This window comes from Rutidosis leptorrhynchoides, chromosome 2, assembly GCF_046630445.1.
Source record: "Rutidosis leptorrhynchoides isolate AG116_Rl617_1_P2 chromosome 2, CSIRO_AGI_Rlap_v1, whole genome shotgun sequence".
NCBI classification, from domain to species: Eukaryota; Viridiplantae; Streptophyta; class Magnoliopsida; order Asterales; family Asteraceae; genus Rutidosis; species Rutidosis leptorrhynchoides.
In genome coordinates this window covers 98,895,017-98,967,105 of record NC_092334.1, presented here as the reverse complement: position 1 = coordinate 98,967,105, position 72,089 = coordinate 98,895,017, and positions in this window count along the sequence as shown.

Here is a 72,089-nt window from a genome sequence, read left to right as displayed (position 1 = left end):
ATAACTCAAAATAAGATAGCTATATGAATATGAATCGAATAAGATTATGAATAAGGTTACTACCTCAAATCAAATGAGTAAAGTTTCTAGAGAAATAAGGAGAATATCTTGAGTTCAAAGATACCCTTGATGGCTTAGAATTCTTGAAGTGTTCTTGATCAAGCTTTGTTATGATGATTATAACTTGGATTATGAGACCAATACTTGCTGAATTGAATGGAGGTTTGAGAGAGTGTTTGAGTATGTGTTTAGAGGGTAAAATTATGTAGTTAATTGGAATGAAATGGATGGTTATTTATCCTACATGTTGGCATCAAAATGGGGACAACAACATGGCTCCATGGTTTGTAATTTTATGCATTTAGTCATACTAGTTTCCAAGCCATGGTTCCCACAAGTCTACATCATGTTTATACATGTCTCACAACTGATTGAGGGCTACTAATATCAATGATTTTTTTATGTATATACCCATAGTAAATACATATAGAAGCTGGGTATTATACGGGTATAAATACCGTATGAATGCGAATAGGATTCTTGATAAAATTGAATGAGAAAATGAGTATAGCTATATTTATTGAGTATAAATATATTGATATATATTATTAAGTCTTTCAAAAGTGTATTAATACATATTAATACAATACATATACATACATTTTAATTTAGAAGTTATTACAACGTTAATCGTTATATATATGTATATAGTCTTGAAGTCTTTAAGTTAGTAATCTCATTTTATGTATATAACCAATTGTTATTATATATAATGAGATACTTAAATATCATTTTAACAAATCATAAGTATATATATATATATATATATATATATATATATATATATATATATATATATGTATCCATATATACATCATTATATAATTATTTTAAATTATGATGTTCGTGAATCGTCAGACAGACTGGGTGGTCAAACATTTGCATAAAATCCATTCCAAATATATATATCTTGACATGTTTGATTGCTTAACATGTTGGAAACATTTAGTTATGTAAATATTAATCTTCAATATATTAGCGGAAAAATCCGGGTCGTTACATTACACACCAGTTAAATTAAATTTCGTCCCGAAATTTAGAATAGTACCTAGTTAACGTGCGATATCGGAAAACAAATGTGGGTACTTCAGCTTCATTTGGTCTTCTCGTTCCCAAGTGAATTCAGGTCCTCTACGAGCATTCCACCGAACCTTAACAATTGGTATCTTACTTTGTTTGAGTCGTTTGACCTCACGATCCATAATTTCGACGGGTTCTTCGACGAAATTTAGTTTCTCGTCAATCTTAATTTCTTCTAAAGGGATAATGAGATCTTCGGTAGCTAGGCATTTCTTTAGGTTCGAAACAAGAAAGGTGTTGTGAATCTTTTCTAATTGTGGAGGTAGTTCAAGTCTATAGGCCACCGGCCCAATGCATTTTTCGATCTTGAATGGCTCAATGTACCTTGGGCTCAATTTCCCTCGCTTTCCAAAACGAATAACATCTTTCCAAGGTGATACCTTAAGCATAACCATATCACTCTCCTCAAACTCTAAAGGTTTCCTTCTAACATCAGTGTAGCTCTTTTGCCAACTCCGGGCTGTTTTCAATCGTTGCTAAATCTGAATGACCTTGTCGGTAGTTTCCTGGATAATTTCCAGACCTGTAATCTATTTTTCCCCCACATCACTCCAACAAATTGGAGACCTGCACTTCCTCCCATAAAGTACCTCGAATGGTGCCGCCTCAATACTAGAATGATAGCTGTTGTTGTAGGAAAACTCAGCTAATGGTAGATGTCGATCCCAACTGCTTCGAAAATCAATAACACATGCTCGTAGCATGTCTTCAAGTGTCTGAATCGTCCTTTCACTCTGCCCATCAGTTTGTAGATGATAGGCAGTACTTAAATCTAGACGAGTTCCCAACGCTTCGTGTAATGCCTGCCAGAATCTAGAAGTAAATCTGCTATCACGATCAGAGATAATAGAGATTGGTATACCATGTCTAGAAACAACTTCTTTCAGATATAATCTTGCTAATTTCTCTATACCATCCTCTTCTTTTATTGGCAGAAAGTATGCTGACTTAGTAAGACGATCGACTATTACCCAAATCATATCATAACCACCTGTGGTTCTCGGTAACTTAGCAATGAAATCCATGGTAATGTTTTCCCATTTCCATTCTGGGATTTCAGGTTGTTGGAGTAGACCCGATGGTTTCTGATGTTCAGCTTTGACTTTAGAACAAGTCAAACATGCTCCTACATATGTGGCTATATCGGCCTTCATTCCTGGCCACCAAAAGTTTCTCTTGAGGTCTTGGTACATTTTCCCCGCTCTGGGATGTATTGAATATCTGGTTTTATGTGCTTCATCTAGTACCACTTTCCTCAAAGCCCCATTCTTTGGTACCCAAATTCTTTCAGCTAAATACCTGGTTCCGTCTTCCCGAATATTAAGCTGTTTTTCTAATCCTTTGGGTATTTCCCTTTCAAAACTTCCTTCCTTCAAAACCTCATGTTGTGCCTCTTTTATTCGAGTAGTAAGGTTAGTATGAATAATCATGTTCATAGCTTTTACTCGAATAGGTTCTCTTTCCTTTCGACTCAAGGCATCTGCTACCACATTTTCTTTCCCCGGGTGGTAACGGATTTCACAATCATAATCATTTAGCAGCTCAACCCATCTACGCTGCCTCATGTTTAGTTGCTTTTGATTTAAAATATGTTGGAGACTTTTGTGGTCGGTGTATACGATAAACTTGACCCCATATAGATAATGTCTCCACATCTTTAATGCAAAAACAACGGCGCCCAATTCCAGATCGTGTGTGGTGTAGTTTTGTTCATGAATTTTGAGTTGTCGAGAAGCATATGCAATCACCTTCTTCTGTTGCATAAGAACACACCCAAAACCCATCCTTGATGCGTCGCAGTAGATAACAAAATCTTCCATTCCGTCAGGTAACGATAAAATAGGTGTCGTAGTCAACTTCTTTTTCAACAATTGGAAGGCACCCTCTTGTTCGGAAGTCCATTCATACTTCTTCCCCTTATGTGTCAAGGCAGTTAAAGGTTTGGCTACTTGGGAGAAATCTTGAATAAATCTCCTATAATAACCGGCTAAACCCAAAAATTGACGTATTTGCGTTGGAGTTTTCGGGGTTTCCCAATTTTTGATGGCTTCAATCTTGGCAGGATCAACTTTGATTCCATTACTACTAACTACGTGGCCAAGAAATTGTACTTCATTTAACCAAAAAGCACATTTAGAGAACTTAGCATAAAGTTATTCTTTTCTTAATAGATCTAACACAAGTCTCAAGTGTTGTTCGTGTTCTTGGTTATTCTTCGAATAGATAAGGATGTCATCAATAAAGACAATAACAAACTTATCTAAATATGGACTACATACTCGGTGCATGAGGTCCATGAAAACTGCGGGTGCATTGGTTAAACCGAATGGCATAACCATGAATTCGTAGTGGCCATAACGAGTTCTGAAGGCTGTTTTCGGTATATCGGCTTCTTTAACCCTCAGTTGATGATAACCCGACCTTCAGTCGATTTTGGAGTATACGCTCGAACCTTGGAGTTGATCAAATAGATCGTCGATTCGGGGTAAAGGGTATCGGTTTTTGATGGTTACTTTATTCAGCTCACGGTAATCGATACACATGCGAAAAGACCCATCTTTCTTTTTAACGAACAAAATTGGAGCTCCCCATAGTGACGTACTTGGTCGGATGAAACCACGTTCTAATAATTCTTGTAGTTGACTTTGTAATTCTTTCATTTCGGTGGGCGCAAGTCTATATGGAGCACGAGCTATTGGTGCGGCTCCTGGTACAAGATCTATTTAGAATTCAACGGATCGGTGTGGAGGTAGTCCCGGTAATTCATCCGGAAACATCTCAGGAAATTCTATTGCAACGGGAACGTCATCGATTTTCTTTTCTTCTTTTTCAACCTTCTAGACGTATGCTAGTATAGCATAGCAACCTTTTCTTATTAGTTTGCATGCCTTCAAACTACTAATAAGATTTAATTTGGCATTACCCTTTTTGTAGTGACCCGAACTTTTCCATGTTTATATATATTAATTGAGATTGATATTTACATGATTAAATGTTTCCAACATGTTAAGCAATCAAACTTGTTAAGACTTGATTAATTGAAATATGTTTCATATAGACAATTGACCACCCAAGTTGACCGGTGATTCACGAACGTTAAAACTTGTAAAAACTATATGATGACATATATATGGATATATATATATAGTTAACATGATACTATGATAAGTAAACATATCATTAAGTATATTAACAATGAACTACATATGTAAAAACAAGACTACTAACTTAATGATTTTTAAACGAGACATATATGTAACGATTATCGTTGTAAAGACATTTAATGTATATATATCATATTAAGAGATATTCATACATGATAATATCATGATAATATAATAATTTAAAATCTCATTTGATATTATAAACATTGGGTTAACAACATTTAACAAGATCGTTAACCTAAAGGTTTCAAAACAACACTTACATGTAACGACTAACGATGACTTAACGACTCAGTTAAAATGTATATACATGTAGTGTTTTAATATGTATTTATACACTTTTGAAAGACTTCAATACACTTATCAAAATACTTCTACTTAACAAAAATGCTTACAATTACATCCTCGTTCAGTTTCATCAACAATTCTACTCGTATGCACCCGTATTCGTACTCGTACAATACACAGCTTTTAGATGTATGTACTATTGGTATATACACTCCAATGATCAGCTCTTAGTAGCCCATGTGAGTCACCTAACACATGTGGGAACCATCATTTGGCAACTAGCATGAAATATCTCATAAAATTACAAAAATATGAGTAATCATTCATGACTTATTTACATGAAAACAAAATTACATATCCTTTATATCTAATCCATACACCAACGACCAAAAACACCTACAAACACTTTCATTCTTCAATTTTCTTCATCTAATTGATCTCTCTCAAGTTCTATCTTCAAGTTCTAAGTGTTCTTCATATATTCTACAAGTTCTAGTTACATAAAATCAAGAATACTTTCAAGTTTGCTAGCTCACTTCCAATCTTGTAAGGTGATCATCCAACCTCAAGAAATCTTTGTTTCTTACAGTAGGTTATCATTCTAATACAAGGTAATAATCATATTCAAACTTTGGTTCAATTTCTATAACTATAACAATCTTATTTCAAGTGATGATCTTACTTGAACTTGTTTTCGTGTCATGATTCTGCTTCAAGAACTTCGAGCCATCCAAGGATCCATTGAAGCTAGATCCATTTTTCTCTTTTCCAGTAGGTTTATCCAAGGAACTTAAGGTAGTAATGATGTTCATAACATCATTCGATTCATATATATAAAGCTATCTTATTCGAAGGTTTAAACTTGTAATCACTAGAACATAGTTTAGTTAATTCTAAACTTGTTCGCAAACAAAAGTTAATCCTTCTAACTTGACTTTTAAAATCAACTAAACACATGTTCTATATCTATATTATATGCTAACTTAATGATTTAAAACCTGGAAACACGAAAAACACCGTAAAACCGGATTTACGCCGTCGTAGTAACACCGCGGGCTGTTTTGGGTTAGTTAATTAAAAACTATGATAAACTTTGATTTAAAAGTTGTTATTCTGAGAAAATTATTTTTATTATGAACATGAAACTATATCCAAAAATTATGGTTAAACTCAAAGTGGAAGTATGTTTTCTAAAATGGTCATCTAGACGTCGTTCTTTCGACTGAAATGACTACCTTTACAAAAACGAATTGTAACTTATTTTTCCGACTATAAACCTGTACTTTTTCTGTTTAGATTCATAAAATAGAGTTCAATATGAAACCATAGCAATTTGATTCACTCAAAACGGATTTAAAATGAAGAAGTTATGGGTAAAACAAGATTGGATAATTTTTCTCATTTTAGCTACGTGAAAATTGGTAACAAATCTATTCCAACCATAACTTAATCAACTTGTATTGTATATTATGTAATCTTGAGATACCATAGACACGTATACAATGTTTCGACCTATCATGTCGACACATCTATATATATTTCGGAATAACCATAGACACTCTATATGTGAATGTTGGAGTTAGCTATACAGGGTTGAGGTTGATTCCAAAATATATATAGTTTGAGTTGTGATCAATACTGAGATACGTATACACTGGGTCGTGGATTGATTCAAGATAATATTTATCGATTTATTTCTGTACATCTAACTGTGGACAACTAGTTGTAGGTTACTAACGAGGACAGCTGACTTAATAAACTTAAAACATCAAAATATATTAAAAGTGTTGTAAATATATTTGGAACATACTTTGATATATATGTATATATTGTTATAGGTTCGTGAATCAAACAGTGGCCAAGTCTTACTTCCCGACAAAGTAAAATCTGTGAAAGTGAGTTATAGTCCCACTTTTAAAATCTAATATTTTTGGGATGAGAATACATGAAGGTTTTATAAATGATTTACAAAATAGACACAAGTACGTGAAACTACATTCTATGGTTGAATTATCGAAATCGAATATGCCCCTTTTTATTAAGTCTGGTAATCTAAGAATTAGGGAACAGACACCCTAATTGACGCGAATCCTAAAGATTGATCTATTGGGCCTAACAAACCCCATCCAAAGTACCGGATGCTTTAGTACTTCGAAATTTATATCATATCCGAAGGGTGTCCCGGAATGATGGGGATATTCTTATATATGCATCTTGTTAATGTCGGTTACCAGGTGTTCACCATATGAATGATTTTTATCTCTATGTATGGGATGTGTATTGAAATATGAAATCTTGTGGTCTATTATTATGATTTGATATATATAGGTTAAACCTATAACTCACCAACATTTTTGTTGACGTTTTAAACATGTTTATTCTCAGGTGATTATTAAGAGCTTCCGCTGTCGCATACTTAAATACGGACGAGATTTGGAGTCCATGCTTGTATGATATTGTGTAAAAACTGCATTCAAGAAACTTATTTTGTTGTAACATATTTGTATTGTAAACCATTATGTAATGGTCGTGTGTAAACAGGATATTTTAGATTATCATTATTTGATAATCTACGTAAAGCTTTTTAAACCTTTATTGATGAAATAAAGGTTATGGTTTGTTTTAAAATGAATGCAGTCTTTGAAAAACGTCTCATATAGAGGTCAAAACCTCGCAACGAAATCAATTAATATGGAACGTTTTTAATCAATAAGAACGGGACATTTCAGTTGGTATCAGAGCGTTGGTCTTAGAGAACCAGAATTTTGCATTAGTGTGTCTTATCGAGTTTGTTAGGATGCATTAGTGAGTCTGGACTTCGACCGTGTTTACTTGAAAAAAATGATTGCTTAACAAATTTTGTTGGAAACTATATATTTTTAACATGTGAATATTATGTGATATATTAATCTCTTAACGCGTTTGATATTATGTGATAGATGTCTACCTCTAGAACAAGTCCCATTGACTCACCTAATAATAATGAAGAGTCAAATGTAAATTGGAATGATTCGTGGACTGATTCGCAAGTTCCCGAAGAGGAACCGGAAGAAGAGTCGGAACCGGAAGAAGAATCGGAACCGGAAGAAGAATCAGAACCGGATGAAGAAATAGAACCGGTGGGGGAAATAATAAAACGGTTAAGTAAAAGAAAATCCTCAACCAACCGACCAAGGTTAATTATGGTCAATGGTGTTTCCGCCAAGGAAGCAAAATATTGGGAGGATTACCAATTCTCCGATGAATCGGATTCCGACGAGAATTCCGATGATGTTATAGAAATTCCTAGTCATGGGCTTAAAGGGTCCACATACATCCGAATGTATTAATCCCAATAAGTCTTTAGCCCTTTCATAGGTCCCTTTGAAAGGCGCTTTAGTCATTTTGCCTTGTAAACAAGATTCACATACATCAAATGAGTCCATTTCATTTGAATTCAAAAGTCCATTCCTTTGAAGTGTATGCATACGATTCTTGTTTATGTGACCAAGGCGACAATGCCATAAGTAGGAATCACTCAAATCCCTTTTGAGTTTCTTGGTGCTAGTATGGTACATTGAGCTACTAGATGATGCATCATCATGAACCAATTCATAAATTCCATTTGAAGGCGAAGCCTTGAAATAGAATACATTATCTAAATAAACATGGATATCATCATTAACAAAATTAAGATTAAAACCACATTGTTTTAAGCGAGAAATAGAAATAATGTTTCTACACAAATCCGGAGCATACAAAACATTTTCTAAAATAAGTTCCAATCCGTTTGGAAGCTTCAAAACAAAATCTCCTTGAGCTTTAACATGCACCTTTGCACCATTGCCCATATAGAGACTTGATGTTCCCGCCTTATGATCACTTCTTTTGAACCCCTGCAAAGAATTGCAAATATGAGTTCCACATCCCGTGTCTAATACCCATGTATTAGAAGAAGTAATACTAAGCTCTATATATACCATATACATATTACCTGAGGTTTGCCCTGCATCCCTCTTGTCCTTCAACTCCTTAAGATAGACCGAACAGTTTCGTTTCCAATGACCCATCTCACCGCAATCGAAACATGGGTCTTCTTTGGGGTTTGCCTTCTCAGCTACCTTTTGCTTCTTAGCCTTGTTGATGGTTGGGGTAACCATCTTCCCCTTCCCTTTGCCTTGATAGGCGGGTCCTTTTCTCTTAGCCACCTTTGGCTTAGAGGTCTTACCTTTGGATCCACCTTGATCGATTGCTAATACGGGTAAAGCCCTTTTACCCATGCTAGTTTCCGCCGTTCTAAGCATACCGTGAAGCTCACCTATGCTTTTATCCATCCCATTCATATTGTAATTAATTACAAATTGATCAAACCTTTTTGATAGGGAGTTAAGGATAAGATCGGTGGCTAACTCATTTGATATGTTTAGGTTAAGACGGTTAGCACGATCAATAAGGCTTTTCATCTTAAGCACATAAGATGAAACCGATTGGGTATCGTCCATACGACAAGCATGTAGCGCCCGAACGGTCTCGAAACGCTCGACACGCGCTTGTTGAAGGAACATCTCCTTTAATTGCGTTATCATGTCGTATGCACTATGATGCTCGAAATCCTTTTGGAGTTCGGGAATCATAGTCCCAAGCATTAGGCATGAGACTTGAAGGGAGTCGCGGCAATACTTATCGTAAAAGGCCATTGCCTCCTCATCATCCTCATCCGGTTGATCGGGAATGGGGTCCTCAAATACATACGCTTTATCCTCTTGTTTGAGGACAATCCGAAGATTGCGGAACCAATCCATAAAGTTGGTATGGTTGAGTTTGTCTTTCTCTAAGAGAGACCTTAATGATAGGTTGTTTAGGTTAAGTGGTGCGTTTGGTATGTTGTTGTTGTTATTGGCGGCCATCTACAAAATTTAACAAAGTTCGTTTAAGTATTAATTTAATTTAACATTCAATACCCTTTAAATCCAATTGAATTATTAAATTCTAGAATCCAACGGTAAACCAAATTTCGGTTAGGTGACCTTTATCCCGCAATTTGATTTAGCTAGGTAGTCAATAAATGACAATTGCAATCCATTTGCAACTTCTAGAGTATGGGATCATGCAATCCTTTTGCATGGCATATTTATCCCATCAACGCCTATTTGTTCTTCATGCTTCGGTGACCCTAAGTTCATGATTCCCAAATCAAGTTGTCCTACTTGTATAGACTTGTAAATTTAACATACAAGTGGTTAGGTGACCTTTATCCCACAAGCATGCGAAATTTACCTTAATCATATTAGTTTGCTCATAACGGTTAGGTGACCTTTATCCCATCATGAGTTCCCTAATACTTTTAAGTGTCACACAATAGGATGGCGTTAAACTTGTTGCCTTGTTGTAAAAGGGATTTGAGTTTTCATTAATTCTAGTTTGGGAAAACTTTTATGCCATACACCAACATGCATTTAGTGTATGGTACTTATGAAAAACCAATTTCATGTCTTGTAATTGAGCCAATTACTTGATATAAACCATTTTATGTACGTCATCCTTTTCTTGTTCTTAATAACCATTTATTAAGGTTTTTGGTTGCTATTTTAATTTAACCATTTAAATTTCCGTTTTGCATGTACTTAGAACGTCTAATTTAACCAATTAAATTGTCGTTTTGTTTGTGTTATCTTGTGATTAATTGTATCAACCAAACATACAAAGCAATAATCATACAAACAACCACACATACAAAATAAGTGTGTTCACAATCTAGCCATTTTGGTGAGCATTTGTTTAGCCGAAAACAAATGCCACCGGTTAAGGGGTTATAACACAAAGCAAGAGATTTCCAATCTCCCACTTAATCTTGCATCCAAATGCTCCTTGTGTTCTTCAAGTCTTCATGATCTTGTATCTTCATTTTTACAAAATATGTATCCTAATACATTTTATCTAGAAAATGAAATTACAACCTATTCTATTTTACATACCAAATATAAAATGAATTACATAACAAATGAATGAATTATTACAAACAAATTGAATAATTATTACATGCCATATGAATGAATAATAATACATACCAAATGAATCATAAATCAACCAAACACACATGCATGCAACACAAGGTCAAGGCTAGGATTGTGAACATTAACATGCAACCAAAATGACCAAAATGGCAAGTTCCAAACCCCTTTTGGAACCTCCAAAATTCGGCCATCTCCTCAAACCCACCCAAACCCGAAAATTTTTGTATTCCATTTTCATGCATGTACTTGGAATGCAAATATAGTGGGTTTAAAGACAACAATTCGAAGCATATTTCAACAACCTGGGCTCTAGATACCATTGTTGAGATTTAACAAGTTCATAAGTCTTAAAACCTTTTAAGAAACATAGTAAACAGAAGCGTGTAATTCGCCAATTTAAACTTGTTATTTTTAAACCAATTAAAGCTAAATCCCATCTTGGATCAAGTTGTGAAATGATGCTTACAAAATAACAAGAAAAGATAAGAGTGTCATACCTCCTTAAACTAAGTTTAAGGGCTGAAAATGGCTTGAAAAATGATGAGAAAGATGATGAAACAAAGTACCAACACACCCTTGTATTGGCTAGACTTTAATCACCTTGAATCCTAGCTTCAAACCCTCTTCTTTCGCACCCTGAAAACTGGACAGCAGCAAGTGAAAGAATGATGATGAATGAAGCTTCAAAACTATGAAACCTCAAGGGATAATACCCCAAACTTATCACCAACACCCTAGCCTTTAGTTAGGATTTCATTAGACACTTGAAATGAACTTGAAAATCAAATTTTGAGCTTCCTTTTGGTGCCAAAAGGGCCACGGCAGCAGGCTGCTGCTGAGGTGGTTTTGTGCAGATTTTTCTTCAAGTTCAAATGTGGAAAAACACTTGAAAAACTCATGGTCAAGTCTTGGTTCAAGTAATGTACCATGCACCTTGAAGTTGTGTATTTTTTTGGGAGCAACAAAATGAGCATGTGTGCTTGCCTTGAAGACTAAAAAAATTCTGCACACTTCTTCATTTTTATATAATAATGACTTTTACTTATATATATATATAAACTTGTTATATATATATATATAAAACCATGTAATTGTTATATTACTTCCATATTTTATAAACCTTTTATAAAATATAACACAACATAATTATTTAAACCTATAAATAATTAAATATAAATTATCCAAATAATTTATCTCAAGTGATGATATTTTAGAAAACCAATTTTCTAAAGTTCAAGTGTCGTGTATTTATTTAACGACCCAATCGTTAAGATTAAATACTTATAAGGTGTCGGTAAGTTTGTTATTGGGTATGACCCGACTTGGATCAAAACATATTAGCCACATTAATTTAATATGTCTCTCGGGCACACGAAATACCTTCAATCTCCCACTTGCACGAGAAACATAAGAAATTAATGCAAGTGATGGATACCACCTAACTACCGTCCATCATCCCCAATATGTTATGACTTGTGCCATTCAATAACATCATCCCTTTCGAGTCCCATCTCGAATATGAATAGGTGAATCTTTCATAATATCCTTTTGTCGTAGATGTCATGTTAAATCCAAGAGATACAGAGTGATCACTCTCTTATAGATTTAACTTTATCAGGCCTTAGACATCTGAATCTCAACGAATAAGAGGGACAAATTTCATCTTGACTACATACGTCCTAGATACACACTTCGTATTATACCCGAGCTCTTCCTTGTGTACTACCATATTTCAGAATAGCGAAGGAAAGAATCAAGGCATAATACTCGGTGAATATCAGGACCCAATATGTATCTCAGGTCAGAGGATACGATGATATTCGCCTTTACTCAAGATTACACGTGATCAACCACAAAGGCTCCATACAGTAAATCTTGAAAGCGGGTCTTCCAATATTTGTATCCCACAAATATTTATGAACCTTGGTAGCAACCTTGCCCCACATTCAGTCCGTGAATGTATACCAATCCAAGTTCATAATAGTCTAAACCTCACACTTGTTCCCACAAATGTGATCGACTACGGAATTTAGAATAATTACTTATTCATGGATAAAATATGCAAAATAGGAACATAACTCAAAATAAATTAAACCATAATTATATTAATGAGTTTGAACCACTTCGTTCCATTACAATACTTAAATAGATCATGACCAATCACTAGAATATCGAAGCCCTAATGCACAAACATGTCCTTCATGTTTTGCTCCATATAAGAGTTTCGTGAGTGGATCCGCTATGTTATGATCTGTGTGAACTTTGCGAATACATATCTTTCCCTTTTCAACTTCATCCCTAATGTAGTTGAATCTCCGCTCAATGTGACGGGTCTTTTGGTGAGCACGAGGTTCCTTGATTTGAGCAATCGCACCTTCGTTGTCACAAAAGATCTCAAGAGGGTCTTGAATGGTAGGGACCACTCCTAAGTCGTCGATGAATTTCTTCATCCATGCAGCTTCCTGTGCTGCCAATGATGCGGCAATGTACTCCGATTCTGTAGTGGATAATGCAACAACATCCTGTTTTGAACTCTTCCAAGAGACCGCACCACCATTTAACATGAAGACATAACCGGATTGTGATCGAGAGTCATCTCGATCAGTTTGGAAACTCGCGTCCACGTAACCTTTTACAGCGAGTTCCTCCTCACCAGACCCATATATTAGAAACATATCCTTAGTCCTCCTAAGGTATTTCAATATACTTTTAACAGCAATCCAATGACTGTTTCCTGGGTTATTCTGGTATCTACTTGTCAAGCTTAGAGCGCATGACACATCCGGTCTAGTACATATCATTGCATACATGATAGACCCAATAGCAGATGCGTATGGGACTTTCTTCATTCTCTCTTGTTCATCTTTCGTGGTAGGACACTGAGATGAACTGAGAACGGTTCCTCTTTGAATAGGTACCAAACCTTTCTTAGAGTTTTCCATCTTGAACCTTTTCAAGATTTTGTCAATGTATGTACTTTGACTTAAACCTATCAATCTCTTGGATCTATTCCTATAGATCCCAATCCCCAATATGTATTGTGCTTCTCCAAGATCCTTAATGGAGAAGCAACCTTTTAGCCAAGTTTTGACCTCTTGCATTGTGGTTATATCATTCCCAAACAATAATATATCATCCACATATAGCACAAGGAACATTATAGAGCTCCCACTAGCCTTCTTGTATACACAAGCTTCATCACCATTTTTAATGAAGCCAAATTTCTTTGCCTCTTCATTAAAACGATGATTCCACATTCTAGATGCTTGTTTCAATCCGTAGATTGATTTCTTTAACTTGCATACCTTTTTAGGATTTTTCGGATCAACAAAACCTTCGGGCTGTACCATATAAACATTTTCCTCAAGATATCCATTTAGGAAAGCGGTTTTGACATCCATTTGCCATATTTCATAGTCATAGTGAGCAGCAATGGCAAATAATATCCTAATAGACTTTAGCATTGCCACTGGCGAGAAAGTTTCATCATAATCAATCCCTTGAGTTTGAGTGAAACCTTTTGCTACAAGTCTAGCTTTGTATGTATCCAAGTTTCCATGTATGTCGGTTTTCATTTTGAAAAGCCATTTACAATCAACTAGCCTAGAGCCAGGAGGTTGCGTAACAAGTTCCCAAACTTGGTTGTCATACATGGATTGCATCTCAGATTTCATGGCTTCCTGCCATTTATCTTTATCAATCCTTGATAAAGCATCTTGGTAGTTTGTTGGTTCATCCAAATCAACCGTATAGCAACCATCTATGAGAAAACCATATCTCTCAGGAGGATTGCTAATCCTACCAGATCTACGAATGTCTTGTGTATTTTGATCATCCATTTGATCATTATCAACATTTTCATGTTGAGTGCTAGTGTCAACCAATTGTGTATCATCTATTTGATCTTGAACCTCTTCAAGATCTATCTTCCTTTCACTATTTCCTTCCATTAGGAACTTAGTTTCAAGGAATTCCGCCTTCCGAGCAACAAATACATTTTGTTCAGATGGATCATAGAAATAGTATCCCATATCATCCTTGGAATATCCTATGAAGATACACTTCGTGGATCGAGCATTCAACTTATTAGGGACGTAACGCTTAGGATAAGCTTCACATCCCCATATCTTTAAGTATGATAGAGAAGGAGGTTTTCCAAACCACATCTCGTGAGGAGTTCGTTCCACTTTCTTGGTTGGGGCCATATTTAAAATACGAGCCGCGGAGCTTAGACAATAACCCCAAAATGATAGAGGTAACGAGCTTCTTGCCATCATAGATCGAACCATATCCATTAGGGTTCGGTTCCTCCTTTCGGAAACTCCATTAAGTTGGGGTGTTCCGGGTGGAGTAAGTTGTGAGATAATCCCACAACTCCTAAGATGATCTTGGAAAGCATCGCTTAGGTATTCACCTCCTCTGTCGGTATGAAGTACCTTAATTGTCTTATTGAGTTGATTTTGTACTTCGTTTTGATATTCTTTGAATGCTTCAAACGTTTCGTCCTTGTGTCTTAATAAGTAGACATATCCGAAACGACTAAAGTCATCAATGAAAGTAACGAAGTATCTTTCACCATTCCTAGTCATGGGCTTAAAGGGTCCACATACATCCGAATGTATTAATCCCAATAAGTCTTTAGCCCTTTCATAGGTCCCTTTGAAAGGCGCTTTAGTCATTTTGCCTTGTAAACAAGATTCACATACATCAAATGAGTCCATTTCATTTGAATTCAAAAGTCCATTCCTTTGAAGTGTATGCATACGATTCTTGTTTATGTGACCAAGGCGACAATGCCATAAGTAGGAATCACTCAAATCCCTTTTGAGTTTCTTGGTGCTAGTATGGTACATTGAGCTACTAGATGATGCATCATCATGAACCAATTCATAAATTCCATTTGAAGGCGAAGCCTTGAAATAGAATACATTATCTAAATAAACATGGATATCATCATTAACAAAATTAAGATTAAAACCACATTGTTTTAAGCGAGAAATAGAAATAATGTTTCTACACAAATCCGGAGCATACAAAACATTTTCTAAAATAAGTTCCAATCCGTTTGGAAGCTTCAAAACAAAATCTCCTTGAGCTTTAACATGCACCTTTGCACCATTGCCCATATAGAGACTTGATGTTCCCGCCTTATGATCACTTCTTTTGAACCCCTGCAAAGAATTGCAAATATGAGTTCCACATCCCGTGTCTAATACCCATGTATTAGAAGAAGTAATACTAAGCTCTATATATACCATATACATATTACCTGAGGTTTGCCCTGCATCCCTCTTGTCCTTCAACTCCTTAAGATAGACCGGACAGTTTCGTTTCCAATGACCCATCTCACCGCAACCGAAACATGGGTCTTCTTTGGGGTTTGCCTTCTCAGCTACCTTTTGCTTCTTAGCCTTGTTGATGGTTGGGGTAACCATCTTCCCCTTCCCTTTGCCTTGATAGGCGGGTCCTTTTCTCTTAGCCACCTTTGGCTTAGAGGTCTTACCTTTGGATCCACCTTGATCGATTGCTAATACGGGTAAAGCCCTTTTACCCATGCTAGTTTCCGCCGTTCTAAGCATACCGTGAAGCTCACCTATGCTTTTATCCATCCCATTCATATTGTAATTAATTACAAATTGATCAAACCTTTTTGATAGGGAGTTAAGGATAAGATCGGTGGCTAACTCATTTGATATGTTTAGGTTAAGACGGTTAGCACGATCAATAAGGCTTTTCATCTTAAGCACATAAGATGAAACCGATTGGGTATCGTCCATACGACAAGCATGTAGCGCCCGAACGGTCTCGAAACGCTCGACACGCGCTTGTTGAAGGAACATCTCCTTTAATTGCGTTATCATGTCGTATGCACTATGATGCTCGAAATCCTTTTGGAGTTCGGGAATCATAGTCCCAAGCATTAGGCATGAGACTTGAAGGGAGTCGCGGCAATACTTATCGTAAAAGGCCATTGCCTCCTCATCATCCTCATCCGGTTGATCAGGAATGGGGTCCTCAAGTACATACGCTTTATCCTCTTGTTTGAGGACAATCCGAAGATTGCGAAACCAATCCATAAAGTTGGTATGGTTGAGTTTGTCTTTCTCTAAGAGAGACCTTAATGATAGGTTGTTTAGGTTAAGTGGTGCGTTTGGTATGTTGTTGTTGTTATTGGCGGCCATCTACAAAATTTAACAAAGTTCGTTTAAGTATTAATTTAATTTAACATTCAATACCCTTTAAATCCAATTGAATTATTAAATTCTAGAATCCAACGGTAAACCAAATTTCGGTTAGGTGACCTTTATCCCGCAATTTGATTTAGCTAGGTAGTCAATAAATGACAATTGCAATCCATTTGCAACTTCTAGAGTATGGGATCATGCAATCCTTTTGCATGGCATATTTATCTCATCAACGCCTATTTGTTCTTCATGCTTCGGTGACCCTAAGTTCATGATTCCCAAATCAAGTTGTCCTACTTGTATAGACTTGTAAATTTAACATACAAGTGGTTAGGTGACCTTTATCCCACAAGCATGCGAAATTTACCTTAATCATATTAGTTTGCTCATAACGGTTAGGTGACCTTTATCCCATCATGAGTTCCCTAATACTTTTAAGTGTCACACAATAGGATGGCGTTAAACTTGTTGCCTTGTTGTAAAAGGGATTTGAGTTTTCATTAATTCTAGTTTGGGAAAACTTTTATGCCATACACCAACATGCATTTAGTGTATGGTACTTATGAAAAACCAATTTCATGTCTTGTAATTGAGCCAATTACTTGATATAAACCATTTTATGTACGTCATCCTTTTCTTGTTCTTAATAACCATTTATTAAGGTTTTTGGTTGCTATTTTAATTTAACCATTTAAATTTCCGTTTTGCATGTACTTAGAACGTCTAATTTAACCAATTAAATTGTCGTTTTGTTTGTGTTATCTTGTGATTAATTGTATCAACCAAACATACAAAGCAATAATCATACAAACAACCACACATGCAAAATAAGTGTGTTCACAATCTAGCCATTTTGGTGAGCATTTGTTTAGCCGAAAACAAATGCCACCGGTTAAGGGGTTATAACACAAAGCAAGAGATTTCCAATCTCCCACTTAATCTTGCATCCAAATGCTCCTTGTGTTCTTCAAGTCTTCATGATCTTGTATCTTCATTTTTACAAAATATGTATCCTAATACATTTTATCTAGAAAATGAAATTACAACCTATTCTATTTTACATACCAAATATAAAATGAATTACATAACAAATGAATGAATTATTACAAACAAATTGAATAATTATTACATGCCATATGAATGAATAATAATACATACCAAATGAATCATAAATCAACCAAACACACATGCATGCAACACAAGGTCAAGGCTAGGATTGTGAACATTAACATGCAACCAAAATGACCAAAATGGCAAGTTCCAAACCCCTTTTGGAACCTCCAAAATTCGGCCATCTCCTCAAACCCACCCAAACCCGAAAATTTTTGTATTCCATTTTCATGCATGTACTTGGAATGCAAATATAGTGGGTTTAAAGACAACAATTCGAAGCATATTTCAACAACCTGGGCTCTAGATACCATTGTTGAGATTTAACAAGTTCATAAGTCTTAAAACCTTTTAAGAAACATAGTAAACGGAAGCGTGTAATTCGCCAATTTAAACTTGTTATTTTTAAACCAATTAAAGCTAAATCCCATCTTGGATCAAGTTGTGAAATGATGCTTACAAAATAACAAGAAAAGATAAGAGTGTCATACCTCCTTAAACTAAGTTTAAGGGCTGAAAATGGCTTGAAAAATGATGAGAAAGATGATGAAACAAAGTACCAACACACCCTTGTATTGGCTAGACTTTAATCACCTTGAATCCTAGCTTCAAACCCTCTTCTTTCGCACCCTGAAAACTGGACAGCAGCAAGTGAAAGAATGATGATGAATGAAGCTTCAAAACTATGAAACCTCAAGGGATAATACCCCAAACTTATCACCAACACCCTAGCCTTTAGTTAGGATTTCATTAGACACTTGAAATGAACTTGAAAATCAAATTTTGAGCTTCCTTTTGGTGCCAAAAGGGCCACGGCAGCAGGCTGCTACTGAGGTGGTTTTGTGCAGATTTTTCTTCAAGTTCAAATGTGGAAAAACACTTGAAAAACTCATGGTCAAGTCTTGGTTCAAGTAATGTACCATGCACCTTGAAGTTGTGTATTTTTTTTGGGAGCAACAAAATGAGCATGTGTGCTTGCCTTGAAGACTAAAAAAATTCTGCACACTTCTTCATTTTTATATAATAATGACTTTTACTTATATATATATAAACTTGTTATATATATATATATATATATATATATATATATATATATATATATATATATATATATATATATATATATAAAACCATGTAATTGTTATATTACTTCCATATTTTATAAACCTTTTATAAAATATAACACAACATAATTATTTAAACCTATAAATAATTAAATATAAATTATCCAAATAATTTATCTCAAGTGATGATATTTTAGAAAACCAATTTTCTAAAGTTCAAGTGTCGTGTATTTATTTAACGACCCAATCGTTAAGATTAAATACTTATAAGGTGTCGGTAAGTTTGTTATTGGGTATGACCCGACTTGGATCAAAACATATTAGCCACATTAATTTAATATGTCTCTCGGGCATACGAAATACCTTCAAAGTAGTCCTAGTAAAACCAGAATGCATGACTTGTTTCTGGACGTATGAATTACGTGTCTTTATTGCCTTTGCTGAACGACTTGTGTACTAGCTAGAATTATCTTCACAACTATCTTGTATCAAATTTATTGTGTGCTATATTTCATGCTATATGTAAAATAAGCGGTATTGTAAGTTTGTAAAATATTGTGTAAAAGTTTGAACGCGAAATATTATTATAATCAGTTTTTCATATAGAATTGTAGTAGTTGAATTGTATATTAGCTACTAAGTATGAACTTAACGGGTATGTACTACCCGAATTTAAACTTATAAAACGCTAATATGAAGAAAAAGCTTTTATAAATGAGTTCATATTATGCTACGAAATACTATTAACTACTCTTAATATTCTGTATGATTAACTTGTTCCATTTGACTATTTTGAAGGAAATGGCACCGACTACTCGACACACCGTGAATATGAATGAAGAGGAATTACGTACTTTTCTAGCTTCAAACATAGCCGCAGTACAGGCTGCGCTACATACCAACAATAACCTTGGATCTAGCAGTACAGGAAGTCGTGTAGGATGCACCTACAAAGAATTCACTGCCTGCAAACCTTTGGAATTTGATGGAACCGAAGGACCGATCGGATTGAAATGGTGGACCGAGAAGGTCGAATCGGTGTTTGCCATAAGTAAGTGTACTGAAGAGGACAAAGTGAAGTATGCTACACATACCTTCACAGGTTCTGCGTTAACATGGTGGAATACCTATCTAGAGCAAGTGGGACAAGACGAGGCGTACGCACTACCGTGGTCAGCATTCAAGCACTTGATGAACAAGAAGTACCATCCCAGAACCGAGGTCAATAAGCTCAAGACAGAACTTAGAGGGTTACGAACCCAAGGATGTGATATTACCACGTACGAAAGACGATTCACAGAATTGTGCTTATTGTGTCCGGGAGCATTCGAAGATGAGGAAGAGAAGATCGACGCGTTTGTGAAAGGATTACCGGAAAGAATCCAAGAAGATATAAGTTCACACGAGCCCGTCTCCATACAACAGGCATGTAGAATGGCTCACAAACTAGTAAACCAGATTGAAGAAAGAATTAAAGAACAGACTGCTGAAGAGACCAATGTGAAGCAAGTCAAAAGAAAGTGGGAGGAAAACGGTGATAAGAATCACCAATACAACAACAACAGCAATTACAACAATAATCGCAACAATTACCCCAACAATCGCAACATCAATCGCAACTACAACAAACGGCCCAACAACAACAACAACAACAACAACAACAACAGCAACTACAACAATCATCCCAACAACAATAATAACCGCAACAACAACAACAATCAGAAGCAGCTATGCCAAAGGTGTGAAAAGTATCACTCAGGGTTCTGCACCAAATTTTGCAACAAGTGTAAAAGAAATGGTCATAGCGCGGTGAAGTGTGAGGTCTACGGGCCAGGGGTTAATAGAACGAAAGGAACAAATGGTGTCGGAATGAGTAATGGCGGAGCAAGTAGTGTCGGAGCAAGTTATGCCAATGTAGTTTGTTATAAATGTGGAAAACCGGGCCACATTATTAGAAATTGCCCGAACCAGGAGAACACGAATGGACAAGGCCGCGGAAGAGTTTTCAATATTAATGCGGCAGAGGCACAGGAAGACCCGGAGCTTGTTACGGGTACGTTTCTTATTGACAATAAATCTGCTTACGTTTTATTTGATTCGGGTGCGGATAGAAGCTATATGAGTAGAGATTTTTGTGCTAAATTAAGTTGTCCATTGACGCCTTTGGATAGTAAATTTTTACTCGAATTAGCAAATGGTAAATTAATTTCAGCAGATAATATATGTCTAAATCGAGAAATTAAACTGGTTAGCGAAACATTTAAGATTGATTTGATACCAGTAGAGTTAGGGAGTTTTGATGTGATAATCGGTATGGACTGGTTGAAAGAAGTGAAAGCAGAAATCGTTTGTTACAAAAATGCAATTCGCATTATACGAGAAAAAGGAAAACCCTTAATGGTGTACGGAGAAAAGGGCAACACGAAGCTACATCTTATTAGTAATTTGAAGGCACAAAAACTAATAAGAAAAGGTTGCTATGCTGTTCTAGCACACGTCGAGAAAGTACAAACTGAAGAAAAGAGCATCAATGATGTTCCCATTGCAAAAGAATTTCCCGATGTATTTCCAAAAGAATTATCGGGATTACCCCCACATCGATCCGTTGAATTTCAAATAGATCTTGTACCAGGAGCTGCACCAATAGCTCGTGCTCCTTACAGACTCGCACCCAGCGAGATGAAAGAACTGCAAAGCCAATTACAAGAACTTTTAGAGCGTGGTTTCATTCGACCAAGCACATCACCGTGGGGAGCTCCTGTTTTGTTTGTCAAGAAGAAAGATGGTACATTCAGGTTGTGTATCGACTACCGAGAGTTGAACAAACTTACCATCAAGAACCGCTACCCACTACCGAGAATCGACGACTTATTTGATCAACTACAAGGCTCGTCTATTTATTCAAAGATTGACTTACGTTCCGGGTATCATCAAATGCGGGTGAAAGAAGATGATATTCCAAAGACTGCTTTCAGAACACGTTACGGTCATTACGAGTTTATGGTCATGCCGTTTGGTTTAACTAATGCACCAGCTGTGTTCATGGACCTTATGAACCGAGTGTGTGGACCATACCTTGACAAGTTTGTCATTGTTTTTATTGATGACATACTTATTTACTCAAAGAATGACCAAGAACACGGTGAACATTTGAGAAAGGTGTTAGAAGTATTGAGGAAGGAAGAATTGTACGCTAAGTTTTCAAAGTGTGCATTTTGGTTGGAAGAAGTTCAATTCCTCGGTCACATAGTGAACAAAGAAGGTATTAAGGTGGATCCGTCAAAGATAGAAACTGTTGAAAAGTGGGAAACCCCGAAAACTCCGAAACACATACGCCAGTTTTTAGGACTAGCTGGTTACTACAGAAGGTTCATCCAAGACTTTTCTAGAATAGCAAAACCCTTGACTGCATTAACGCATAAAGGGAAGAAATTTGAATGGAATGATGAACAAGAGAAAGCGTTTCAGTTATTGAAGAAAAAGCTAACTACGGCACCTATATTGTCATTGCCTGAAGGGAATGATGATTTTGTGATTTATTGTGACGCATCAAAGCAAGGTCTTAGTTGTGTATTAATGCAACGAACGAAGGTGATTGCTTATGCGTCTAGACAATTGAAGATTCACGAACAAAATTATACGACGCATGATTTGGAATTAGGCGCGGTTGTTTTTGCATTAAAGACTTGGAGGCACTACTTATATGGGGTCAAAAGTATTATATATACCGACCACAAAAGTCTTCAACACATATTTAATCAGAAACAACTGAATATGAGGCAGCGTAGGTAGATTGAATTATTGAATGATTACGACTTTGAGATTCGTTACCACCCGGGGAAGGCAAATGTGGTAGCCGATGCCTTGAGCAGGAAGGACAGAGAACCCATTCGAGTAAAATCTATGAATATAATGATTCATAATAACCTTACTACTCAAATAAAGGAGGCGCAACACAGAGTTTTAAAAGAGGGAAATTTAAAGGATGAAATACCCAAAGGATCGGAGAAGCATCTTCATATTCAGGAAGACGGAACCCGGTATAGGGCTGAAAGGATTTGGGTACCAAAATTTGGAGATATGAGAGAAATGGTACTTAGAGAAGCTCATAAAACCAGATACTCAATACATCCTGGAACGGGGAAGATGTACAAGGATCTCAAGAAACATTTTTGGTGGCCGGGTATGAAAGCCGATGTTGCTAAATACGTAGGAGAATGTTTGACGTGTTCTAAGGTCAAAGCTGACCATCAGAAACCATCAGGTCTACTTCAACAACCCGAAATCCCAGAATGGAAATGGGAAAACATTACCATGGATTTCATCACTAAATTGCCAAGGACTGCAAGTGGTTTTGATACTATTTGGGTAATAGTTGATCGTCTCACCAAATCAGCACACTTCCTGCCAATAAGAGAAGATGACAAGATGGAGAAGTTAGCACGACTGTATTTGAAGGAAGTCGTCTCCAGACATGGAATACCAATCTCTATTATCTCTGATAGGGATGGCAGATTTATTTCTAGATTCTGGCAGACATTGCAGCAAGCATTAGGAACTCATCTAGACATGAGTACTGCCTATCATCCACAAACTGATGGGCAGAGCGAAACGATACAAACGCTTGAAGACATGCTACGAGCATGTGTTATTGATTTCGGAAACAGTTGGGATCGACATCTACCGTTAGCAGAATTTTCCTACAACAACAGCTACCATTCAAGCATTGAGATGGCGCCGTTCGAAGCACTTTATGGTAGAAAGTGCAGGTCTCCGATTTGTTGGAGTGAAGTGGGGGATAGACAGATTACGGGTCCAGAGATTATACAAGAAACTACCGAGAAGATCATCCAAATTCAACAACGGTTGAAAACCGCCCAAAGTCGACAAAAGAGCTACGCTGACATTAAAAGAAAAGATATAGAATTTGAAATTGGAGAGATGGTCATGCTTAAAGTTGCACCTTGGAAAGGCGTTGTTCGATTTGGTAAACGAGGGAAATTAAATCCAAGGTATATTGGACCATTCAAGATTATTGATCGTGTCGGACCAGTAGCTTACAGACTTGAGTTACCTCAACAACTCGCGGCTGTACATAACACTTTCCATGTCTCGAATTTGAAGAAATGTTTTGCTAAAGAAGATCTCACTATTCCGTTAGATGAAATCCAAATCAACGAAAAACTTGAATTCATCGAAGAACCCGTCGAAATAATGGATCGTGAGGTTAAAAGACTTAAGCAAAACAAGATTCCAATTGTTAAGGTTCGATGGAATGCTCGTAGAGGACCCGAGTTCACCTGGGAGCGTGAAGATCAGATGAAGAAGAAATACCCGCATCTATTTCCAGAAGATTCGTCAACACCTTCAACAGCTTAAAATTTCGGGACGAAATTTATTTAACGGGTAGGTACTGTAGTGACCCGAACTTTTCCATGTTTATATATATTAATTGAGATTGATATTTACATGATTAAATGTTTCCAACATGTTAAGCAATCAAACTTGTTAAGACTTGATTAATTGAAATATGTTTCATATAGACAATTGACCACCCAAGTTGACCGGTGATTCACGAACGTTAAAACTTGTAAAAACTATATGATGACATATATATGGATATATATATAGTTAACATGATACTATGATAAGTAAACATATCATTAAGTATATTAACAATGAACTACATATGTAAAAACAAGACTACTAACTTAATGATTTTTAAACGAGACATATATGTAACGATTATCGTTGTAAAGACATTTAATGTATATATATCATATTAAGAGATATTCATACATGATAATATCATGATAATATAATAATTTAAAATCTCATTTGATATTATAAACATTGGGTTAACAACATTTAACAAGATCGTTAACCTAAAGGTTTCAAAACAACACTTACATGTAACGACTAACGATGACTTAACGACTCAGTTAAAATGTATATACATGTAGTGTTTTAATATGTATTTATACACTTTTGAAAGACTTCAATACACTTATCAAAATACTTCTACTTAACAAAAATGCTTACAATTACATCCTCGTTCAGTTTCATCAACAATTCTACTCGTATGCACCCGTATTCGTACTCGTACAATACACAGCTTTTAGATGTATGTACTATTGGTATATACACTCCAATGATCAGCTCTTAGCAGCCCATGTGAGTCACCTAACACATGTGGGAACCATCATTTGGCAACTAGCATGAAATATCTCATAAAATTACAAAAATATGAGTAATCATTCATGACTTATTTACATGAAAACAAAATTACATATCCTTTATATCTAATCCATACACCAACGACCAAAAACACCTACAAACACTTTCATTCTTCAATTTTCTTCATCTAATTGATCTCTCTCAAGTTCTATCTTCAAGTTCTAAGTGTTCTTCATATATTCTACAAGTTCTAGTTACATAAAATCAAGAATACTTTCAAGTTTGCTAGCTCACTTCCAATCTTGTAAGGTGATCATCCAACCTCAAGAAATCTTTGTTTCTTATAGTAGGTTATCATTCTAATACAAGGTAATAATAATATTCAAACTTTGGTTCAATTTCTATAACTATAACAATCTTATTTCAAGTGATGATCTTACTTGAACTTGTTTTCGTGTCATGATTCTGCTTCAAGAACTTCGAGCCATCCAAGGATCCATTGAAGCTAGATCCATTTTTCTCTTTTCCAGTAGGTTTATCCAAGGAACTTAAGGTAGTAATGATGTTCATAGCATCATTCGATTCATATATATAAAGCTATCTTATTCGAAGGTTTAAACTTGTAATCACTAGAACATAGTTTAGTTAATTCTAAACTTGTTCGCAAAAAAAAGTTAATCCTTCTAACTTGACTTTTAAAATCAACTAAACACATGTTCTATATCTATATGATATGCTAACTTAATGATTTAAAACCTGGAAACACGAAAAACACCGTAAAACCGGATTTACGCCGTCGTAGTAACACCGCGGGCTGTTTTGGGTTAGTTAATTAAAAACTATGATAAACTTTGATTTAAAAGTTGTTATTCTGAGAAAATTATTTTTATTATGAACATGAAACTATATCCAAAAATTATGGTTAAACTCAAAGTGGAAGTATGTTTTCTAAAATGGTCATCTAGACGTCGTTCTTTCGACTGAAATGACCACCTTTACAAAAACGACTTGTAACTTATTTTTCCGACTATAAACCTGTACTTTTTCTGTTTAGATTCATAAAATAGAGTTCAATATGAAACCATAGCAATTTGATTCACTCAAAACGGATTTAAAATGAAGAAGTTATGGGTAAAACAAGATTGGATAATTTTTCTCATTTTAGCTACGTGAAAATTGGTAACAAATCTATTCCAACCATAACTTAATCAACTTGTATTGTATATTATGTAATCTTGAGATACCATAGACACGTATACAATGTTTCGACCTATCATGTCGACACATCTATATATATTTCGGAACAACCATAGACACTCTATATGTGAATGTTGGAGTTAGCTATACAGGGTTGAGGTTGATTCCAAAATATATATAGTTTGAGTTGTGATCAATACTGAGATACGTATACATTGGGTCGTGGATTGATTCAAGATAATATTTATCGATTTATTTCTGTACATCTAACTGTGGACAACTAGTTGTAGGTTACTAATGAGGACAGCTGACTTAATAAACTTAAAACATCAAAATATATTAAAAGTGTTGTAAATATATTTGGAACATACTTTGATATATATGTATATATTGTTATAGGTTCGTGAATCAACCAGTGGCCAAGTCTTACTTCCCGACGAAGTAAAAATCTGTGAAAGTGAGTTATAGTCCCACTTTTAAAATCTAATATTTTTGGGATGAGAATACATGCAGGTTTTATAAATGATTTACAAAATAGACACAAGTACGTGAAACTACATTCTATGGTTGAATTATCGAAATCGAATATGCCCCTTTTTATTAAGTCTGGTAATCTAAGAATTAGGGAACAGACACCCTAATTGACGCGAATCCTAAAGATAGATCTATTGGGCCTAACAAACCCCATCCAAAGTACCGGATGCTTTAGTACTTCGAAATTTATATCATATCCGAAGGGTGTCCCGGAATGATGGGGATATTCTTATATATGCATCTTGTTAATGTCGGTTACCAGGTGTTCACCATATGAATGATTTTTATCTCTAGTATGGGATGTGTATTGAAATATGAAATCTTGTGGTCTATTATTATGATTTGATATATATAGGTTAAACCTATAACTCACCAACATTTTTGTTGACGTTTTAAGCATGTTTATTCTCAGGTGATTATTAAGAGCTTCCGCTGTCGCATACTTAAATAAGGACGAGATTTGGAGTCCATGCTTGTATGATATTGTGTAAAAACTGCATTCAAGAAACTTATTTTGTTGTAACATATTTGTATTGTAAACCATTATGTAATGGTCGTGTGTAAACAGGATATTTTAGATTATCATTATTTGATAATCTACGTAAAGCTTTTTAAACCTTTATTGATAAAATAGAGGTTATGGTTTGTTTTAAAATGAATGCAGTCTTTGAAAAACGTCTCATATAGAGGTCAAAACCTCGCAACGAAATCAATTAATATGGAACGTTTTTAATCAATAAGAACGGGACATTTCACTTTTTTCCGTACACCATTAAGGGTAACCCGTTTTCTCTCGGAATGCGAATCGCCTTCTCATGACAAACAACTTCGGCTTTCACCTTGGACATCCAGTCCATTCCAATAATTAGGTCGAAGCTTCCCAATTCAACCGGTATTAAATCAATTGCAAACGTTTCGCTAACTAAACTAATTTTTCGATTTCGGCAAATTTTATCAACCTTAATTAGTTTACCGTTTGCTACTTCAACTATACACTTTTTATCCAAAGGCGTTAACGGGCAATTTAATTTGGCACAAAATTCTCTACTCATATAGCTTCTATCGGCACCCGAATCAAATAAAACATAAGCAGGTGTATTGTTGATAAGAAACGTACCCGTAACAAGCTCCGGGTCTTCCTGTGCTTTCTCCCCATTAATGTTGAAGGCTGTCCCACGGCTGTGCCTATTTCCATTCCTGCACTGGTTTATGGTATTGCCCGGTTTTCCACATCCATAGCAAACAATGCCGTTATTATTTGTTCCAGCATTATTTACTCCTTTGTTTCTATTTGGTCCGTAGACTTCACACTTTGCCATATGGCCATTCCTATTACACTTGGTACATAATTCTCTACAAAACCATTCCGGATGAAACGTATCACACCTGGGGCATATAGTTCTTTGCCTTTTGTTGTCGTCGTTGTTGTTGTTGTTGTTATTTTGTTGAGTCGTTTGTTGTTGTTATTGTTGTGATTGGGATTGTTGTTGTTATTATTATTGGGATGGTTGTTGCGGTTATTGTTGCGGATGTTGTTGCGATTATTGTTGTTGTTGGGGTGGTTGCGATTGTTGTCGTAGTTGTTGTTTTGATTGTTGTTGTACTGGTGACCCTGATCACTGCTTTCCTCCCACTTTCTTTTTTCCTGTTTCATTATGGCCTCCTCGGCTGCTTCTTTCTTTATCCTTCCTGCAATTTGGCCTATCAATTTGTGGGCTATACGGCTCGCTTTCTGCATTGTTGCAGGGTCGTTAGTACCTACATGCTCTTGGATTCGTTCCGGCAACCCTTTTATGAATGCTTCGATTTTTGCTTCTTCGTCCTCAAATGCTCCATGACACATTAAAGCCAGTTCATTGAAACGTCGCTCGTAGGTAGTGACATCTAACCCTTGGGTTGTCAGTGCTTTAAGCTCTGCCTTGAGCTTGTTGATTTCGGTTCTGGGACGGTACTCTTCCGTTATCATGTGCTTGAAAGCGGACCATGGAAGTGCGTAGGCGGTATTCTGTCCTACGTAATCCATGTAGGTATTCCACCATGTCAAAGCAGTACCCCTGAAAGTATGTGTGGCATACTTAACTTTATCCTCTTCTGCGCAGTTGCTGATTGTGAACACGGCTTCAACCTTTTCTGTCCACCGCTTTAGTCCAACGGGTCCTTCAGTTCCTTCAAACTCATTGGGTTTGCAGGCTATAAAAGCTTTGTAGGAACATCCTACCCAGCTGCCATTATTTCCTCCACTGCTGGAACCCGATTGGTTATTGTTGTTCATTGCATTCACCACTGGAGCCATATTTGCAGCGAAAGCTTGAAGTTCTTCTGTGTTCAATTGTTGTTGTCTAGTAGCTGGAGGAGCCATTTCCTTCAAAAATAGCCGACTGAGTTAATCATATAGAATTTTAGAAGTAGCCAAAAAGTATTTTGTAGCTTAATATGAACTTATTATTATAAAAGCCTTTTCTTCATATTAGCATTTTATAACTATAATAATGTTCATACTTAGCAGCTAACACACAAATTAACTACTAAAATTCTAATATGAAAAACTATGGTAAGTTATTACGTTACTACGTAATAATAAGTTGTAATAATAATAATAAACCTTCCATGCTTATTCTTATTATTATACAATCATAAGGAAAATTACATTGCGGATTTTCTTACAAACTTAAACACACAATATAACACATATTATACAATGCATGGAATACAGGATAGCTACCGATGGTTCAAGAATGGCGAGATTTCTTAGATGTTGGCGTTGTTTCTTTCTCGGCCAAACGTTTGGATTTTCGTTTGGATAGTTCTTTTTCCAATTCCTCCCAATTGGTTCTTTCGGCTAATTGTTTGGGAGCAAAACCAACAGCCGTTATACGAGCGGTCATTTTATAAACTGGTCTCTTAGGTGGTTCAGGTGGATGATCACAAACATTTTGGGTCATAATAAGTTCATCGGGTTTGGGATCGGGTATAATAGCCAAAGATTTTCCAAAATCATGTTGTGGTTCGGTAATTTCTACAACTTCTTCAGGATCCTCTTCTTCGGGTTCCTCTTCGGGATCTTCTTCTGGATCTTCTTCTGGAACCTCTACTGGCAATTGTGAATCTTCCCAATTTTCCCAACAATTTTCCACTTTAATGGTAGCACCAAAAGTTAACCTTTCCGTTGGTTCATAAGTCGTATGCTTTGACTCAGCCTCCGAATCACTTGATAAGTAAATGAAATCTGAATCACTAGATGCTTATATGATCGGATGAAGTCATCTATCACATAATAGCAGGCACGTTAAGAGAATGATATATCTTATAATATTTATATGTTAATAATCTTATGTTTCCAACAATTATATTAAGCAATCATTTTAAAATAATTACGGTCGAAGTCCAGACTCACTAATGCATCAAAAATCAGTTAGACACACTAATGAAAAATTTTCTGATTCTCAAGACCAAAGCTCGGATACCAACTGAAATACCCCGTTCATATTAATTATAAACGTTTCATATTAATTGGTTTCTTTGCTAGGTTTTGACCTCTATATGAGACATTTTTCAAATCTTGCATTCGTTTTTAAAAACAACCATAACCTTTATTATTGAATAAAGGTCTTAATGACATAATTTAGATTGTCTATCAAAGACAATCTCCACAAATAAATAAGTTTTTACACAACCCATTACAATATGATCAAATATATTACAACAACACTCCGAATGCAAGTTTAAACAATATAAACAATTATGCCGACTCCGAATCTTGACCTTGGGTTGGCATACGACAGTGGAAGCGTTTTTAATATTCACCTAAGAATAAACATGCTTAAAACATCAACAAAAATGTTGGTGAGTCATAGGTTTAATTTCTAATTAATAATCATAATATTTAATAAGCCACAAGATTTCATTTAATTAAATGCGCAGGATCATTACAACTGCAAAAATCATTCATACGATGAGTCGCCTGGTAACCGACCTTAACATGGAGCGCTTAAGATATATGGCATCATACATTCCACTATTCAAATGTATGACAAGGACCCTTCGAAGTACTAAAGCATTTCCACTATTCGAAAATGGAGGTGGTTGGTGCCCGTAGATCTACCTTTAGGATTCACGTCAATTAGTGTTTTTCACTAATTCTTAGGTTACCAAGCATAATAATAATAAATACAGATATTCGGTATAACAAAACAATCGTAGAATGTAGTTCCATGAACTTGTGCTTATTTTGTAAAACATTTATAAATTTTGCATGTATTCTCATCCCAAAATAATTTAGATAGTAAAAATGAGACTATAACTCACTTGTGATGATTTCCGAATAGACGGTGATAAGACTTGGCCTTTTGACAAATTCACGAACCTAATAATAATATTCTTGTGTGAAGATATATATATATATATATATATATATATATATATATATATATATATATATATATATATATATATATATATATATATAATATTCCATACTTATGATACTTGTGATAATTTTAATTGTCCATTGTTAGCAGTCCAACGTTCGTAGTCCAATAGTCCAACAGTATAAATATAAATGCGTATATTGTGTTAGAATTCACTAACACTATAATATATTGTCTTAATATAATAAGACACATAATATGTATATCGTCTAAAGCAATCCGCGACCCATTGTATACATGTCTCAGGCTCGATCACAACTCAAAGTATATAATATTTTGGAATCCACTTTGACCCATAGCTAACTCGAGATCACTGCCAATGGTGTCTAATAGTTCGTTCCAATAATATATATAGAAGAAGTCAAAATGATATGTCAAAACTTTGTATACGAGTCCACGGTGATCAAGTCATATATATATATGGTGCCTTACGATCTTTATTAAGACTATAATATATTGTCGTAGAACTTAATCACGACTATTATAAATTGTATTTACATAAGTTCGGGAACAAGACATGTATAAATACATGTAGGATACAATGTAAGTTAGCTAGGATAAGGTTAGCATCCATTTTTATAAATCATGTCTGTAGCTAAAAATTAAGAAAAATATCCAATTTTGTTTTACCCATAATTTCTTCGTTACAAATCCGTTTTGAGTGATTCAAGTTGCCATGGTTTCGTATCGAACTCAACATTATTAATCTTAACAGAAAAAGTATAGGTTTATAGTCAAAAATACAACTTAGGTGTCAAATAAGAGAAGATACTCATATCCGTCGTAAGAACGACATCTTGATGACCCTTTTGAAAAACATACTTCCACTTAGAGTTTAACCATGGATTTTGGATATATTTCATATCCATATAAAATAAGATTTTTCACCAAAGGAAATATTTTAATTCAAAGTTTAAGATAGGTTTTTAAAATTAAACCCAAAACAGCCCCCGTTCGACTAAGACAGCGTATATTCGATTTTAAGGTGTTCTTCGTGTTTACAAGTTTTATATCCTTATGTTAGCTTGACATACTGTCATAATACATGTGTTGAAGTGTTTTAAAAGTCAAGTTAGAAGGACTAAGTTTATTTGCAAACAAGTTTAGAAATAATCTAAACTATGTTCTTGTTGTTATTAGTTATAACTCAAAATAAGATAGCTATATGAATACGAATCGAATAAGATTATGAATAAGGTTACTACCTCAAATTAAATGAGTAAAGTTTCTGGAGAAATAAGTAGAATATCTTGAGTTCAGAGATACCCTTGATGGCTTGGAATTCTTGAAGTGTTCTTGATCAAGCTTTGTTATGATGATTATAACTTGGATTATGAGACCAATACTTGCTGAATTGAATGGAGGTTTGAGAGAGTGTTTGAGTATGTGTTTAGAGGGTAAAATTATGTAGTTAATTGGAATGAAATGGATGGTTATTTATCCTACATGTTGGCATCAAAATGGGGACAACAACATGGCTCCATGGTTTGTAATTTTATGCATTTAGTCATACTAGTTTCCAAGCCATGGTTCCCACAAGTCTACATCATGTTTATACATGTCTCACAACTGATTGAGGGCTGCTAAGATCAATGATTTGGTATGTATATACCCATAGTAAATACGTATAGAAGCTGGATATTATACGGGTATAAATACTGTATGAATACGAATAGGATTCTTGATAAAATTGAATGAGAAAATGAGTATAGCTATCTTTATTGAGTATAAATATATTGATATATATTATTAAGTCTTTCAAAAGTGTATTAATACATATTAATACAATTCATATACATACATTTTAATTTAGAAGTTATTACAACGTTAATCGTTATATATATGTATATAGTCTTGAAGTCTTTAAGTTAGTAATCTCATTTTAGGTATATAACCAATTGTTATTATATATAATGAGATACTTAAATATCATTTTAACAAATCATAAGTATATATATATATCCATATATACTTCATTATATAATTATTTCAAATTATGATGTTCGTGAATCGTCAGACAAACTGGGTGGTCAAACATTTGCATAAAATCCATTCCAAATATATATATCTTGACAAGTTTGATTGCTTAACATGTTGGAAACATTTAGTTATGTAAATATTTATCTTCAATATATTAGAAGAAAAATCCGGGTCGTTACACATGATTAGTGTATAGACAAAATTCATATCTTAGCATATCTGCTAATTCATATCTTAGCGTATCTGTTACTGTAAGCTTTGCCTGTCATTTTCCGTAGATTCCTCCGTAACTTATGGGATTTTAGTATTATATATGCATATGTAAATTATGTATTGCAGGGTACTAATCTACATCCTATAATCTATCTCTTATCGAAGATCCTTCATCTAATCGTACGAGACGAATCCCTCAACCAGTTCGAATTCCTCAGATTCTGACAGCTATTCTGATATGGAGTTTCACCTAAGCTCCGAACGCAGTGTCACCAGAATGAATCAACAAATCATCCATCCCCAATTCATCTGATGATTTCGTAGACGACTTAATCAATGGAGACGCGAAGAAGGCAATCCCCTCCACCAACTGAATTCACCTCTTGACGATGAACCTGAAGCGCTTACCGGCGAACCTGTTCGAGACACCATTTTCTCTCTCATATCTAGAGTATCTCTTCGTGATTATATACTATCTCAAATTCTAGATCTTATTCATCCGCTCGTTCCAACCGACAACCATCCCGAAATAATAGAAGAAGTCAACGAATTTCGCGCTCGGGTAGTGACTTTGGAGAATACGATGCAAAATTTACCAGCTTCAGCAACATCACCAGCACCAACATCAATACCAGTACCACCAACAACCCAAGTTCAACATCACACACCTCAACATCTCATTATGTACCTCGAGCATTTTCATCAATCTGCGAATCATTCTACATCATTTATCTTCGTTCGACATGGTGATTATGTAATCTCTAATGTTTTAGAGATTATATATTCTTGCTCTAACGGTAAATCAAATGAGTTTAATATCCTATTAACTCATTAAATCCATGATTACATCTGAAGAAAATATATATGTATATATGTTTTCATAAATATTGTAATTAATAATTCTTTTGTACAAACTGTTAATGGTGAAAATATTTAAACGGGTAGGTAATACCCGAGGAATATTCAGATTTCACATTAATAAGTTACACTGTACATTCTTTGAAGCTGATTCAACAGTCATTTACTATCCTACTTACATCCACCGATATACGAATCCGTTCACCACAGAATAACCATTTTCATCCCAATTTCATATTCGGAATTTTGATTTATCAGAATCCAACAAGTGGCATAATGAAGAAAATATTGGACAAAAAATAAAATTTGTTAGAAACAAACAAATTAACTATGTGAAATTTTGTTAAGAATCCACGCTAACAAAATCCTAGCTAACTGTTCCTAGCTAACTGATTACATTTTATTTATTGCAATTTAATTATCGCAATTTTATTTATCGTCATTTAATTTCTGTTATTTATTTTACGCACTTTATTTATCGTCATTTAAATACTGTTATTTACGCATTTTAAATATCGGGACACGTATACAAGGTTTTGACATATCATATATATATATATATATATATATATATATATATATATATATATATATATATATATATATATATATATATATATATATATATATATATATATATATATATATTATTTGGAATAACCATAGATACTCTATATGCAGTAATGCTGTAGTTAGCTATACAGGGTTGAGGTTGATTCTATAATAATATATATACTTTGAGTTGTGATCGAGTCTGAGACATGTACACTGGTCACGATACATATTAATTAATTCGAATATTATATATTAAACTATATATGAATTATTGGACTGTTAACTGTGGACTATCGACTGTGGACTAATAACATGGTACAATTAAAATGAATTAAAATATTGATTATAACATATGAAACTAAACATTTCTTCAATTTTGCCACTTGATTTCATCTTAAACCTCATTTGTATCTTGACGATTACAATCCGCGTTCAAACCTTTCATGATTCTTGAAAACAACTCAATCGAGAGGATGAACCAACCGCACTTCATCTACGATAAGAAACATTTATGCATATAGTTATGCACCTGAAAATAATCGGAACCTGAGTAAACGTTCAACACGTATCTGTGATAGCTCCTTTGGCGATGTTATTACCAAAAATAACTTTACAATTCCTTCCCAAATTAGCCTATTTTGTCACAGCTCCAGCAAATCAACTTTGAATTTCATTCGAATTAAACTTATTATAACCTTGTTATATAAGTTACCTTTCGTCATCGTTACCGGAAAACTGTTTATATTCCACCACATTAATAGAAACTTATCAGCAACTTCATTACTCATCGACTTAAGTTCTCCGAAGAATCATTATAATTGTTCATTAAAACCCGAATCATTATAATTGTTCATTAAAACCCTATCATGTACTAATCCGCATCTGATAACGATAATTGCCATACCAATTACTGAGAATCAGCAATCGGTATTCTGAAATTTCGCAGCATGTCTACATCAACAGCTATATGTATATATATAACATGTATCTCTTAGAATTATGATCTTCCATTCAGAAATTTTGAAAAGCACCCAGCCTACGAATCAATACATTGAACTTTGAAAAAGCTGAATGAAGCAGCAGAAACTGTAGACAACCGTAAACGACCTTAATCGTCGAAAGTTTGATGATAAAGAATAGTATGTTGGAAAAGCTCAGAAAAGTTGGAACTGGAAAACGGATTGAGCTAACCACGTAGGAGACCAAGGAAAAATACAAGGATCATACCATATATTCAAAGAATCCAGGTAATTCTGGATCCGTTGAAATCTTTAGAGAATATCTTGCTCCGAAGTCATGTTAGAATCTTGCGGAAAAATTTTCCTTCATCAACCATCGAACTTAGAAATTCCAAAATATCATCATAAATATCTTCGATATTTCTGAAGATATTTTCATAAATATTCTCGTCCGAAATTATTTATCTTTTCGTGCTATCTATACTACATCATAAAGGAAACTACTTTAGTTTCTAAATTTCTTTAAAATTTGAGTTTGAAATACAAATGTTATTGAAGTAGTGTTGGGAACTGAAGCATGAGTTAATATAATATAATGACACTTGATCAACGTGATTATATTACAGTAAGTCATGCTGAGTTTCAAATGGGACGTGATGATTCACAAATTATAACATCATCACGTGCCATGTTACATAACTCTTTCATTCTGCTTAACTTCTGAACATATCAAGAAAGTATATTCTTGATAGTTTTACTCTCAGTGATTCAGGTAATTTGACAAATCAAATCGTGCTATTACGTTCTTTCTTGTTTAGAACATTAAGTTCATTCGAAACTCCATACTTACGAATTCTGGACCATTACTTTCTTTACTGGAGGTCGAGAAGAGAATAAAAAGGCAAAAGAGCTCCAAAATATAAGAGAAAATATAAAGCCCGATAACAACACATAAATTACAAACCGTGTAAATCAATGTTTATTGTAACATAAAGACACGGGAGAATTAAAAACATTATAACCCCAAGGGTGAAGTAGAAGAAAACAGATTCCTCCGATGGAAGTTGGAAAAGGAGAATGATTGTTGTGATAGTCAGGATAAGGACAAGGATCAGAACTGGATTAAGCATTTTCACAATCTTTTGAATTTGGGAATTGAGTATAGAAGTGGTGAAAACTAATGGAACGGAAAGGGTAAATTTATAATGGAAATAGCAGACGTAGTAATCGGGACAGATCATCGTATTTAATTATAGAGATCTTAATTTCCTTATTCGCCGAAGAATCAAATCTTTTAGATTTCGAAGATTTTCTTTAAATCTCTTGAATTATGGAATTCAACCGTTACAACGTCAAAAGTTAAGACGAATCTTTGATACCTAATTTCACTCTTTGGTGATAGCTTCATTCGTACTCTTCGAATAATTGAATTGTTTTTATCCATATTACTCGGTGATGATAAAACTCTATTTATCACTCATATTCGTCAGGAAAACATTTCTATTGTTAGCCATGATGATCTCACTCAAATTTCGGGACGAAATTTCTTTAACGGGTAGGTACTGTGACGACCCAGAAATTTCCGACTAAATTTAAACCTAAACTGTAAATCATTTCAACACGATAAGCGAAGTCTGTATTATTGAATCTTAAAATTTTTGAATTGATTACATGGAACCATTTAATCTTTGACTGTTGCCGAGGATTCACGAACATTTTTTTGTAAATAAATATGTATATATATATATATATATATATATATATATATAATATATATATATAAATATTCAATATTCAATAATTGTCAGCATAGGATATATAATATAATTATATAGTTAATAAGAAATAACATCAAACTTACTTGCAAATAAAAATATAATTGCTACATTATTAATATTTTTAATATTAATAGTAATATCAGTATTAATATCATCATTATATATAATATAGATATAAAATTTGATATATATATATTATTACTGATATTATTATTATCATTAATAATATTAACATTAGCAAAATTCCGATTTTTGTAATTAGTATGATTAATATTATTATAATATATAATAGATAGATATGAAAAATGAAACATGTAACTTGATATCACTAGTATTATTATTACGTATTATCATTAAAAATTTGTCATTTTTATTATTATCATTAATATTAGTATTAATGATATTATTTTCATTATTATTATTTTTAATATCATCATTAGTATATTATTTTGATTAATATTATTATTATTATTATTATTATTATTATTATTATTATTATTATTATTATTATGTTCTATTAATATCATTATTAGTATTTTATTTTGATTAATAATATTTTTATTATTATTATGTTCTATTATTATAATTATCAGAATTTTTATTATTTCCAATAATATTATTATTATTAATAGATTCATTAATATTTAATAATTATTGATATTAAATTTTTAATTATGAAAATTTGCAGAATCAACTTGCTGTTTAATATCACGAGTGAACTATTATATATTCTTGTTTCTGTCCATAATTTGTTATTAGTCACGATCTAAACCTTGCAATACAAATAAAATCTGTTGAGAATTATTATCACTTTCCATTTTTTTTATATTCTTTGTATTCGATGGAATAATTTTTTTGTCGATAACTTTTGACTACAAAACAAGCAATTGATCTGTGTATTTGACAAAAACTCATTCGTTCCTACAATACTAATATCAATTACCACTTCCATCTGTTTTATTTGAGTGAATTTCACAGAAAAAGAAAAGGGTACCAGTCGATAACTCTGTTCTTGAGAGTGTTAATCAAAAACTTCGAATTTGAGTTTCATTTAAAAATCTAAAAATGCAGTTTAGTTATAAATTATGTATTTAAACTGTCTGCAACGTTTCAAGATCCAATTTTTGTTATCGAACTCGAATTGTTAGGTCAAAGTTAATTTTTTAAAAAATTCAATTATCTAGTTCATCGCGAAATTCGATTTCAAACTGATGTTGTAGGTCAAATTGAGTGTGCGGAAAGTTTCTAATAGTTAAATGCAACCTTTTTCATGTTATGATTATGGTTTAAAACATCCTAAATTTTGATATTGCTGTGTGAGTTCATGACGGGTCTTTTTTTTACAGTAAAGTTCTTATATATATATATATATATATATATATATATATATATATATATATATATATATATATATATATATATTTTTTTCCTCTTCTATGAAATTCAATCCTCTCAACTAAATCATTTAAGTTCTGTGTGATAATCCTAAATCAAGAGATAAATTAAGGGTTAGTAGAGATTTGAGCTCTGGTAGATTTGAATTAAGGAAGAAGATGGAAGGAAACAGAAATATTATAAATACAAAACAATTAGGTAATAATACAGAAAAACGAAATTGGATGAATGGCTGGGTGTTGGTTCTGGTGAGCGGGAGGTCGCGGGTTCGAGCCCGGGTCGGGACAATATTTTTTTTAAACAAGTTTTGTAAGGTAGTTTCAATTAATATTATTATTATTATTATAATTATTATTAATATTAATATTATTATTATTATTATTATTATTATTATTATTATTATTATTATTATTATTTATCATTATTATTATTGATTATTGTTATTGTTATTGTTATTGTTATTAATATTATTAATTATATCATATTATTAGTAATATCATTACTACAAATATTATTGTTATTATTAGTATTATTATTATTGTATTATTGCTAGTAATATTATCATTGATAGGATTATTATCGTTATTAGTATTGCTAATATTGAAAATTATTACTACTATTGCCATTTTTACTAAAAACTATCCACTGGTTATCATTAAAATTAGTCTTAGTACTAAGTATCATTATTAGTAATAGTTAGTACTAGAATTATCATTTAATATTAATATTAGTGATATTAGTAATATGATTAGTAAAATTTCTATTAAAAAGCGTCATGTTTTTTTTAAAAAAAGTCCTATTATTGTTAAAAATATTATCTTTATGAAAACTATCATTTTATCCTATCATTATTATCAAAATTGCCATCGTTATTAAAGATATTATTATCATTATCATTATAATTATTATTAGTATCATAACTATTAATATCCTTATTCTAGTACTATTATCATAATTATTTTTCAAACAAAAGAAAATGTTATAAGAATATATGTATTACTTAAGTATACTAATATTACGTAATATTACATTTTAATTAATAGAATGTCATCTATATTGATATAACGTTAATTAAACTATAAATCAAATTAATATTATAATATATGATAAGTATTAATAAAATTGTATATATATATATATATATATATATATATATATATATATATATATATATATATATATATATATATATATATTAATCTTAATAATAAACTAAAGATATATAAATTCGATTACAAGTGTATGTATTAATGCATATACAAATGATATAGGTTCGTGAATTCAAGACCAACCCTGCATTGTTCTGTTTCGTCGTATGAATATTTTTACTACAAAATATTGTAGAGTGAGTTTCATTTGCTCCCTTTTTAAATGCTTTTGCAATATATATTTTTGGGACTGAGAATACATGCGCTTTTATAAATGTTTTATGAAATAGACACAAGTAATCGAAACTACATTATATGGTTGAATGATCGAAGCCGAATATGCCCCTTTTAGCTTGGTAGCCTAAGAATTAGGGAACAGACCCCCTAATTGACGCGAATCCTAAAGATAGATCTATCGGACCCAACAAGCCCCATTCTGGAATTTGGAATGCTTTAGTACTTCGATTTTATCATGTTCGATGGGTGTCCCGGAATGATGGGGATATTCTATATGCATCTTGTTAATGTCGGTTACCAGGTGTTCAATCCATATGAATGATATTTTTGTCTCTATGCATGTGACGTATATTTATGAGAACTGAAAATGAAAATCTTGTGGTCTATTAAAATAATGGAAATGATTATTTATGTTAAACTAATGAACTCACCAACCTTTTGGTTGACACTTGAAAGCATGTTTATTCTCAGGTACGAAAGAAATCTTCCGCTGTGCATTTGCTCATTTTAGAGATATTACTTGGAGTTATTCATGAAATATTTCAAAATACGTTGCATTCGAGTCATCGAGTTCATCAAGATTATTACTAAGTCAATTATAGTTAGATATATTATGAAATGGTATGCATGCCGTCAACTTTCGATGTAATAAAAGTTTGTCTTTTAAAAACGAATGCAATGTTTGTAAAATTGTATCATATAGAGGTCAAGTACCTCGCGATGTAACCAACTATTGTGAATCGTTTATAATCGATATGGACTTCGTCCGGATGGATTAGGACGGGTCGCTTCACGCAAGGTCACTAATCCATACTTTATCTTGCAAACGACCAACTCAAACATAGGTTAAAGAATGAAATTAAAAGTTCAGGCAAACATACGGTCGAGGTACGGTCGATCGCATAGTCAACCGTGAAACCCTAAACTGAATTGCAACGTAGTTTTCTGAAAACAAGTTGCACGGTCACCACCACAGTCAACCGCAGTGCGACCGCAGTTTCTTCTGTCTCCAATTTTGACCAAATAAAGTTTGACTAGTTCCCGACATCTATAATTCATGAATCCTTTCTAAACATGCTTAGAATAGATGCCCTCTCCATACTCAATTGAGTTTTGGTCATAAAAACACTAATTGTGATTAATTACGCCTAATGACATCTTAATGACAAATTAACCTAGATTAGGCATAACACATAAGTGTTAATCAACAACTTGTGATCTTAATTCTTATCTAGATATATTTAGTACGATCATCAAGTGCCAACACACTTAAGCCAATGCCAGAACAATGATTGCTATTAGAAATGACTTAGTGATTAATTAAGTCTAAATGAAGAACAATGATCTCAAGGTTAAACTAGAAATGACTTGTAATCCTAAAACACACTTAGATACATTTAGAATGGTCACCAAGTCCCAATTAGAGATTGCTCTTCCCTTGTGCATGTGTTGGACATTAATGTGTGCTTACACATTAATCATGTAATGTGTTATATTGCACATTATACTTTTTAAGTACTTAAATTATAAGTTGTACAAGTATCTACATGATTGATCTTAGAATAACTATCTCTTGCTATATGAGTATTACTTGCTACTTGCTAATATGCTTAATACTCATAAACTTGTCAACTTAATTAATATGTTTGCCATGTGCTCATTAGTTAGGATTCAAGTAACTAACCTACTCTAATAGATTAAGTGTAAAATGGTTCACAATGAAACTATAGTCAATTGTCTATTTGGTCTAGTTTAAGTAACTAAGTATGATTGCATGATCAAGAATAACTTAACCTTAATGTCTTTACACACTTCATGATTATCTTATAGAGACATTATTCAATTAATCATAACTAAACTCAAATGAAACATGACTTGTGATTAATTGCAACTAGGGAGTTAATGATATAGTTACTAGCCTTTAGAATTAAACAAAGAGCATTAAAGTGACTAACTAAGTCTTGACCAATCTGAAATTTCCCTAAATATCAATCAAGACACTTCTCCAAGAATGTTGGGTTTGCCACTTTTGGAATGATTAGTCACTTTCATGCAATAAGACCAAATCTCACACACTTAATGCATATAGTACTTGTATAGGATGTTTGGTTTCTTTTGCAGGTGCTAGAAGGAGTAAAGGTGCCAAAATGTGGTGTTCAAATCTGAGTCAAACGGCTATACAACGGATACCAATTTTGGACTGGAGCACGCACGGTCGCACCACGGTCGACTGTGCAGGAAACCGTGTGTCAACGGCTATTTTTTGAATCCCACTATAAAAGGCAAACATTTAAGAGCATTTGAAGCTGACCCTCTTGCACATTTAAAAGGCTTATCTCCAGTGATCACAAATGCATCAATTACTACTCAAATGTGATCAAGCAAGAGAAGATTCTATGATCTTATAGATATAGAATTGGGTTGTTGTAAACTTACTAATTAAAATAATTTATCTTGTGAGTTTACTTAATGTAATGTATGTCCTAGTATTGTGTTAGGGTCATCATTGCAGAGTGTATGAGTCTTGTAACTTCAATTAGTGGAAGCATAGGCTAGCTTAGTGATCTACTTCCTTAAAGGGACTTAGGAAGTTGATTAATCTTATTTGGAGATTAGTACTTGTCCAAGGTGAAGACAAGTTGATCTAGGTTAGAGTTGATCTTTCAAAGGGATAGAAAGATTAGGTTTGTTGTCTACTAAAGAAGATTGAAGACTTGTAAATTGAATCTCCACCGGGTTTGGAGAAAAGTGCTTAGTGAAGCAACAAATCCCGATTAGTGTAATCGGGGAGTGGATTAAGGTGGATTAGTTAACATCTACCCAAACCACTATAAATCCTTGTGTCTATGTTCTTTACATTGCTTCATTTATCATTTTGAACATATACACTACACACATCAAGTTTGAGTTGAGTTGGTTGATCAAAGTAAAATCGAATTTGGTGATCAATCGAAAAAATTTTAAAAACGTATTAAGTAACTATTCACCCCCCCCCCCTCTAGTTACTTACAATTGTTATCAGAGCAGTTGCTCAAATCATTGCGCTACAAATGATCGCGAAAGCGTCAAAATTCATTTTGTGCAAAAACTTGAGTCAACGATTCTCGGATCAACTCAAACAATGAGATATTTGGAAGAATTAATGAAAGAAGCACCAATCTTTGATAAGATGAATATTGATGTGTGGAAATCAAGATTTGAGTCTTATCTCAAATCCAAGGATTACTACTTGTGGAGAATAATCAAAGTAGGAGACTTTGTACCACAAGCTAGTTCAAGTTTAGTGAAGTCAATATTTCAAAACAATGATGTTTTGAAACAATTTGATGCAATTTCACTACTTCATGAAATTCTTCCCAGTGAAGAAAGATTAAAGATAATCTCATGTGAAAATGCAAAAGAATGTTGGGACTCACTATGTTCTCAAGAAGATTTAAACTCTAAGAGTTTAAAGGGTAAAGGAATAGAGAAGGGTTTTGAAAAGGTTGGTGATTTTCAAGCAAAAGGGGTGAATGAAAATGAAGACTTTTTCCTCATGAGTTCTTGGAATGACATGGATCAAAATGGTCAAAGTGAAGAAGAGGTTGAATCTCCATTCAAAGAAGATGATGTCTCAAGCATGGATTGCAATGAGGTACATGTACTCTATCCTTCTAATTATGAAGAATTGTTAGATGATTACAAGACTATTAAATTTTTGTATGATAGTAGTCGTGACAAAGTAAAACTTTTGGAGAAAGAATTACACAAAGTTACACAACTTAACAAAGTTCTAATTGACGAAAATAACACTTTGAAAAGAAAACTTGAAAGGATAACTATTTGTGATTCTTCAAGAGGTAAACATGAAATGAATGTATGTCACGACTCTAGCAAACACAAATCTTGTAATCAAAGTCCATTATCTATTATTAGGAAAATTGAAAACATGGGAAAAATGGACCAAGCTAGCAATTCCATGGTAGGGATAAGTCAAGGATTGGGTAATCTTAAAATCAATCAAAATCAATGATCAAAATGCTAATGAGAATAACCTTCTCAAAAGACTTTGTATAAAAGAAAGGTTTTTCTTACAAATGCAAATTGTTTTTGAAAAATGATTTTAAAAGATTAAGTGTAGGAAGCTTACTTGCCTTAGGATTGTGTGTTTATGTGAAAACATGTATTGCATGCTAAACACTAGGTTGATGCGTTTTGTGTATACTATGTGATTGAATATATATATATATATATATATATATATATATATATATATATATATATATATATATATATATATATATATATATATATATATTTATATATATATTATATTACGTGTCATTGATGATTAAAACATCGGGAGGATGTAATCATTCAATGTTAGGAAAAGAAAACTTGTCCTCAAGTATTCTATAGAACCTAAGAATCGTCAAAACGCGATTGAAGAAAGAAGAAGTGAAGAAACGAGTGATCAGAAGGATCCACGGTAGCACCACGGCTGACCGTGTACTCGATCGCAAACTCCTGTCCTGTTCGTGGAAAAATTTCGGCACGGCTAACACCACGGTCGACCGTGCTTCGATCGTGTGTGGTCTGATTCAGTTTTAAATTGAACTAAACCCTCACTCTTATTTCTTTTCAACCCACTTCAAAACACACACACCTACACACGGCTGAAGAGATCGACCGCACGAAGAAAAACGCGCATTCCTTCAAATTCAATTCCTACTTTCGGTATGATTAATCCTTGCTTTCCTAGCATTCAATTGTGTTTGTATGATGAATTAGGGTTATGAAGAAACCCTAACTAGAATGAATCAAAACCTAAATTGATGCAAACAATTAAAATTGTTCCTAAAGAACAATTTAGAAATGATTGTAGTAATGATTATCGTATATCTATGCATTGATTTAACATTGAATGATTCTTGGGTTCATTATACATCTAGGTTAGATTTTCATAGAAGCATTGTTCATATGATATGAATGACATTGTTGCTAATTGAGTGTAATAATGTTGAATGTCAAAACATGTGTTGATGATGATTTCAAAAGTCTAGAACGCATATGAACTTTGTGAAAATCTTAATCTAGTTGCAAACTCATTTGACACTAATGAAGAGTGAAAATGTGAAGAACATTAACATCAAAACACCTAAGTATTGATGATAATTAAAGTTTGCAAAACATGTTGTCTACAATTGAACTATACACCTTGAACTAATCTGAAGTATCATTGTGTAGAAAATGGCAAGAGGAGATGAACCAAAAAGAAAGGACTCATACAACCCACCTTCAGATCCTACAGAGAGAATTAGGTACAACGCTTGGTTTCTCTCTAGACGTCCTATCGCTGAAGGAAGAAAAGTTGCCCACGATCAAATGCCCAAACTTGTAAGACAATTCAAAACTCTCAAATGGGAAGTATTTCTCACTCTTGATGGTCCCATTTTGAAATGTCCCGTTCATATTGATTATAAACGTTCCATATTAATTGATTTCGTCGCGTGGTTTTTACCTCTATATGAGACGTTTTTCTAATACTGCATTCATTTTTGAAACAACCATAACCTTTATTTTATCGATAAAGGTTTAAAAATCATTACGTAGATTATCAAGTAATGATAATCTAAAATATACCATTTACACACGACCATTAGATAATGGTTTACAATAAGAATATATTACATCAAAAATATGTTTCTTGAATGCAGTTTTTACATAATATCATACAAGCATGGACTCCAAATCTTGTCCTTATTTTAGTATGCAACAGCGGAAGCTCTTAATAATCACTTGAGAATAAACATGCTTAAAACGTCAACAAAAATGTTGGTAAGTTATAGGTTTAACCTATATATTATCAAATCATAATAATAATAGACCACAAGATTTCATATTTCAATATACATCCCATACATAGAGATAAAATTCATTCATATGGTGAACACCTGGTAACCGACATTAACAAGATGCATATAAGAATATCCCCTATCATTCCGGGAAATTCTTCGGACATGATAAAAACGAATTCGAAGTACTAAAGCATCCGGTACTTTGGATGGGGTTCGTTAGGCCCAATAGATCTATCTTTAGGATTCGCGTCAATTAGTAGGTCGGTTTACTAATTCTTAGGTTACCAAGCAAAAAGGGCATATTCGGCTTCGATAATTCACCCATATAATGTAGTTTCATTTACTTGTATCTATTTCGTAAAACATTTATAAAACTGCATGTATTCTCATCCCAAAATATTAGATTTTAAAAGTGGGACTATAACTCACTTTCACAGATTTTTACTTCGTCGGGAAGTAAGACTTGGCCACTGGTCGATTCACGAACCTATAACAAATATGTACATATATATCAAAGTATGTTCAAAATATATTTACAACACTTTTAATACATTTTGATGTTTTAAGTTTATTAAGTCAGCTGTCCTCGTTAGTAACCTACAACTAGTTGTCCATAGTTAGATGTACAAAAATAAATTGATATATATTATCTTGAATCAATCCATGACCCAGTGTATACACGTCTCAGGCTAGATCACAACTCAAAGTATATATATTTTTGGAATCAACCTCAACCCTGTATAGCTAACTCCAACATTACTGCATATAGAGTGTCTATGGTTGTTCCAAATAATATATATAGATGGGTCGATATGATATGTCAAAACATTTGAATACGTGTCTATGGTATCCCAAGATTACATAATATATTAGAATACATGTATAATAAAATATAAGTTAGCTATGATATGATTAATATAAATTTGTTACCAATTTTCACGTAGCTACAACAAGCAAAAATATCCAATCTTGTTTTACCCATAACTTCTTCGTTTTAAATCCGTTTTGAGTGTTTCAAGTTTCTATGGTTTCATATTGAACTTAAGTTTATGAATCTAAACAGAAAAAATATAAGTTTATAGTCGTAAATACAGGTTACAAGTCATTTTTGTAAAGGTAGTCATTTCAGTCGAAAGAACGACGTCTAGATGACCATTTTGGAAAACATACTTTCACTTTGAGTTTAACCATGATTTTTGGATATAGTTTCATGTTCATAAGAAAAATCATTTTCCCATAAGAACAACTTTTAAATCAAAGTTTATCATAGTTTTTAATTTACTAACCCAAAACAGCCCGCGGTGTTACTACGACGGCGTATATCCGGTTTTACGGTGTTTTTCGTGTTTTCCGGTTTTAAATCATTAATTTAGCATATCATATAGATATAGAACATGTGTTTAGTTTATTTTAAAAGTCAAGTTAGAAGGATTAACTTTTGTTTGCGAACAAGTTTAGAATTAACTAAACTATGTTCTAGTGATTTCAAGTTTAAACCTTCGAATAAGGTAGTTTTATATATATGAATTGAATGATGTTGCTTCGAATAAGGTAATATACGGAACAAGTATACTTGATGTGTTTCTTTCCCAATACAAGGTTAGCAAGTGGGTTGCACAAAACCACAAGTTTTGAGCTAAAATTTTCAAATCTGAAACCCACCAAACTCACAAAAACAATTTGCAAACACCGGTAAAGGGTTATTCCGGAAAACTTATCTAGGGTAAAAGCTAGATTGAATTTTCAAAAAGATCAAATGTTTTCATAAAGATCCAATTTCCTTAAGGGGTCTAAATTTTATAGTCATGTGGGACTGTAAATCACATCGTTACTACCATTGTTTATACCGCCGTATAGAAATCACTGATGTACAAAGTGTGAAGAATAAAGAAGTGATTCTAGTAGTTTTATTTCAAGACTATATTGCTTGAGGACAAGCAACGCTCAAGTGTGGGAATATTTGATAATGCTAAAAACGAACATATATTTAATAGCATTATCCCTCAAGAAAGACAAGCTTTTAGTTGCAACTGTTCTATTTACAAGTGATATTCGTTTAAATAATAAAAGGTGAAGACAAAAGACAGATTCGATGAATTGAAGACGCAAACGACCAAAAAGCTCAAAAGTACAAAGTACAATCAAAGTGGTTCAAATTATTGATGAGAAACGTCTCAAAATTACAAGAGTACAAGACGCAAAACGCAAAGTACAATATATTAAATAGTACGCAAGGACGTTCGAAAATTCGGAACCGAGACATGAACCAACTTTCAGTGCGCGACGCAACGGACCAAAAATTACAAGTCAACTATGCATAAGAATAAAATATAATATATAATTAATTATATATATTATTATATAATATAATTTTACGCAGCCCATGTTTTGGATCTAATATGTGAGCTGGTTTTCAGACCTCCGCACTCGCGGTACTTTTGTGAAGGATACCTCCACACTCGCGGAGCTCTACAGTACAACGTGGGCCTATAAAAGCCATCGAATTCTGCACGAAAAAACACACTTTTTCTAATCTTTTTCTCTTTTCATTCATACGTAAATATATATATATTTATATTATAATTTTAATTTTAATTTTAATTCTAATAATAAGGGTAGCTAAGTTATTATTATGCTTATTTAATGCCGAAGTAATCGTGATATTGGACTAAATATTAAAATTGGGTAATTGGGCTTTGTACCATAATTGGGGTTTGGACAAAAGAACGACACTTGTGGAAATTAGACTATGGGCTATTAATGGGCTTTATATTAACTAAATGATATCTCGTTAATTTAATATATAGACTTATAATTTGACGTATTTATATATAACCATATACGCTTGACTGGGTACGTTGGGAGGGATATATATAAATACCAATAATTGTTCATTTTACCGGACACGGAACTGGATTAATAGTTAATAGACTTGTTGAAACAGGGGTGGATTACATTCAAGGGTAATTGGTGTAATTGTTAACAAAGTAGTAAAACCTTGGTTTACATGCAGTCGATAACCTGGTGTATTCATTAAACAAAGTATTAAGACCTTGTTACAATTCGAATCCCTAATTAGTTGGAATATTTGACTTCGGGAATAAGAATAGTTTGACGAAGACTTTCGCACTTTATATTTATGACTGATGGACTATTATGGACAAATCCGTATGGACATATCGAATAATCCAGGACAAAGGACAATTAACCCATGGGAATAAACTAAAATCAACACGTCAAACATCATGATTATGGAAGTTTAAATAAGCATAATTCTTTATTTTCATATTTAATTGCACTTCTAATTATCGCACTTTTATTTATTGTCATTGTATTTAATTGCACTTTTAATTATCGTACTCTTTAATTATCGCAATTTTATTTTATCGCACTTTCGTTATCGTTATTTACTTTATGTTTTAAATTAAGTCTTTTATATTTTTAATATTTTACATTAGGTTTTAACTGCGACTAAAGTTTTAAAATCGACAAACCCGTCATTAAACGGTAAAAACCCCCCTTTATAATATTAATATACTACTTATATATTTTTGTATTTTTATAAATATAGTATAAGTTAAAAAAATATAGCGTTAAGCTTGTTTAAAGATCCATGTGGAATGAACCGGACTTACTAAAAACTACACTACTGTACGATTAGGTACACTACCTATAAGTGTTGTAGCAAGGTTTAGGTATATCCATTCTATAAATAAATAAATATTTTGTGTAAAATTGTATCGTATTTAATAGTTTTTCCTAATAAATATATAACTATTTCCTAGTACGCCTCGCACACATCAAGTATTTTTGGCGCCGCTGCCGGGTAAAGTTCAACGCCGAAGTGAAACGCTATATATAAAAAAAAAAATTTTAAGTCGTAATCTATTTCTGTAAAATTATACGTTTTAAATATTAAAAATACAAGAAAAAGAAAAATATATCTATATATTTTTAAGTTTAGTTAAATTAAAAAATTTATTTTTTTTATTATGAAAAAGTTATAAAAAAAAAAGTAATAATTTATAGTTATATTTTATATATATTAAAAAGAGAAAAATTAAAAATAAAAATAAATAAATAAAAACACTGAACCTGCACGAGCACCTCATCTGATCTGTATCTGAGGTATCCGCACTCGCGGTACCTTTTGCCAACTAGGATCCGCACTCGCGGAGGATACTGACAGGTCAAACCTCAAACAGCATTAATTACGATTTAGGGTTTAATTTAATAAATATTATTATTATTAAACCCTAATTAGGGTTAGTTATTTTATTAATTAGTTTTAATTTTATTTAATTTGTAATATTTAGTTTAAATTAGTTTTATTATTTATAAAATTAATACTTTTATAAAAATAATAATATAAAAATAATATTTTTATAAAAATTGTATTTTTACAACTTTAAGTTTTATTTTTAAAAATTTCGTACCTTTTTAATCGTTTATTCGTAATATTTGTATTTTTCATTCATATTTAGTTTTAAGACATAGTTTTTGCCATAGTATTTTTATTTCTAGATTTTTAGGCTTTGCCGTAAAATCCCTTAAGTGTTTTTTCTTTAGACTAAGATTTAGGTGCTCTAGAATTTTGCGACGCAGTTTTTATATTTTAGTACCTTTTTAAGTTATTGCCGTTTTGGATATAGAATTCCTTTAAGCTTTAATACCTTTAGACGCAACTTTTAATTCTTAGTTTTTAGTTCCTTTTAAGTTTCGACGCGCTACTTTCTTATTTTTATTTTTCGACGCCTATTATTTTTCGACCTTTTATTTTTCGACGTTTTTCGACGCGCTCTTTTTCTTTCTTATTTCTCGACGCTCTAGTTTTTAGGACTTAGATTTTTTCTATTTCTTATCTAAAATTTCTTTAAATTTCAAAACGAAAACTTATTTTAAGTGGTTAAATTGATAGACATCAAAATTTTCTGGTTCGTAGTAATAGTTGGATTTATACGTGGACCGGGTTATTGGAGCCAAACAGTACTCAATTATATTGAGACCAAACGAATCCTGCCCCTCTGCTGCATCTTTTGGCTATTCGAAACGTGCGCAAAATCAGAAAAGTCTATTAATTTGATAACTTATATAATTTTTTTTATTTTTATAACTAATAGGATATTCAGTGAATGCACCGAGCAAAACGTTCACCACCTTTTGTACGTTCACCACCTGTAACCAGATCAAGACATCTAGCAAATATTATCGCCGTTGATTTTTCTTTAGGATCGTCATCCAGTCAACCAAGTACTCCAATTCAAATTTACGATAATCCATTTTTTGAACCCGACCTCACAATTGAGAATCCGGAGAATATTCAGGGACAATTCGTAGATCCTGAACCATTAATATTTCCTCCGGAACCACCAATCATTCAAACATAGATTGTTGAGGAACCTACCATTAAATCAGAATCCTATAGTGATTCAGATTCAACAAATTCAATCATGGAAAATCTGGAATCTCTAAGTATGGAAGACCGAATGCGAGCTAAACTCACTGGCCAAGGTCATGCAATTACTCAACCAGACATTAATGCGCCAGATTATGAAATCAAAGGACAAATCCTACACATGGTAACAAATCAATGCCAATTTAGTGGTGCGCCGAAGGAAGATCCAAATGAACATCTTCGTACCTTTAATAGGATCTGCACTCTATTTAAAATAAGAGAAGTGGAGGATGAATAGATATATCTCATGTTATTTCCCTGGACTTTAAAGGGAGAAGCCAAAGATTGGTTAGAATCGTTACCTGAAGGGGCAATTGATAGATGGGACGTTTTAGTTGAAAAATTTCTTAAACAATTCTTTCCGGCATCTAAAGTCGTAAGACTTCAAGGAGAAATTATTACGTTCACACAAAAGCCAAATGAAACTATGTATGAGGCGTGGACAAGATTTGGAAAGTTATTGAGGGGATGTCCGCAACATGGTTTAGACACTTGTCAAATAGTACAAATATTCTACCAAGGATGCGACATCACTACAAGAAAAGACATCGATATAGTAGCTGGTGGTTCCATTATGAAGAAAACAGCAACTGATGCTTACAAAATTATTGATAACACTGCTTCCCACTCACATGAGTGGCACCAAGAAAAAGATATCGTTAGATCATCTAAAGCAGCTAGAGCCGATTCTAGCCATGACTTAGATTCCATTTCCGCAAAGATAGATATTGTAGAGAGACGAATGGAAAAGATGACTAAGGATATTCACTAAATACGAATTAGTTGTGAGCAGTGTGGAGGACCACATTTGACAAAAGATTGTCTCAGTATTGAACTGACAATGGAACAAAGAGAGAATGTTTCATACATAAACCAAAGGCCTGGAAATAATTATCAGAATAATTATCAACCGCGAAGACCGATCTACAATCAAAACCAGAATTATAACCGAAATGTTCCATACAACAATCAACAAGGTCCTAGTAATCAACAAGTATCCAATAATACTTACAATCAGCAAAGACCTAATTTTCAAAACAAACCACCACAAACCGATGATAAAAAGCCGAATTTAGAAGATATGATGACGAAGCTAGTTGAATCTCAAACTCAATTTTTCACATCTCAGAAACAAACCAATGAACAAAATGCTCAAGCATTTAGAAATCAACAAGCTTCTATTCAAAATCTGGAACAAGAAGTAAGTAACCTAGCAAGGTTGATAGGTGAAAGAAAACCGGGAAGTTTACCTAGCGATACTAATGCTAACCCCCGGAATGAAACAGCTAAAGCCATTACCACAAGAAGTGGTATTACACTTAAACCACCTGAAATACCTATAATTTCTTATGAAACTATTCCTACTCCACAAGAACCAGAACCTGAGCAAGATAAGGAAAAAGAACCGGTAGTTGAAAAGGTTAATGAAGATAACACAGCTAAGGCTAAACCTTATGTTAAACCATATCAACCACCACTTCCTTATCCGAGTAAAATAAGAAAAGAGAGACTTGAAGCCGAGCAATCCAAATTCTTGGATATGTTTAAACAGATAAATGTAAATCTTCCTTTCATTGATATAATTTCAGGAATGCCTAGATATGCTAAATTTCTGAAAGATCTAATCACAAATAGAAAGAAAATGGAAGAACTCTCGGCTGTTACTATAAATGCTAATTGTTCAGCAGTGCTGTTGAATAAGATACCAGAAAAATTATCTGATCCAGGAAGATTCACAATTCCATGTTTTCTGGGTAGTCTTAGTTCAATATAAGCATTGACAGACTTAGGTGCTAGTATAAATTTAATGCCATATTCACTATACACTAAACTAGACCTTGGGGAATTGAAACCAACACGAATAAGTATACAACTAGCAGATCGATTAGTAAAATATCCTAGAGGGATAATGGAGAACATGCTAGTTAAAGTTGGTACTTAAGTATTTCCAGTAGATTCTGTTATTCTGGATATGGAAGAAGATTCTCAAGTTCCTCTCATATTAGGAAGACCATTCTTAAACACGACTAAAGCAATAATAGACGTGTTTGGTAAGAAACTGACCCTAAGTATAGAGGACGAGAGTGTTACCTTTTCAGTTGATAGAGCAATGCAACAACCGCAATCTGCAGATGATACATGTTATTATATTCAAACTATAGAATCACATGCAGAATTGTTAGAAGAATTTCCAGAATTAAAAGGAACAGGAGAATGTTCTTTAGGAGAAGGAACTGAACCAATTGATGAAACTGAAATGTTAGCTACACTTATGGCTAATGGATATGAACCAACAACAGAAGAAATTCAAATGCTAAAAGAAGAAGACAGATATCGATATAAATCATCGATAGAAGAACCACCGACATTAGAGTTAAAGCCACTTCCAAACCATTTGGAATACGCTTATTTACATGGTGAATCTGAATTACCTGTAATAATATCGTCTTCTCTTACTGAAAATGAAAAATCTCAACTCATTTCTGTGTTAAAAGCTCATAAACCAGCCATTGCATGGAAGATTCATGATATTAAAGGAATAAGTCCTTCGTATTGCACACATAAAATCCTTATGGAAGAAGGTCATAAAACGTATGTGCAACGCCAACGAAGACTAAATCCTAATATGCAAGATGTTGTTAAGAAATAAATTATTAAACTACTAGATGCGGGTTTAATTTATCCAATTTCTGATAGTCCATGGGTAAGCCCAGTTCAATGCGTACCTAAGAAGGGTGGCATGACTGTCATCACAAATGAAAAAAATGAGCTTATTCCTACTAGGACTGTAACAGGATGGCGTGTTTGTATTGATTATAGAAAATTAAATGACGCCACCAGAAAAGATCACTTTCCCTTACCTTTTATTGATCAAATGTTGGAAAGATTAGCCGGAAACATTTACTATTGTTTTCTTGATGGTTTTTCCTGATATTTTCAAATTCTAATAGCACCCGAGGATCAAGAGAAAACCACGTTCACGTGCCCTTATGGTACTTTTGCTTACAAACGCATGCCATTTGGACTTTGCAACGCCCCTACAACCTTTCAAAGGTGCATGATGGCGATTTTTCACGACATGATAGAAGAATGCATGGAAGTTTTCATGGATGACTTTTCAGTCTTCGGTGATACATTTGAATCATGTCTAGTTAATCTTGAACGAATGCTTATTAGATGTGAACAATCAAATCTAGTACTTAATTGGGAGAAATGCCATTTCATGGTTAAAGAAGGCATCATTCTTGGTCATAAAATCTCAAAGGAAGGAATTGAAGTGGATAGAGCTAAAGTAGATGTAATTGCTATACTTCCACATCCCACCAATGTTAGAAGAGTTAGGAGTTTTCTAGGGCATGCCGGTTTTTACCGACGTTTCATAAAAGATTTTTCTAAAATTGCCACTCCTATGAATAAACTCCTAGAAAAGGATGCTCCATTCATCTTTTCAGATGAATGTATCAAATCTTTTAATATTCTTAAAGAAAAACTCACTAATGCGCCGATCATGATAACTCCAAATTGGAATCTACCGTTTGAACTTATGTGCGATGCAAGTGATTTTGCAATGGGAGCCGTTTTAGGACAAAGAATTGAGAAACGATTTCAACCTATATATTATGCTAGTAAGACGTTACAAGGAGCACAAACGAACTACAAAATTACTAAAAAAGAACTCCTTGCTATTGTCTTTGCTTTTGAAAAATTTCGTTCATATCTCGTTCTAGCTAAAACGGTGGTCTATACCGACCATTCTCCTCTTAGATACCTATTTTCGAAACAAGATGCCAAACCAAGATTAATCCATTGGATCTTACTTTTACAAGAGTTCGATATTGAAATCTGAGACAAAAAGGGAGCAGAAAATCTCGCCGCTGATCATCTTTCTCGTCTTGAAAATCCCGAATTAGAAGTTCTAAATGAATCGACCATACAAGACAACTTTCCTGATGAATATCTATTGAAGATAGATTATTGTGAAATTCCATGGTTTGCAGACTATGCAAACTACTTAGTATGTGGATTCCTTGAATAAGGATTATCATACCAAAAACGAAAGAAATTCTTTAGTGATATAAAACACTATTTCTGGGAAGATCCACATTTGTTTAAAAGTTGTCCCGATGGAATAATACGCCGATGTGTATTCGGAAATGAAGACAGTCAAATCTTAAACCATTGTCACACAGGACCAACAGGAGGGCATTATGGGCCTCAACTAACAGCAAGAAAAGTTTATGATGCTGGATTCTATTGGCCTACAATTTTCAAAGACGCACACCTTCTTTGCAAATCCTGTGATGCATGTCAAAGGGCCGGAAAAATAAGTCAATGTGATGAAATGCCACAAAATGTCATTCAAGTATGCGAAGTATTTGACATTTGAGGTATTGACTTTATGGGTCCATTTCCAAAATCTCATAATAATCTATACATTCTCGTAGCCATTGATTATGTATCTAAATGGGCGGAAGCACAAGCTCTCCCGACTAACGATGCACGAGTTGTAGTCAACTTTTTAAAACGTCTTTTTGCAAGGTTTGGAACACCGAAAGCTTTAATAAGTGATCGGGGTACTCATTTTTGTAATAATCAACTTGAGAAAGTTCTCAAAAGATATGGAGTAACTCATAAAATCTCCATCGCTTATCATCCACAAACAAGTGGACAAGTTGAAAATACCAACCGAGCTTTAAAACGTATTCTAGAGAAAACCGTAGGATCAAATCCGAAGGAATGGTCCATGAAATTGGAGGATGCACTCTGGGCTTTTAGAACAGCCTACAAAACTCCAATTGGTACCACACCTTTTAAACTCGTTTACTGAAAAGCATGTCATCTTCCAGTAGAAATTGAACACAAAGCATTTTGGGCTTTGAAGACATGTAATCTTGATTTACATGAAGCCGGACATCTACGGTTAAGTCAATTAAACGAATTAGAAGAATTAAGACATGAAGCATATGAAAATTCGTTAATCTATAAGGAAAGAACGAAGAAATGGCATGATAAAAGAATCAGAAGTTCAAAAGAATTTAAAGAAGGAGACAGAGTTCTTCTTTTCAATTCACGATTCAAGCTATTTCCTGGAAAATTGAAATCAAGATGGTCTGGACCATTCATAGTCAAAAGAGTTTTCTCATACGGAACAATAGAGTTAATAAATTTAAATGGGATTGAATTTAAAGTTAATGGTCACAGAGTTAAACATTACATACATGGTTCGATGGAAGTTGACAATGAAGTCAATCATAATTTCACCACCCAAGAAAACCCTCAAAATGAAAACATAAATATGTTATCAACAACATATGAAAAATCAAAATTGGAGAATAGGGAGGATTCAAATTGGAGTGATGAAGAAGAATTCTTATACAAACCTCCCATTCCAAGAAACGAACATCCGAAAAAGGTTTACAAACCAACTCGACTTACTAAAGCAGGAGACCAGGGTAAATTTATTATTTCTTTCTTACTTAATGATGGTGCTGTATATAATGGACTCGCAGATTTAGGAGCAAGTGCAAATATTATGCCTCTTTCCTTATACAAAAGATTAGGTATGGGTAAATTAAAACCAACCAAAATAGGTGTTCAATCATTTGACCTAACCATTAAACACCCGGTTGGAATAGCAAATAATTTATTTGTTAACGTGGGAAGTTTGACCTTTGTTGCAAACTTCATAGTGATTAATATGGTGGAAAACCTTGATATTCCTCTAATTTTAGGTCGCCCATTTTTAGCAACCACCGAGGCATTCATTGATGTAAGAGAAGGTAGAATGACACTCAGGGATGGTGATACATCGATCACCTTTGTGAACCGAAAGTTTAGATCTCCACCAACCAAAACTGTTAAACCAATAAAAACGCATAAGTGTGGGGAAGATGAAGAAACACTTAATGATGATCCGATCACAAAGAACCCCGTTGATGATAAGAAATTAGATGAACCCGTTTTTAACAGTTCAACGAAAAACTTTATAAACGGATTCACGATGCTAAGATTAAGGGAAACTTTAAGTTATGTAACCGATTAATATCCAATTTATCGCCAAAACAAAAGGCGATGTTAGTTGAATTTGTGAAAGTTACGGAGGAAATCAACAAATGGATTGAAGTAAAAGTCAAAGATGTACAAGTTGTTGATGATCCAATTGAAAATAACGTTAATCACAATTTCAACTAAGTGTGGGGAGGTTCGAATCTTTTTAGGGTAATATGTATTTCTGTTAAAGTTAGATATTATGTTTTCGTGTAGTTCTCGAGAATGGAATCCGAATGGTCTTTCCCTAGCAGACCCTAAAGAACTAGTCTTCTCCCCCCATTCTGAATTTTTTTTTTTAGGTTTTACGAGATGAAGACTTCCTGTGAACTAAACCATGGTCTAATGCTATACGCTTTGATCACTAGACGTAATAATGACACCCTTCCAAGTGAAATAGTATCGTTAATCAGAGGTAAATTGGACGGAGTAAGAAAAGAATCCAGGAATGAAAATAATAAGTTACATTTTGGTAAAGGAAAATCAAAATCCGCAGCGAAAAGAAGAGCACGACACCTTGAAAGATGTCACAAATGCGGAAAATGGTCACACGAAGGAAAATGCTCGACGAATCAGACATATTCCAATACCGAATTCGTTACTTTATGCAGAGATGGACCGTTCATATGTTTAGAAGAAAAAACGTTGAATGCTCGAGGTTATGCCTATGTAGCTATAGAAAACTAATTAGTCCGACTATCTTATGAGTGGGCTAAAGCAGGTCACTGAGAATTATATTTCACAGGTAAGTTTGTACAGTTTTTATTTTTATTTTTATTATTTTTTTAACCTTTTGATAATAAAATCTAAATTGTTCGCTATAAAGTATTAAATTGATATTCAATAAAATTAGGTTTTGCGACCGAAATTATTGATATCATACAAAAATTTATTACATCACTGCGAAATTTACCGTTTATTCTTAAGGTATAAATATCTTTAATCAATCAACCCAAAATATTTCAAAAATTCGTCATGAGTTAAACTAGGTTATGAAATCGAAATTACTTTACCGAAAAGAGGGGCGCATATTTTTGATAATATTTGATTGATTAAAGTGGGATAAAAGCCAAAAAGATTTTTACTTTTATTTTTACCATATTTTTAAAATTAATATTTAAATATTAAATTATTATTGTAAACTTTTTAAAATCAATATATTTAAATTTTTAAATATTTGAAAAATTAATATTTTTAATATAAGTTTGTATGTATAAAAACAAAAATATAATTTAAGTTTGGTGTGAATTTTTAATATGAATTTTTAATTTTATGCATTTTAAATTTAAGTTTGGTGTGAATTTAAAAACAAAAATTTACTTTATTTCGTTAAGTTAAAAATATGATTTTTAAAATTCATCGTAAGTTGAAGACTAGGTCGTTGAACCGAAATTGCTTGACCCGAGGGAGGGACGAGAAATTTTATTATCATTATTTTTAATCTTATTGAATTAAAGTATGCCAAAAACATAAATAAAAAAAAAAAAAAACCAAATTCTTTGCTTTTAAAACAAACGCCAATATGTTTGGAAACTTTGGTAAAATTTAATCATTTTTCTACGCTAATCACCCTAATAATTTAAATTGTTACTGATTTCTTGCAAATGAGGGCATTGCAAGATCTTAAGTGTGGGAAGGGGTTAAATTCTTTCAGATTTTTAAAATTTTTACCTTATACACTTGGTTACCAGTAAAAATACTAGTAACGCAGTAGTTGTATTAGAATCTAGTGCTCTCTGATAATAAAGAACAGCCCTAGTCTTATATACTGACTATACAATTCTAGTAAAATTTTCAAAATTTTCAATTAAATGAACTCAAAATCATGTTTATACATATTTATGAACGATAAAACTAGGTGTTAACACCGAAATTATTGTTACCTCGGAAAGGACATAAATTGAGAAACAGCCTAAAATGTTAGAATTCATTTAAAATGGAATAGAGGACAATAAAAAGGTAAAGAAAGGAAAATAAAAGCGAAGTGTGTGAAAAATTTACCAAGTTATTTAAAACATGTATCATATATTTTTGTACAAATAACTGAAGATACTTTTGCTTTAGACTAAACTAATCAGTTTCACCCGATTTACTGTAATATATTTGAAAGAAAGATGGAGCTACACGATGAATCAATTCCATCGTTAAAAGGAAGTAAAGTCTTCCGAAAAAGATACGCGCTTCTTGATTTAGGTCATGAAGTTGTCGTCCAGACCAGCTGTAGGTTGACGAAAAATATAGAAAAGCCATCTCTAAAATCAGCAGGAAATCCACGGACCTCAGCATCAAACAGGGTCGCCAAGTGGTCAGACTTATCCTAACCATGAGAGGATCTGTCTTGTAAAATGGGGAGGACGCCGTGCAAATTAGCTGAATAAGACTAATGAATCAGATCCCCAGAAAGGATAATCTCCTTAAAAGATCAAAAATCAGCTTTTAAGACTGATATTACTCAATCCTTGAGATTGACCTTAAAAATTGAGAATTACAAACTCATGGAATTCAATGATATCTAAACTCGAGCATGAACGAGAAAATATTTTGATCAAAATTACAAACCGATTTGTTTTCTGAAAACCCTATTTTTAATGCGTTCATTACCATTGAACGTAAAATCCTAGGAATTCACCTGGAATTCATTAGGTCACCTGAACCAAATCGGGTGTCAACCGTAAGAACGGTGGTTGCATAGCATGGTCAAAAACAGGACCTTGTGCCAGACCGAAGAAAAATTATAGGGGTGAGCTTTACTATTGCTCCTACCAAGGATAGTAATTGCATCCGACACGTTATAGACCATAAATAAAAGCATGTCAGGGGATATTGCCTTAACAGTTGCTTGTTCAACGCTTTCCTTTACAACCGGACGGTAGTTTACCGAAAGGTAATATACGGAACAAGTATACTGGACGTGTTGCTTTCCCAATACAAGATTAGCAAGTGGGTGACACAAAACCACAAGTTTTGAGCTAAAATTTTCAAATCTGAAACCCACCAAACCCACAAAAACAATTTGCAAACACCGGTAAAGGGTTATTCCAGAAAACTTATCTAGGGTAAAAGCTAGATTGAATTTTCAAAAAGATCAAATGTTTTCATAAAGATCCAATTTCCTTAAGGGATCTAAATTTTATAGTCATGTGGGACTGTAAATCATATCGTTACTACCATTATTTATACCGCCGTATAGAAATCACTGATGTACAAAGTGTGAAGAATAAAGAAGTGATTCTAGTAGTTTTATTTCAAGACTATATTGCTTGAGGACAAGCAACGCTTAAGTGTGGGAATATTTGATAATGCTAAAAACGAACATATATTTAATAGCATTATCCCTCAAGAAAGACAAGCTTTTAGTTGCAACTGTTCTATTTACAAGTGATATTCGTTTAAATAATAAAAGGTGAAGACAAAAGATAGATTCGACGAATTGAAGACGCAAATGACCAAAAAGCTCAAAAGTACAAAGTACAATCAAAGTGGTTCAAATTATTGATGAGAAACGTCTCAAAATTACAAGAGTACAAGACGCAAAACGCAAAGTACAAGATATTAAATAGTACGCAAGGACGTTCGAAAATCCGGAACCGAGACATGAACCAACTTTCAGTGCGCTACACAACGGACCAAAAATCACAAGTCAACTATGCATAAGAATAAAATATAATATATAATTAATTATATATATTCTTATATAATATAATTTTACGCAGCCCACGTTTTGGATCTAATATGTGAGCTGGTTTCCAGACCTCCGCACTCGCGGTACTTTTGTGAAAGATACCTCCGCACTCGCGGAGCTCTACAGTACAACGTGGGCCTATAAAAGCCATCGAATTCTGCACGAAAAAACACACTTTTTCTAATCTTTTTCTCTTCTCATTCATACGTAAATATATATATATTTATATTATAATTTTAATTTTAATTCTAATAATAAGGGTATGTTAGCGAATGTTGTAGGGTGTAAGTCGAAATTATGTCCGTGTAACGCTACGCTATTTTTTAATCACTGTAAGTTATGGTTAATGTTATTTTTATATTAATGTCTCGTAACTAAGTTATTATTATGCTTATTTAATGCCGAAGTAATCGTGATGTTGGACTAAATATTAAAATTGGGTAATTGGGCTTTGTACCATAATTGGGGTTTGGACAAAAGAACGACACTTGTGGAAATTAGACTATGGGCTATTAATGGGCTTTATATTAACTAAATGATATCTCATTAATTTAATATATAGACTTATAATTTGACGTATTTATATATAACCATATACGCTTGACTGGGTACGTTGGGAGGGATATATATAAATACCAATAATTGTTCATTTTACCGGACACGGAACTGGATTAATAGTTAATAGACTTGTTGAAACAGGTGTGGATTACATTCAAGGGTAATTGGTGTAATTGTTAACAAAGTAGTAAAACCTTGGTTTACATGCAGTCGATAACCTGGTGTATTCATTAAACAAAGTATTAAGACCTTGTTACAATTCGAATCCCCAATTAGTTGGAATATTTGACTTCGGGAATAAGAATAGTTTAACGAAGACTTTCGCACTTTATATTTATGACTGATGGACTATTATGGACAAATCCGTATGGACATATCGAATAATCCAGGACAAAGGACAATTAACCCATGGGAATAAACTAAAATCAACACGTCAAACATCATGATTACGGAAGTTTAAATAAGCATAATTCTTTATTTTCATATTTAATTGCACTTCTAATTATCGCACTTTTATTTATTGTCATTGTATTTAATTGCACTTTTAATTTTCGTACTCTTTAATTATCGCAATTTTATTTTATCGCACTTTTATTTTATCGCACTTTCGTTATCGTTATTTACTTTACGTTTTAAATTAAGTCTTTTATATTTTTAATATTTTACATTAGGTTTTAACTGCGACTAAAGTTTTAAAATCGACAAACCGGTCATTAAACGGTAAAAACCCCCCTTTATAATATTAATATACTACTTATATATTTTTTTATTTTTATAAATATAGTATAAGTTAAAAAATATAGCGTTAAGCTTGTTTAAAGATCCCTGTGGAACGAACCGGACTTACTAAAAACTACACTACTGTACGATTAGGTACACTGCCTATAAGTGTTGTAGCAAGGTTTAGGTATATCCATTCTATAAATAAATAAATATTTTGTATAAAATTGTATCGTATTTAATAGTTTTTCCTAATAAATATATAACTATTTCCTAGTACGCCTCGCACACATCATACATACATCTAAAAGCTGTGTATTGTACGAGTACGAATACGGGTGCATACGAGTAGAATTGTTGATGAAACTGAATGAGGATGTAATTGTAAGCATTTTTTTTAAGTAGAAGTATTTTGATAAGTGTCTTGAAGTCTTTCAAAAGTGTATGAATACATATTAAAACACTACATGTATATACATTTTAACTGAGTCGTTAAGTCATCGTTAGTCGTTACATGTAAATGTTGATTTGAAACCTTTAAGTTAACGATCTTGTTAAATGTTGTTAACCCAATGTTTATTATATCTAATGAGATGTGAAATGATATATATACATTTAAATGTTGTTACAACGATAATCGTTACATAAATGTCTCGTTTTGAAATCCTTAAGTTAGTAGTCTTGTTTTTACATATGTAGTTCATTGTTAATATACATAATGACATGTTTACTTATCATTTATCATGATTAAACATAGTGTAACAATATATTAATATGATTCATATATAATTAGTAAGACGTTGTTATAACGATAATCGTTATATATATCGTTTCGAGTTTCTTAATTCAATAAACTCAATTTTATGTATATAACTCATTGTTAAAATACCTAATGAGATACTTACTTATCATAATATCATGTTAACTATATATATAATCATATATTTATCATCATATAGTTTTTACAAGTTTTAACGTTCGTGAATCACCGGTCAACTTGGGTGGTCAATTGTCTATATGAAACCTATTTCAATTAATCAAGTCTTAACAAGTTTGATTGCTTAACATGTTGGAAACACTTAATCATGTAAATATCAATTTCATTTAATATATATAAACATGGAAAAGTTTGGGTCACTACAGTACCTACCCGTTAAATAAATTTTGTCCCGGAATTTTAAGCAGTTGGAGGTGTTGACGTATCTTCTGGAAATAAGTGCGGGTATTTCTTCTTCATCTGATCTTCTTGTTCCCAGGTGAACTCGGGTCCTCTATAAGTATTCCATCGAACCTTAACAATTGGTATCTTGTTTTGTTTAAGTCTTTTAACCTCACGATCCATTATTTCGACGGGTTCTTCGATGAATTGAAGTTTTTCGTTGATTTGGATTTCGTCTAATGGAATAGTGAGATCTTATTTAGCAAAACATTTCTTCAAATTTGAGACATGGAAAGTGTTATGTACAGCCGCGAGTTGTTGAGGTAACTCAAGTCGGTAAGCTACTAGTCTGACACGATCAATAATCTTGAATGATCCAATATACCTTGGATTTAATTTCCCTCGTTTACCAAATCGAACAACGCCTTTCCAAGGTGCAACCTTAAGCATGACCATCTTTCCAATTTCAAATTCTATATCTTTTCTTTTAATGTCGGCGTAGCTCTTTTGTCGACTTTGGGCGGTTTTCAACCGTTGTTGAATTTGGATGATCTTCTCGGTAGTTTCTTGTATTATCTCCGGACCCGTAATCTGTCTATCCCCCACTTCACTCCAACAAATCGGAGACCTGCACTTTCTACCATAAAGTGCTTCAAATGGCACCATCTCAATGCTTGAATGGTAGCTGTTGTTGTAGAAAAATTCTGCTAACGGTAGATGTCGATCCCAACTGTTTCCGAAATCAATAACACATGATCGTAGCATGTATTCAAGCGTTTGTATCGTCCTTTCACTCTGACCATCAGTTTGTGGATGATAGGCAGTACTCATGTCTAGACGAGTTCCTAATGCTTGCTGTAATGTCTGCCAGAATCTTGAAATAAATCTGCCATCCCTATCAGAGATAATAGAGATTGAAATTCCATGTCTGGTGACGACTTCCTTCAAATACAGTCGTGCTAACTTCTCCATCTTGTCATCTTCTCTTATTGGCAGGAAGTGTGCTAATTTGGTGAGACGATCAACTATTACCCAAATAGTATCAAAACCACTTGCAGTCCTTGGCAATTTAGTGATGAAATCCATGGTAATGTTTTCCCATTTCCATTCCGGGATTTCGGGTTGTTGAAGTAGACCTGATGGTTTCTGATGCTCTGCTTTGACCTTAGAACACGTCAAACATTCCCCTACGTATTTAGCAACATCGGCTTTCATACCTGGCCACCATAAATGTTTCTTGAGATCCTTGTACATCTTCCCCATTCCAGGATGTATTAAGTATCTGGTTTTATGAGCTTCTCTAAGTACCATTTCTCTCATATCTCCAAATTTTGGTACCCAAATTCTTTCAGCCCTATACCGGATTCCATCTTCCCGAATATAAAGATACTTCTCCGATCCTTTGGGTATTTCATCCTTTAAATTTCCCTCTTTTAAAACTCCTTGTTACGCCTCCTTTATTTGAGTAGTAAGGTTAGTGTGAATCATTATAGTCATAGCTTTTACTCGAATGGGTTCTCTGTCCTTTCTGATCAAGGCATCGGCTACCACAATTGCCTTCCCCGGGTGGTAATTAATCTCAAAGTCGTAATCATTCAACAATTCAATCCACCTACGCTGCCTCATATTCAGTTGTTTTTGATTAAATATGTGTTGAAGACTTTTGTGGTCGGTATATATAATACTTTTGACCCCATATAAGTAGTGCCTCCACGTCTTTAATGCAAAAACAACCGCGCCTAATTCCAAATCATGTGTCGTATAATTCTGTTCGTGAATCTTCAATTGTCTAGACGCATAAGCTATTACTTTTGTTCGTTGCATTAATACACAACCGAGACCTTGCTTTGAGGAATCACAATATATCACAAAATCATCATTCCCTTCAGGTAATGACAATATAGGTGTCGTAGTTAACTTTTTCTTTAACAATTGAAACGCTTTCTCTTGTTCATCTTTCCATTCAAATTTCTTCCCTTTATGCATTAATGCAGTCAAGGGTTTTGCTATTCTGGAAAAGTCTTGGATGAACCTTCTGTAGTAACCAGCTAGTCCTAAAAACCGGCGTATGTGTTTCGGAGTTTTCGGGTTTCCCACTCTTCAATGGTTTCAATCTTTGCTGGATCCACCTGAATACCTTCTTTGTTCACTATGTGACCGAGGAATTGAACTTCTTCCAACCAAAATGCACACTTTGAAAACTTAGCGTACAGTTTTTCTTTTCTCAGCAACTCTAGCACTTTTCTCAAATGTTCTTCGTGCTCTTGATCATTCTTCGAGTAAATAAGTATGTCATCGATGAAAACAATGACAAACTTGTCAAGATATGGCCCACACACTCGGTTCATGAGGTCCATGAACACAGCTGGTGCGTTAGTCAATCCAAACGGCAAAACCATAAACTCGTAATGACCGTAACGCGTCCTAAAAGCAGTCATTGGAATATCATCCTCCTTCACCCGCATTTGATGATATCCAGAAAGTAAATCGATCTCCGATTAAACAGACGAGCCTTGTAGTTGATCAAATAAGTCGTCGATTCTCGGTAGTGGGTAGCGGTTCTTGATGGTAAGTTTGTTCAACTCTCGGTAGTCGATACACAACCTGAATGTACCATCTTTCTGTAGTGACCCGAACTTTTCCATGTTTATATATATTAATTGAGATTGATATTTACATGATTAAATGTTTCCAATATGTTAAGCAATCAAACTTGTTAAGACTTGATTAATTGAAATATGTTTCATATAGACAATTGACCACCCAAGTTGACCGGTGATTCACGAACGTTAAAATTTGTAAAAACTATATGATGACATATATGTGGATATATATATAGTTAACATGATACTATGATAAGTAAACATATCATTAAGTATATTAACAATGAACTACATATGTAAAAACAAGACTACTAACTTAATGATTTTTAAACGAGACATATATGTAACGATTATCGTTGTAAAGACATTTAATGTATATATATCATATTAAGATATATTCATACATGATAATATCATGATAATATAATAATTTAAAATCTCATTTGATATTATAAACATTGGTTTAATAACATTTAACAAGATCGTTAACCTAAAGGTTTCAAAACAACACATACATGTAACGACGAACGATGACTTAACGACTCAGTTAAAATGTATATACATGTAGTGTTTTAATATGTATTTATACACTTTTGAAAGACTTCAATACACTTATCAAAATACTTCTACTTAAAAAAATGCTTACAATTACATCCTCGTTCAGTTTCATCAACAATTCTACTCGTATGCACCCGTATTCGTACTCGTACAATACACGGCTTTTAGATGTATGTACTATTGGTATATACACTCCAATAATCAGCTCTTAGCAGCCAATGTGAGTCACCTAACACATGTGGGAACCATCATTTGGCAACTAGCATGAAATATCTCATAAAATTACAAAAATATGAGTAATCATTCATGACTTATTTACATGAAAACAAAATTACATATCCTTTATATCTAATCCATACACCAACGACCAAAAACACCTACAAACACTTTTATTCTTCAATTTTCTTCATCTAATTGATCTCTCTCAAGTTCTATCTTCAAGTTCTAAGTGTTCTTCATATATTCTACAAGTTCTAGTTACATAAAATCAAGAATACTTTCAAGTTTGCTAGCTCACTTCCAATCTTGTAAGGTGATCATCCAACCTCAAGAAATCTTTGTTTCTTACAGTAGGTTATCATTCTAATACAAGGTAATAATCATATTCAAACTTTGGTTCAATTTCTATAACTATAACAATCTTATTTCAAGTGATGATCTTACTTGAACTTGTTTTCGTGTCATGATTCTGCTTCAAGAACTTCGAGCCATCCAAGGATCCGTTGAAGCTAGATCCATTTTTCTCTTTTCCAGTAGGTTTATCCAAGGAACTTAAGGTAGTAATGATGTTCATAACATCATTCGATTCATACATATAAAGCTATCTTATTCGAAGGTTTAAACTTGTAATCACTAGAACATAGTTTAGTTAATTCTAAACTTGTTCGCAAACAAAAGTTAATCCTTCTAACTTGACTTTTAAAATCAACTAAACACATGTTCTATATCTATATGATATGCTAACTTAATGATTTAAAACCTGAAAACACGAAAAACACCGTAAAACCGGATTTACGCCGTCGTAGTAACACCGCGGGCTGTTTTGGGTTAGTTAATTAAAAACTATGATAAACTTTGATTTAAAAGTTGTTATTCTGAGAAAATGATTTTTATTATGAACATGAAACTATATCCAAAAATTATGGTTAAACTCAAAGTGGAAGTATGTTTTCTAAAATGGTCATCTAAACGTCGTTCTTTCGACTGAAATGACTACCTTTACAAAAATGACTTGTAACTTATTTTTCCGACTATAAACCTATACTTTTTCTGTTTATATTCATAAAATAGAGTTCATTATGAAACCATAGCAATTTGATTCACTCAAAACGGATTTAAAATGAAGAAGTTATGGGTAAAACAAGATTGGATAATTTTTCTCATTTTAGCTACGTGAAAATTGGTAACAAATCTATTCCAACCATAACTTAATCAACTTGTATTGTATATTATGTAATCTTGAGATACCATAGACACGTATACAATGTTTCGACCTATCATGTCGACACATCTATATATATTTCGGAACAACCATAGACACCCTATATGTGAATGTTGGAGTTAGCTATACAGGGTTGAGGTTGATTCCAAAATATATATAGTTTGAGTTGTGATCAATACTGAGATACGTATACACTGGGTCATGGATTGATTCAAGATAATATTTATCGATTTATTTCTGTACATCTAACTGTGGACAACTAGTTGTAGGTTACTAACGAGGACAGCTGACTTAATAAACTTAAAACATCAAAATATATTAAAAGTGTTGTAAATATATTTTGAACATACTTTGATATATATGTATATATTGTTATAGGTTCGTGAATCAACCAGTGGCCAAGTCTTACTTCCCGACGAAGTAAAAATCTGTGAAAGTGAGTTATAGTCCCACTTTTAAAATCTAATATTTTTGGGATGAGAATACATGCAGGTTTTATAAATGATTTACAAAATAGACACAAGAACGTGAAACTACATTCTATGGTTGAATTATCGAAATCGAATATGCCCCTTTTTATTAAGTCTGGTAATCTAAGAATTAGGGAACAGACACCCTAATTGACGCGAATCCTAAAGATAGATCTATTGGGCCTAACAAACCCCATCCAAAGTACCGGATGCTTTAGTACTTCGAAATTTATATCATATCCGAAGGGTGTCCCGGAATGATGGGGATATTCTTATATATGCATCTTGTTAATGTCGGTTACCAGGTGTTCACCATATGAATGATTTTTATCTCTATGTATGGGATGTGTATTGAAATATGAAATCTTGTGGTCTATTGTTACGATTTGATATATATAGGTTAAACCTATAACTCACCAACATTTTTGTTGACGTTTTAAGCATGTTTATTCTCAGGTGATTATTAAGAGATTCCGCTGTCGCATACTTAAATAAGGACGAGATTTGGAGTCCATGCTTGTATGATATTGTGTAAAAACTGCATTCAAGAAACTTATTTTGTTGTAACATATTTGTATTGTAAACCATTATGTAATGGTCGTGTGTAAACAGGATATTTTAGATTATCATTATTTGATAATCTACGTAAAGCTTTTTAAACCTTTATTGATGAAATAAAGGTTATGGTTTGTTTTAAAATGAATGCAGTCTTTGAAAAACGTCTCATATAGAGGTCAAAACCTCGCAACGAAATCAATTAATATGGAACGTTTTTAATCAATAAGAACGGGACATTTCACTTTCTTCTTGACAAACAAAACAAGAGCTCCCCATGGTAATGTGCTTGGCCGAATGAAACCACGCTCTAAAAGTTCCTGTAACTGACGTTGTAATTCTTTCATTTCACTGGGTGCGATTCTGTATGGAGCACGAGCTATTGGTGCAGCTCCTGGTACAAGGTCTATTTGAAATTCAACGGATCGATGTGGGGGTAATCCTGGTAATTCTTTCGAAAATACATCGGGAAATTCTTTTACTACGGGAACATCACTGATGTTCTTTTCTTCAAGTTTAACTTCCTCGATGTGTGTTAGAATGACATAACAACCTTTTCTTATTAGTTTTTGTGCCTTCAAACTACTAATAAGATTTAATTTCGCGTTATTCTTTTCTCCGTACACCATTAAAGGTTTTCCTTTTTCACGCATAATGCGAATCACATTTTTGTAACGAACGACCTCTGCTCTCACCTTTTTCAACCAGTCCATGCCAATTATTACATCAAAACTCCCTAACTCGACTGGTATTAAATCAATTTTAAATTTTTCATCCCCCAGTTTAATTTCTCTCTCCCGACATATATTATATGCTGAAATTAATTTACCGTTTGCTAATTCGAGTAAAAATTTACTATCCAAAGGCGTCAATGGGCAACTTAATTTAGCACAAAATTCTCTACTCATATAGCTTCTATCCGCACCCGAATCAAATAAAACATAAGCAGATTTATCGTCAATAAAAAACGTACCCGTAACAAGCTCCGGGTCTTCCTGTGCTTCTGCCGCATTAATATTGAAAACTCTTCCATGGCCCTGCCCATTAGTATTCCCCTGATTCGGGAAATTTCTAATAATGTGGCCCGGTTTTCCACATTTATAACAAACAGCGTTGGTATTACTTGCTACGATACTATTCGTTTAGGCATTACTTGTTCCGACATTATTTGTTCCTTTAGTTCTGTTAAAATTTGGTCCGTAGACCTCACACTTTGTTGCGCTATGACCATTTCTTTTACACCTGTTGCAAAATGTCGTGCAAAACCCCTGATGATTTTCTTCACACCTATGACATGGCTGTTTTTGATTTTTGTTGCCGTTGTTGTTATTGAGGTTGTTGTTGGGATTGTTATTGTTGTTGAAACGGTTGTTGTTGTTGGGATGTTTGTTGTAGTTATAGTTAGGATTGCGGTTATTGTTGCGATTGTTGTTGCGGTTGTTGGGATAGCTGTTGCGATTGTGGTTGTAATTGTTGTTGTTGTTGTACTGGTGAATCTTGTCACCGTTTTCCTCCCACTTCCTTTTGAGTTGTTTCGTATTGGCTTCTTCGGCCGCCTGCTCTTTAATTCTTCCCTCAATATGATTTATGAGTTTATGAGCCATTCGACTTGCCTTCTGTATAGAAGCGGGCTCGTGTGAACTCACATCTTCTTGAATCCTTACTGGTAACCCTTTTACAAACGCGACGATCTTCTCTTCTTCATCTTCGAATGCTCCAGGATACAATAGGTACAACTCTATGAATTGTCGTTCATATGTGGTAACATTGAACCCTTGTGTTCGTAACTCTCTAAGTTCTGTCTTGAGTTTATTGACTTCATTTCTAGGACGGTACTGCTCGTTCATCAATTGCTTGAATGCCGACCACGGTAGTGCGTAAGCAGCATTTTATCCTAACTGTTCAAGATAGGTGTTCCACCACGTTAACGCAGTACCTGTGATGGTATGCGTAGCGTATTTAACTTTGTCCCCTTCAGTACACTTACTTATGGCAAACACTGATTCGACTTTCTCGGTCCACCATTTCAGTCCAATTGGTCCTTCGGTTCCATCAAATTGCAAAGGTTTGCAGGCAGTGAATTCTTTATAGGAGCATCCGACACGATTTCTTGCGCCGTTAGCTGCATTGCTAGATTCAGATTGATTGTTGGTATGTAGCGCATCCTGTACTGCGGCTATGTTTACAGCAAGAAAGGTACGAAATTCCTCTTCGCTCATATTCATGGTGTGTCGAGTAGTCGGTGCTATTTCCTTCAAAATAGCCAACTGAATCGAGTTAATCATACAGAATATTAAGAGTAGTCAATAATATTTCGTAGCATAATATGAACTCATTTATAAAAGCTTTTTCTTCATATTAGCGTTTTATAAGTTTAAATTCGGGTACTACCTACCCGTTAAGTTCATACTTAGTAGCTAACATACAATTCAACTACTACAATTCCATATGAAAAACTGATTATAATAATATATCACATACAAATATTCTTCAAACTTACAACTTCGCTATATTACATACAACATGAAATATAGTACACTTTGATACAGGACAGTTTTGAAGATAAACCTAGTTAATACGCAAGTTGTTCAGCAAAGAAAA